At 35.0% G+C, this 72089-nt stretch overlaps 4 protein-coding genes across 6 annotated transcripts in view; 2 read left to right on the forward strand and 2 right to left on the reverse strand.

Annotated features, from left to right (window-relative positions):
* Positions 1 to 3919: 3919 nt before the first annotated feature.
* LOC128206853 (interferon alpha-inducible protein 27-like protein 2A) lies at positions 3920 to 6192 on the forward strand. The gene is made up of 3 exons (XM_052909553.1): positions 3920 to 4057; positions 5265 to 5392; positions 5792 to 6192. The coding sequence occupies exons 1-3, from the start codon at positions 4051 to 4053 to the stop codon at positions 5918 to 5920; spliced, it is 264 nt and encodes an 87-aa protein (XP_052765513.1). The 5' UTR covers positions 3920 to 4050; the 3' UTR covers positions 5921 to 6192.
* A 21079-nt stretch (positions 6193 to 27271) lies between these two features.
* LOC128204974 (cadherin-23-like) lies at positions 27272 to 36414 on the reverse strand. The gene is made up of 8 exons (XM_052906369.1): positions 36154 to 36414; positions 35738 to 35863; positions 35363 to 35483; positions 34310 to 34630; positions 33572 to 33752; positions 28620 to 28753; positions 28277 to 28306; positions 27272 to 27844 (listed from the first exon to the last, which is right to left on the reverse strand). The coding sequence occupies exons 1-8, from the start codon at positions 36412 to 36414 to the stop codon at positions 27807 to 27809; spliced, it is 1212 nt and encodes a 403-aa protein (XP_052762329.1). The 3' UTR covers positions 27272 to 27806.
* Positions 36415 to 38036: 1622 nt separating this feature from the next.
* Positions 38037 to 55178, reverse strand: LOC128204975 (uncharacterized). Its single transcript, XM_052906371.1, has 10 exons — positions 55094 to 55178; positions 53868 to 53948; positions 50877 to 51053; positions 43683 to 43758; positions 41915 to 42081; positions 40834 to 41004; positions 40386 to 40510; positions 39656 to 39830; positions 38665 to 38823; positions 38037 to 38206 (listed from the first exon to the last, which is right to left on the reverse strand). The coding sequence occupies exons 1-10, from the start codon at positions 55176 to 55178 to the stop codon at positions 38037 to 38039; spliced, it is 1386 nt and encodes a 461-aa protein (XP_052762331.1).
* Positions 55179 to 61330: 6152 nt separating this feature from the next.
* Positions 61331 to 72089, forward strand: part of LOC128206358 (multiple epidermal growth factor-like domains protein 11) — a 17091-nt gene continuing 6332 nt past the window's right edge. Inside the window, exons 1-4 of one of the 3 annotated variants that reach the window (XR_008256452.1) lie at positions 61331 to 61599; positions 62006 to 62076; positions 69131 to 70450; positions 71531 to 72089. The exon at positions 71531 to 72089 is cut by the window's right edge and continues 16 nt beyond it. Coding sequence is in view for 2 of the 3 variants with exons in the window: in XM_052908750.1 (XP_052764710.1) it covers positions 62025 to 62076; positions 69131 to 70450 (1372 nt within the window). In the remaining variant the exon portion in view is untranslated. The remainder of the gene's footprint in view (positions 61600 to 62005; positions 62077 to 69130; positions 70451 to 71530) is intronic. The other 2 variants (XM_052908750.1, XM_052908751.1) reach the window with 2 other exon arrangements.

Consider the following 72089-nt stretch of genomic DNA (forward strand, 5'->3'; position numbering starts at 1 on the left):
GGTCTCAAAATTTGACGCCAGGCTGTTCCAAGACCTTTTGTTTCCTCTGTTACATAATCTTTATCCTCCATAACTTTCCTCCATAACCGAATTTTAATCAAGTTTCTAGTAGCCTTTATTCAGCTATCAAAATTCACCAACAAATGTCAAACGATATCTTCCAAACAATACTTTAAACCCGTGTTAATCATTTCATCAACAACAAAATGCATGCAACAATATAAGAAAAGCTGTACTTACTGGATAATATCTTCATAATTAAAATTCGTCTAAATTTGAAACATTTATGCTGCAGACGACATTTACCCCGTGTTAAAATAAATTATATTTGCGGGGATCGCAATAGATTAAACAACACTAATTTGTACGGGTCACCAGGTTAGACATCGACGTACTGGTTTTGGTTCCGGAAGAAATGGTACTGAAAAAAGAATTTGGCTGTTCTAAAGCTTTTAGGGATAAAAGTATGTAATGGGTTAGTTTGAAATCTATCAGCACACAGTAAAATCGACCCGATGGAAACATGTGGCCATCAATTTAGCTATAATATCAATATTTAGATTGAAAATCAATGGGCACGGAAGAATGTCTAAAAAACCGGACAAAATGAAATCGTTTTTTTTTTCCGAATGTGTCATGCATTTGATCGTCCTCAGATGTGTCTTATCATTAGTTATTCCGTTCAACTGGTTTCTTTCCTTGAATATTACCAATATTGATTGATGAAAACGCGCAGTTATGCGGACTTTGCTCAATTAATTGAATGATTATGGGAGTAAACTTTTTTTTCGGAGATAATATCAAATCCGATAGAATTAACTATTTTCGGGAAACACAACAGTTGCTAGTTAAGCAACCGAGTCTGGGTAGTTATTTGTATTTATAAATGAGCCAATATACCCCGAATCCAATTCTGTTTTCAGACAGGCAAATATGCATATTAATAATTTGACCTGGACCCACGCAGAAAACTATACACTTATATGACAAAAAGCAGCATAAATGGTGTACAACAAATTGTCTTTTGTAAATGCTGAAACAATGTTAAAAGACACATGAAAAAAGGTTGCCTTTAACGTTCTCCGTAAATATATAGTCAGTTACATTTGAAATACACCGATTTCCAAAATTGAGTCAATTATTTGAATCTGGCTGAGATGCGAGCTTTTTAAATTTCAAATAATTGCAAAATTCTTAATTGGCATTTAATGGCTTTGCCTATCTGTATCTTTGATCAGAGTGCAATTTCAATGTGAAGAAGTTAAAGCATTTCTTTGCGGTTAGAAACTGTGTTGCAATACTATCTGAAGAAAACCTTTAACACTTTTCAAATAAACCAAACAGATTTCCCACTTATTATATGATTGCCTTGATGACAGTGCTCAGTATCCTACTATTATGGTAATTAGTCCTGTAAATTTATAGAACAGAACAGAACAGATAATTTATTAAGACTTGTACAAAGTACATCATCTTCTTAACAATATACATATAATAATTGAACACATGGTGAGAACACAGGTAATACAATAAAGAGTAAATTAGAATACAGATGTATGGACATATTCAAATTAGGTGAGAATGAACAAAAATATAACAAAAAATGAATCATTGTTATAATTCAATATTAAGAGTTGTTCGTCTTATACATAACGCTTCTTTGACAAATAAAGATAGTTTTACAAGTTCTTGTCTATTTGTTGAATTTAACAGTTCAATAAATTTTAGTACAGACGGACGTATATAATAATTACGTTTGATGTATTTCTTTCTAATAAGATTAAAACATGGACAAATAAAAATAAAATGGAACTCGTCTTCTATATCTCTTCTATTACAACATAAACAATATCTTTCACCACGTTGAATTCGATTACGGTTATATCTACCCGTTTTAATTCTTAAAGGGTGAAGAAGTCTAAGTCTGCAAAAGAATAGGCGTAAGATTTTAGGTAAAATGTCTAAATAATGTTCATAACCAAAAGTGGTTTTAAAGTCTTTATACAAAAACAAGACTGGACTATCAAGAGAGCGATACCACTTTTGCCTAAAACAATCAATTATTCTAGCTTTTAACTCACACAAAAAATACTTTTCATTTGGTACACTGGCATTATCAAATACATATCCAAAGCCAAACTCGCTCAAAAGCTTTCTAACATTTGATACCCAATTATTCTTTCCTATTACACAGGCTGATAATGCATACCTATAACCAGCAAACTTTATTTCAACACACGTTTATTATGTGATATAAACAAATATACATACATCTTATATTATTAAAAACACAAATAAACAAACTTAACATACCCCCATACACATAGACTTTTAGGTTACCAAACACCCTTTATTGGATCCACAATCATGTGCAATTTTAACACGCGGGGAGATTGTACATGCATGGAAGATCACAAAGCATAACGACTGTTTGGTTGCAAGCTCGTCCTACCTAACGCCTTAATACTCGTTACTGTCGCGAAGCAAAACTTATGAACTGTTCAACTATGAAAGACTCATATCCATGTCGGTAGGTATGTACATTGGTTGCTAAACATTGAATATGTGACATTCGTCAATTTCAGTGACATAAGCCTGTTAATGATCTTTAAAACTAATATATATCTTTGTTTCTGTAAGTCGGAAAAATATTTGATTAACTGCCATTGAGAATAAAACAACTTATTTCATGTTGTATGCTAAGCATATACATTTATACTTGTCATATTAACATGTTTTCATTTAAATTGATTAAAGTTTTACTTAACTATATTTGAATAGTTGTTAAAGCATAATTCAGAAAACTCATTGATCGTTTACAGCTGCGATTAAGATAAATATTCGTTGTATTGCACTGTATAATAAGATCTTTAATTGCGGTCACAGTCATGGTTAAGATCATCCACAGATAAAATTTCAATTGTATAACATCAAAACTAAATTGATACACGAAACCTATCGTAATCATCTCATTGTGTCAGATTTTTGCTTTGTCGAAATGTCAGCCAATCAGGTTGTATGCTAGGTCAGTAAGGTAACCTCAAGTAATATTTTAATGATTAAGAAAGACTCGTTCGGTACCCCGCCTATCATTAAGATTGTTCTTCATGCCATCTAACGATATCTTAACAAATGCATATCTACCTTTATTTTATCAACTTTAATTTATCTTTAAGCTATATTAAAGCTGTGCTTAATAGTCAGAGTTAAGTTAATATATATGTAAACGAAACATAAATATGCCTCTGCGTCGCTCTATTTTCGGAGAGCGTGTAACAAAGATGGATGAGAAGCACGTAAATACACTTGCGCCAGGCTATTTTCTGAAAATGAATCGATCTACATTCTTATAAGGCTATGAAAAAATTATGTGTGTTTAACACACTTTACAACAAAAGTTTAATACTGATGGTACAGTTGAACATGTTATTTATATTGCCGTAATGTGTCCAGACCGTTCTGGCTTTATAAATAGATTTCCTGATAACCTATAGGTTTAAAAGCTACGCTTAATAAACTACCAATTTGAAACGATATTTAGAGCTATGATTCATTATACATATTCACTGCTGTGATATTAAATGTTTAGCTTAAGTAATATGATACTCCCGCCTCTAGAGTTTAATTATACTGATATAAAGCTAGGGCGGGAGTATCATATTACTTAAGCTAAACATTAAATATCAGAAGAACCAAAAAACTAACCTGTCACTTATGTCAAACAGACAATCAATACATATTTAAAACTTTCAGGGTGTTTAAGTAAGTTATCAACAAAACATCCATGCATGGTTACACATTACCACAATTAGTTTAGGCCGTTCGTTCATTATGTTAAATCACCTAACGGCACACATCAACATAATAATATAATAGTATTATACGTTATGACTACCCTAAACTAAATTTAAGCATATGTTTGATTTTGTATGGCCTTACCATGGTGAGAAATACGCTGGCAATCAGTTCTTTGTGATTGTATTGGTAAACAAGTTGTGTACGTGATAGCATTGTTATTTCAATAATATTTTTCGGACATTCTCTACAATTATGCCAGGTAAGAACTGCATTATTTCTGTCGATTTAAAATACTGTGCAACTAGCTGCGATTAAATTGAATTTATAAGCAGCATTTTGATATTTGTAAAACAGTAGTAGTTAGAATAAGGTCATGCTGCAATAAGGAACAAGCTGAATAAGCACTGATAGTGCTGAATGGCATTACCATGATGGTGGTCTTCGCTGAAGCCAGTCAGCACTATCAGTACTTATATTCCATACTGCAGCATGACAATCACAATCGTCATTACCACTACCATCATGACCACCATCATATTACGTAATCATCTTCATTATCCTCATTCAATCTACATCAGATTTATTTTGTATACGATCAAGCCTTGTTGGCAATATTCGCAACAGGAAAGTCTTTGGCAAGGAACCGAAACATATTATCATTTATATTTGTATTTTTATTATTATTATTATTATTATTATTATTATTATTATTATTATTATTATTATTATAATTATTATTAATTTTATTATATTTAGTGAGATTTACATAAAGACATAGATACAAAGCTCAAGCCTATAACTGAAACGAAAACGAGATTGAGAAATGACTTGCCTAAGTTAATTGAACAATCTCAAACAATTTCCTAATTTAGTACAATATATATAACGTAAAATAAATGGAAGTTTTCTAATTATATATAATTGTGATTTCTGTTTTCCTTCGACCTTTTAAGAACCAACCTTTGTGGGTGTTTTCTGTGTGAAAATCAATAACAAATGAGTACAAACAACACGTTAAACGTTGACTCATTACTCATACAAAACAGTTCTTACGTTAAAAGCCAATGTTTCAAGTATTTCCCTAACATCTATGTCAGTTTAAGATATGAGAGAAACGATTCTAACATAGTACAAACGTGAATCGAGTAAGTTGTTGGGTAATATTTGTTTGAACATGAACCAGGTCATCACACCTGACATTGAAGATTTGACCAAAGTTTCGTAAACATTAATTGACAAAAGGGTACCAGATATATGAACGCGGGCGATGAAGAATAGTCTGTCAACATATACAGCCACGAGCACAAAGCACGATACCAAACTTTGACGAATAGTTCAATTATAAGGTCTTTTAAAAATACGGGGTATTCTATATATCAGTTTGAACTATAAAGCCATCCTAAATTCTTTAAAGCAACCTGTGTACTTAACAAAAACTAATTTTGTTGAATCACATTCTTTTTAAGGACTTGGGAGAGTAGCGTTTGGCGTCGCAGCGGGTGTTGCAACACTGGCTGGTGCCCCTGTCGCTTTAGGCGCCCTCGGGTTTGGATCTGCCGGTGTCGTTGCTGGGTCTATCGCGGCTGGCATTCAGGTTTGTAATTATGCATACATTTGGTATCTTAGTTGATGTTTTTCAATTGGTGTTTATTTATCTAAATTTTGTAACATCTGTATACAAAAATAAACCACAGTGATTAGCTGTGAAGCCAACAGCTACAAATCCATCTATCAGTGATCTAAAGAAGAATAAAGCAACATCAACCCACTGAAAAATCTCATTACAGCCGTAAAATTAAGTTTTTATAAAAACATGTCTGGTCAGAAAGTAGGCCAGTAAGTCAAATATAAGCAAAATCTGATATCCAAATCTGGCAGTTGAGACAATAGCTTCAACTGAATTGTTTCGTTTTAATAGGTATGTCAAAATAATTTGTTTGTGAATTTTAGGCCAATTTTTTTACATGCTCAAACACATATTTCAACATTTCAGGGACCAGCCGTCGTATCCGGAAGTTACTTTGCACTTGCGCAGAGCGCCGGAGCAGCGGGCCTAGCTGTCGGGACACAGGCTGCCTTGTTTGTAGGTGGGGCGATTGCAGGTGTTTTGGGCAGTTTATAAATAGGCTATAAAAAAGCAACCAAGGACACGATTATAAGCTTTTTTCTAAGCGACATTGACTTTCTATCACTTTATTTCGGACACATCCCAGTGGTATATAGAACAACTCAATGTTCAGCCTTGATGGGTGTTTAAAAATGCTTCTTAAATGTAGCTGGTATTGGTTATACTTTAAATGTTGAAATGAAATAAAAGTAAAATATCAATTTATCTCTCAATGCCATTAATATGTCAACATCTAATAAAATAAACGTATTTATCACATGCTTTAACTTGTTTCCGGTTTAATAAAACCGTCACGTATTTTCTGTTTTACACATGTGTAATATATAAAGTGCTCTATTTATATTTGTATGTAGTACCTCATTCCGCATGTTTGTAGACAAGTCAATGGGCAAACATATCTGTTCAATTTGCAATATTCCGTAAAGTCATACCTTTATTTCTCATTTTATAGCCGGATTTTTCCACGAGAAGAAACGGGTTCTTCAATGGCATAAACCGTGTTGGTGGGCTTTTAAGTTTTTATTCGACGTCATGATGTCAATAGTTTTTACCCAATTATTTTGACACTTAATATTACACGTAAAACTTGTCTACATGTTGTCTTGAACACTTGTGAATATGGGTCACCTCAGTCACAAAAGGTCACTGGATAAAATCTATTTTTTTATCAACTTGTAATGAAACTTTGTCAGAATTCTTGTATGCATGTTTTCTTGAGAAATTGTGAATATGGATCACATTAGGTCAAAAATTAGGTCACTAGGTGAAATCTTAAGAAATATATTCCCCATGTCATAATCTTTCTTCGTGAAATTTTACAGTTTTATTCTGCATGGTAATTTAGTCAAAATAAAGTTCAATATAATATAAGCAAAATATTGCAGTATATTCCCGAAATAATTCTCCAGTTTTAATGGATTTATATATTTTGTTTCTTTTGGTGTGTCATCTTTGGTCAAAAACTAGGTTTCTGTGACTTATCGTTTACGAACAGCCGATGTATTTATAAAATGTTCATTTTTTCCTGACACAAATGGATCAGTTTCTAAAGCAAACGAGCAATTTCGTCTTTATTTCGTGAAAAACATTCTAATAAACGGTCCTTACTTAATGTATTAAAGCATAGATTGCGTCTTGAACATATCACAAATAATAATGTCGTCATACGGGATATGACGTCACAATAATAAAAGAAACAAATGTCGTTAAAAATAGTTATATGTTGTCATGATATCATTTTAGTATAACGTCTTCCAATGAATAAAATAAAAACGATCGGAGGTAAATGTTGTTTTAAAAAAGTCAGGGTACTTTATTTCTGAAATGCAGGTGGCACAGAAGTGTTATTGCTTTGTGGTACTCAGCTCATCGCTGATTGGGATTGCCAATCTATGCAAATACATGTAAACATGTACATGCATAATAGAAAAATGAAATTTGTAATCTGAATAACATTAATTGTAAACGTAAATGCATATTTTTCCACAATGTCATCGATTTATTATTCAATACATCAGCATATCTGGTTTGTATCAGGCCTAGAGTATCAGGTTGCTGATGAAAACTTTCAAAAGAAGGTAAAATATTAAATTGGATAGATTTGATGTCCTCCATCCAATGCCAGGGTTAATTTAAGCTACGCGACATTTTAACGCGCATTCCGTATAAATATTTACTTTTTAGCAGGCGATCGTAACATTGTAAGTGCTGCAATATAAGGGTGAAATCTTAAGTCTAGAAGAGCGAAATAGCTAGGTCTCAAAAACGATAAATTGCTAAACTGAGTCCTGAGGCCATTTTCAATAAGCATCTTAGTAGCAATTTTGTGAAGTGGAGAATTGTCTTCGGAATTTTAAGAAAACGACAATGTTTGGATAGCAAAAATATAAATATAAGCAAGAAAATGGTCTAAACCATATATGCATATTAATAAATCTGATGAAATGGAGAGGGTATTAAAAATAACCGATGCCAAAAATACGAAATTCTCATTAAATTGAAAATATTCGCTAAGATGCTTTTTAAATACGGCCCCAGAAAACGATTAAACACAAACTAGTTTATAGTTAAACCTGTGTTACCGGGCGTATGAGGTTGCTTATTTTGGTCATTGCATCCCATATTTGTTATGCCCCATTTCAAAGAGTGGTATATTGCTTTGCACAATTCCTGGACCTATGGTTATCAAAATTGACTTGAAGTTTGGGCCTGACCAGTAGATGACCCCTCTTGATTTTGGGTTTCATCGGGTCAAAGGTCAAGGTCACAGTGACCTTTAACACAAAAAAGTTAACAAAGCTTCTCCCAGAGATATCTCAATGTCTGGGCCTATGATCATCAAACTTGACATCGGGGTTGGGCCTGACCAGTAGATGACCCCTTTAAATTTTAGGGGTCATCAGGTCAAAGTTCAAGGTTACAGTGACCTTGAATGCAAAAGGTTGTCTGTGTGATAACTTGACACTGCCTGCACCCATGGCCCAAAAACTTTGAGGTCCATGCATATTTCATTCAATTGTCCAAATTATTCTGACAACATGGCGCTCGGGGGAGCATAATGTTTGACAAACATCTCTTGTTTTATTAGTCATTTCATGTAAGTATATAAAAAACATATTAAATGTTTGTTTGTTCTTATATATTGAGAATCAAATTATTACTGCGATTTACGACACAAGTTATAATGGTACCTCATGTTAAAAAAAGTAAATTGATGATTTATCTTTACTTCAAGGAGGAAAACCATTTTCGATATTTTACATGATACAATGAACGAACGAATTTGGGCTGGTTAAAGTGTGTGGAGCCCGGAAATTGAATGGATATACTTGTGGTATATTTTGTTCTTATGTCTGAAGCGTCAGGACTGGAACGGTATCCGAAAGGAATAGCTCCCAAGCATAAAAAACAGTGGTGTTGGGAATTTCGTCCAATGGGCAATAGGAAAATTGTCAAAAGAAGCTGATGTTACGCAGATTAGAGAGTTGTGTTATTAGTATAGTGTCTTTTTCAAATACTCGTTGGACAGATATAAATTAAACAGATCGCATAAATTGATCGAACAGATTGTCTTAATTTTGTTACCATTTACCATATATATATATATATAATATATATATATATATATATATATATATATATATATAAACGTGTTTGAAGAAAATTCAACAATGTAATGGACATTCTTTGCACATCATTCTTATCTGAAGACAGATGTTTTCGGTTCCAAGTGACACTATATTCCTTAGAAGCCGTACCATAATCGTTTATTTGATTCGCACAAGGGCCAGCATTTTATAAAGTAGATGCATAGTGCACACATTTGAACATGTTTGAGATTGTTTGTAATGTGTTACAAACAGCTACTGCTGTAAAGGTACGAATATTTTGTGTACCTGTTCATGTACAATCAAAGACGAACTTTAAATAAACAGCTTATTATTCAAACGCAACATCAAAACGATAATATATCACCATAAAACAAAACGATCGTTGAACGTTGTTGCATCGAAGACACTTATAACCACCTTTAAACGCAATTACAATTAAAACAACCGGTAAAACATTCTCTATGCTTCTCAAATACATGTTTAAGATAAAATGACCAGAACACGTGTCTTAAATGAGTTTTGTTGAGCATAAATGAAAAGTAATTGTGAGAAAACGGATTTTAAAAAATATATTTTACTTATTATAAGCTAAACCCTATACGTGTTCACGTAATAGAATTAACTTTGTTTTAGCAATTATTGATCACTTTGGGATAATGTTTGGTTAATGTTTATTAAAAAATGCTTACCCCGAGTAAAACCCTATGGTAACGGAACATTTAAAGGTAGTTAAATCAACACGTATTGCGAACAGTACCGTGTCAGTGATATATTTTAGCATATACTATACTTTGCTTTCGTCTCCGTTGCCTAATGGTTAAGGCGTCCGCCTTCAAGTCGGGAGGTTGTGGGTTTATGGAGTACGCAGTTCTGGTTTAACCCTCGAAAGTCGTACAACGTGTATCGGTTCTTTACATCAAGCACGTAAAAACACCAAGGGGTTTCTCCGAAGAAAGCTAAGGTCTCGAAACCGGACTTTCGGACGGATCCCACCACTGTCCCTTCTGTGTGCTGTCCCTTCAGCATAAACAAAGGACCCTGTTGGAAATAAGTGCCGTCATTTGTCATTAGTTAACTGTTTTACAAAGATTTAATACTACAATATCATTCCGCATGTCTGTAACATAACATAATATCTTAATTGGTATTAATCCAGCAGGTCATGCGTTTACTTCTCTTTTTTATAAAACAGATTATATGAATAAAGTTATCATTTCCCATTTGAATCATAAAAGGAAAACTAGATAGTTGTTATAGAACTGTAACAAATCATTCTCACAAAGTTTGTCACAAACAGGAACTGTCGTCATGGACATTTTACAATAGTCTAACGTCATCTTTAATCTCAAATAGTGTTGTAACGTCAACATTTAAAAAAAAGAACCGCTAAATTATGTAAAAGTGTTTATGTTTTTAATCTTACTAGATATAATCTCATTTTAAACGCAATTAAATCGAACTGATATAGGTTTGGCCGTTTAGTTGTCCCGGATACTCTGCAATGAATGTAACGCGGAAAATGGAGTTGTTTTGTTCAGCTTAAGGTTATCGGGTCAGCAGCTGCGCAGGTGAATCAGAAAGGTCGTCTATATTTATTTTATGTTCTGTTGACGATGCAAGCTTATTGTGTTTATTTCAATATCTTACGCGATTGGAAAATCATCGTTATAATATTTTATAACAAAACAGAACAGAACAGAATGTTTATTATCTTATGCATAAACAGCATATCTATATATTTAGGCATAATGTCAAGAAATGAACAAATAAATAAACACGATAATGAATGCATGTACAAAGGTAACGAAAACATTTAAGTCAGTGCATGATAGTTAACATACATAAAATAAGCTTAGAGGAATATGTTAAAAAATACAATTGACAGGACTGTGTGTTATTAAGTTATACTATTTATCAAATTAAGACGTTTAATAACACATTTACACAAGAAATAAGATAAACTGTTTAGAATCGTCTTATTTCTAGTTGACAGTAAAACAAGATACAGACATGCTATTTTCATTAGCCTTTTACAATCATTATACATATAGCCAATAGCCACCAAATGGTGCGTGTACAAGTTGGTAATTGGTAAAGGAAAGAACATATATAGTTAAGGTGACATTCAAAATCAATGCATTCACATGTATAACAAACATAAATTTTGACTGATCAATCTTAATCTTCTTACTAAATAATGAATTTATGGAAATACTTACTACTGATAACAAGAGTGTAACCGTGAATTGGAAAGCAGAAAGCGCAAAACTATTAAATGTATGGTGAATTCTATTTATTCTAAGAATTCTAAGATTTACTGTGGTCTTCTATAGTCTCATTAGTTAGAAATTCTGTGTTTAATGCTCATGCCTTTCAAATAAAACTCGATATCTTTCATTTGAAACATTGTATTTAACATTTACTCATCCTTTTTGGAATATTAAAACCATATTATTAATTGTGGTAAATCTAATTTGGGAGTAAGAGTGCATCGTTAAGAACTTATAACTGAAAAATCTAGGAAATTCACACGTATTGAGCATACGTGAATTGAACCAACTAATGATTCGGACTCTGATTTTGAAGGCAATAAAATAACAAAGCACATTTTATCATTAAACATCTCAGTTAAACGATTTTTGCAGGGATCGCTGCCACCTCTTTGTAAAACAAGCAAGGAATAACTATTCTGCCTTTAATAGAAGCTCTTGAGTGAGAGCGCGTACATAGCATGCGTTTCACCGAACCACTATGTTTCGCAAACTGAAGTAACCACATAAAGCAACACTTTTCACAAAGTTGTGTGACAAGTGAATTGTTTTCAAATGTAAGTTGAAAATATATAATTTTAGATATGGAACAAACGTTAAATTTCATATTATTCTCTTCGCAGAAGTATTTCAAGTGTTTGCGTGTGTCATGTTTTGTTCTTGAATGTAGTTATGAAGACGTATTATTCACAGGTTTAATTAGTATTAATTATTGAATGTCGCTTATGTTTTATGACCTCCTGCGTGCGTATAATACTTAGGTTTTATCATTTCTTATGATTGACGTTACGCACAACATGAACAGAGACAAAATTAGGTTTCCACCCTTGATTTATATCATGTACTCGTTTGCATTACTCCAATGAGCTGTATGTTGTAGTTATAAATTAGGTTAGTAGCTTATTTATACCACATTTATAAAGAAGTGCATCCACTTACTTTTAAATATTTTTTCAATGATAAATTTGAGTGCCGTCGGTCGATGTGACATTTAAGGGATTTGTAAAACAATACAGATATAGTAGCTGAAACATCTGTCCCCGGTTTGTACTTGCACGTTTCAACCGACATTCATACCACAATGCTGTCAGCTTAATGCAAGTGTTCAAATTTATTAGCCTACACAAAACATATTTGCCACTGATAATTAATTTTCAAGTCAATGCGTTTCCACAATTAATGAGGGTTTCTACTTCAAAACAAGTATTAGTTTTGTTACAGTGTACATAACTTTTATATCAGCGATGGTTTGCCAGCTTGTGCAGCTTCCCATCTTGTATTCAAAGCACGTTGAGTCTAGTTCAGATAAACAGCCACCAGCCTAGTCACATTGATTGTTGTGAGAGGAATACACATCATGCACAATTATAGTTACTGTTAAAATTAACAGAAGCCTGTTTCGGACAGACGCAACATAATTATTTAATTTGTAGTGTTTAGTCGTTTCTCTAAGTATCTATGAATACAAAAGCTGATTGACTAATACATAATAAAACAAAATGTGCTGAAAATAACATTTTCCTGATATTTTGTTTCAAATCCTTCTGAAATATTGGGTACAAAACCACTCTCACTCATTTTCATGTTCGGGAAAAAATAAGAATGATCAATTCCAGATGAAGCACGCCGGGTCGCCAGCTGTGTGATTCACATGAATATTAGATTGTAACGAGGCTCAACGTGTTAATAGCACAGGTCGTGCGTTACTGCTCTGTTTATAATCATCTTGACAGCTTAATGGCTCATAGTCTTTAAAATAATTTAAAATTTAGTACGTTACCACCAACAACAAAAAAAACACATTGATACAAAGAAAATATAAGTAGTTAGGCTTGCATAATTGGAGATCCACAATTTAGCATGCCATTTAGTTAAAGTAATATCTCTACCATTAGCTATTGCAAAGGGAATTATTAGTTGGTAACACAATAAAAACTCTTTGAAGCTGTAGCTTTCAATTTAACGTTTACCTGAACAACGTGTTTCACTTATATATTTTCATAACATATGAATTGCCAATTCAGCCCTTCAATGAAAGAATAGCTTTTCACTTTACCATTTCATCATCCAGTAGTTTTAAAAGTCGTTTAAAATAAAGTGATCTTCTTTACAAATGGTGTCGACCCCATTGGGATGTATGTTAATTGAGCGTTACTTTCACTTTACCTTTCACAGCGTATATCCGTTAAGATCAAGCAATGATCCATTCTCCTTTTCATGTTTCCAATTGCTGGAGTTCATGTACCTTTTAGTTCGATGCAGACAAGTCCTGGCCTGCATATTTGCAAAAAAATGTTTAACTAATATATGAATGAGGCGTTGTTTATTTGCGAAAGGGTTTTTAAAAGTTATTCATATTGATGCATGAATTTTGGTCACCGTTGTTTTTTAGAAAATCATAGGTGTTGTTACTCCCTCGTGTAATTCCCCTTTTTTAAAAAACCAAACCCCATAAGATAAGTTTTATTAGCTCAAACATCAGTTTATATCAATGTAGATCCAAAACAAAATGTTTTTGTTTTTAACCACTATCACTGCAATAGTTTCACTAATTATTTTTTAAGATTATACTAAATTACCACTGAACAATCAGTAGCTAGAGAAGTCCAGCGAACACCATATCTGTTACAGTTTCGGATGTTTATAATGTGTAGTAGAAATGATAGAATTATTATCTACATTGTATGGCAAATAAGATGTATGGCAAATAAGGTGTGTTAAAATTTGTTTTCTTTTTGTATACATAATACAAAATACAAATTCGAAACAACCTATTGCGCTACTACACAATTGCATACTCAAATACTACACCAGACATCCTGCCTGGTTCGAAATTTACATGGAGCAGACATTATACCATCTTTGTATGGATAACTCGTGCACGGAAGAGACTCAGATTGTAAAATGAGGCCACTGGATCCATCTGAAAGCCAGCCACAGCTGCACATCTGCATTCCTTGTATCCACGCCTCCAAAAGCTGGGCAGGGGTGGCAATCGTGAGGCCATAGTCAGTGCATCTTCTAGACGCCTCGGCAAACGTTAACGTGTAAAATCCGTTGACGCCTTCTTTCAATGTTACTGAAAGCAGAGAAAACGGACGATGTGCTTTATGTTTTGTTATGTTTTTGTTTTATTTTATATAAACGGACTACGATATTTATAAGAAACTCATACTGTAGAACTTCATTTAAAAAAGCAACACGAAATGCCTGATCACATGTACAAAGGAACGTGTCTGTAAGTGTATGTACGATTAATTATTAATTATCGTGATTGTTTAACTAGTATGTGTGTGCCGTGTAAACAAATCTCCTTTTTGTTTCAATACAGACACACACTTTCAACAAACAGTGGCATTACTTATTACAATTGTACACCACTTTATAATAAGTAGTTTATATAAAAGGTGTTCAAAAACACGAGCACACGCTCAAAGGGACATATTTAAAGATTTAAAATAACATCAATCATTATTTTTAACGGTAATGTTTATATTTAGTGAATTTGAATCGAGTGGAACATCTAATTCCAGTCGACATTACTCATCAAGGAAAAAACGGCCTCAGAATTTTTGCGACTTGATTTCTCGTCAATTATACAATAAAATCCTAGCTTTAAATTACGTTTAGAAGATACGCGCGGTTAGAAATGCAATTCTCTCAAGAGTGATTGATCAACTACCAGTGATTGGTAAACAAGCAGTGATAGGTCAACAATTAGTGATAGGTCAACTACCAGTGATAGGTCAACAATTAGTGATAGGTCAACTACCAGTGATAGGTCAACAATTAGTGATAGGTCAACAACCAGTGATAGTTCAACAATTAGTGATAGGTCAACTACCAGTGATAGGTCAACTACCAGTGATAGGTCAACAATTAGTGATAGGTCAACTACCAGTGATAGGTCAACAATTAGTGATAGGTCAACTACCAGTGATAGGTCAACAATTAATGATAGGTCAACTACCAGTGATAGGTCAGCAATTAGTGATAGGTCAACAAGCAGTGATAGTTCAACAATTAGCGATAGGTCAACAAGCAGTGATAATTCAACAATTAGGGATAGGTCAACAAGCAGTGATAGTTCAACAATTAGCGATAGGTCAACAAGCAGTGATAATTCAACAATTAGCGATAGGTCAACAAGCAGTGATAGGTCAACAATTAGCGATAGGGCAACAAGCAGTGATAGGTCAACAATTAGTGATAGGTCAACAAGCAGTGATAGTTCAACAATTAGCGATAGGGCAACAAGCAGTGATAGTTCAACACTTAGCGATAGATAAACAAGCGTGCATGGGTAAACAAGCAGCGAATTATTTACAAACAGTGATAGGCTTACAAGCACGGATAGGTCAACAAAGAATGATAGGTCTTATGGAACATATCTGTATGACGTAAGCGGGAAATTTGACGTGGTACTGTCCCTGAATTTCATAATGTTCTGAAAATCGGACATGCTGTAATAAATGTTGAATCGTAAAATTAAAAATTATTAAATACCTGGGAAGCAAATTATCGGTCCTTGACTCCAGACTCCGTCCGTTCCACAGGTTAAAGTGATGGTTGTAGGTCCTTTTGCAGTGAATCCTTCCTTACATCGCATCTTTAATTTGCCTCGAATTGCATTTATATTACCGAGAATGACGGTGCTGTTTAAAATTGATAGAGGGGAACATTCTGAAAATGAATGTATCTTTATTGGTTGTTTGGAGAAGAGAAACAATGTGTTTGCAGGAACACACACTTTCCAATCAAGTCAGCTAAATGTGAAGCATGTTTAAGCGTAAGAATATTGATTCAAGTTGAATTAAATACTTATTTGTGCACTGGATAACATACCTTGTACATTAATTATATGCATTTGTAATTAATGTATTAATTTAAAACAAATCAAGCACTCGTTTAAATACGGTTAACTAGAATTCCTTATTTACAGAAAAAGTAAATGCATTGTATTTCCATTTGATGTAAGGCGTATAAATTGTTTTGGAAGACATATGGTATGTGCGCACTATAAACATTATCAATTCTGTATTGACGTAATGCAAATGATTGCCCTTTTCACGACATATAAACATTGAACTATCTGCGCTAGCTATATTCCTTATCTTAAATATTATTTCATGCCTTTTTTTAGTTTTGGCTTACCTTTAATTTCACATGTGTTTTTCTGAATATTGCATACATTTCCAGGGTCACATGAGTGTATGCCACACTGTACATGGTCCTGCAAAACAGAAAAAAATGTTCTATGCATTCTCGATATAATTGTAAATTTTGCTTTACTTTCAGAAAAAATATCTACTTTACTATTTATATCCATCAAACCAAATTTTACATAATTTGGAGTCTAACATACCCCGTGTATCCCCCACGTAACTTAATTATATAATTGTTTTTGTTGTGTCGACCAAGATAGAAGAGTATCAATATTCTATTTTTCAAATACGTTAGGACTTGTGCCCTAAAATTATTACCGGGGCTGATTTATCTACAAAATTCAAAACGTTTCATTGTTTGCATCCTCATTAGTATATATGTTCCACGTGTAGTTACATTTATCGCGAATCAATGATTTTAAAATTGTACATTTTTGCAAGGGGTCTGACCTCCGTTAACCAATGAAGTTTATAACCATTTTCCTACGCAAATACTCGAGGTACATGCTTGTTTGCATTGTCAATTGCAATAAAATGATTGGAGAAAATATAACTACGTAAACACTTCTAAAGATTACCAATATAATACTTATGTGATCAGCAATAGTTATACAAAACGTAATTGTGTTTAACATTTCTACCAAACAATAAAATACCGTCGAAACAAAATATCAAATGAAATATGATAAAGCATATGTTTGTGCATTTCACAACAGCTGAAGTTAACAAACGACTTAAAACATTTGTCATGAATAATTCAATAACAACACGGATACATTCATGGCTTTTACGGTAAGTTGAACTGAGAATTGTACATGTTTGTCACTGTGTTAATTAAATCGTTCATTATGTTGTTTGTACACACTTACGGCGTTATGTTGTAGATATCATACTGGAGCGAATTTCAATTTAAAACGAAGACAAACGAGTATCTAAACAATTTAAATCAAAACTGACCTTTATGTCATACGTTTTGTGACATCGTATTGTAAATTACATGTATTTTGATTGTTTCTGAAGGATACAATAGATTTACGCAATCATAACATTCGGATTTCATTGACATTGGGTGTGCATTACTAAAGCCAACTATTGACATGCATGTTAAAAAACAAATTTACAAAAGCAAAAGGCATAACATTTGGATCAAGACAGTTGCAGAAAATGACTTTGTTTGGAGGGTCGGGGAAGAGTCTCGCCTATCAAACATTAGACTGACTTTCAAGATAATAAAGTATCAATCCAGTCTCAAAACAGTGGCAATAAACACCTTTGTACAACATTAGAAAACTGTTTATTCTAAAGCATTACTTAGTAAATTAGGTTCTTTAAGTTAATGTTTAATGTTTGTTTCTTCCTGAATGACTTTGTTGCATGCTGTTTGTCGATCATTTTTGGCCTTGTTTTGGAAGTAATTTTCTAATTCGAACATCGCAGAATACATCTTAGTGTTGGTGATTGGTCTGTGTTGTGGTTCCAGGATTCATCTCACTGTTATTAGTCTGGGTTCCAAGGCAGAAACATGTGAAAAATAAGGAAATTTACTGCACACCTCTGCTATACAAAATATTTTGGTGTCAAATTGTAGATTAAAGTCTGTAGATTATGAAAAGTGAGTTTGGCAACTTGGCGGCTGTTGCGAAAAGGAAATATCCAAGATGGCACCCAAGATGGCCGCCATTAACAGCCATTTCAGTAAAAATACTATGTTCGAAAACAGCTATTTTCATTAAATAACTAAGAGAGAATATTCACAAAGATATTACTTTTCTCATAATGTACTTCAAATTGACATATTACCTTAACTACTTCAAGGTCATTTCAATGTCATTTCAAGGTCAAATTATAAAAAATACCCTAAAATTCGATTTTGCCTGTTTACTTTTTTTCTTTTTTAATTCATTTATGTTTAGTGTGTGTCAAAAAGTAGTGGCAGAATTGTAAATCGTATGCTCCTACATTTAAAACAATATTTAAGGATATAGCTTTTATATCTTCTGAAAACGCCAATGTTTCATACTATAATAACATGCCAAAGGTGGTCGCAAGATTGCTATTGCTGTAAGAGTCTTATAGCAAACTGTGCTAGTGTAACTCTGAAAGTCTATCTAAATGCATGGCGTGTATCTATTTCATAGTTTTCTTTATGTTGACATATCTATCTGACCTCTCCCATTTCAAGTTTAAGGTTATTTCAGCCATTTCAAGGTCATGGTCATTTCAAGGTCAAGATATGAAAAATAACTCAAATATGTTTTTCCTGTATACTTTTTTTCCATTTTAATTTTAATTTACGTTTAGTATGCGTCTAAAGGCGTTGACAGAATTGTAAATTATATGTTCCCTCATTTAAAACAATTGTTTAGGGTATAGGTTTTTTTATTTTTCGAAACCGCCACCGCCAAGGATCATACCGTTACAGTGTGCCAATTAAAGGTGATCGCAAGATTGCTATTGCTGAACGAGTCTTATGGCAAGTTGTGCTAGTGTTACAGTCAATTAATATGTATATCTTAATTAATGGCATGTATCAATTTCATACTGTGTTTAATGTTGACATACTTATCTGATCAAGGTCAGTTCAAGGTCAAAATATATTGAAACACAAACATTTGAGAATGATGTTTATTTATGCCTATTTTATTTTTTAAATTTTGTTAATTAAATTGTGTTTGCAGAAAAGTAGTTGATAATATCCTCTATTCTGATCTCTGTTCAGTTACTTTTAAGTGAAATGTTTTGAAGATGATATGGAGAAAACTAGGTGTCGTCCTAGTACATGTTACCAAAAGCGGTTACCACAATTTGTTGATTCCTAGATACTTCATTATTAGTACATTGTAACTGTTTCACTTTTAAACATATGTCCATATGAATAGATGATAACTATTTTATAATGTAGTTGAAATACAAACTCATTTGAATGTCAAAATACAAATATGTTCAATATCGAAGTTGTTAGTATTCATTTTTTTTATTTTTTGGTGAAATTTTATTTAAAAATGTCTATACATTACTAAATTCACCAGGCAGTTTTAAGCATAGTTAATATATTTCCCATATTAAAAGTCAAGTCAACCACAAAATGTCCCTTCTTGAGCTAATTTAAACATGCTACATGACATATATTTTTGTGAGTCCCATGTAAGCACAACAAGCCATAAGTATCGCTTTTCACGTCCATCCAGTGTTTTACCAAACTTATGTATTAATATTCTAGTTCCAAGCAACCCAAAATCAGTTTGTCCTACGTATAATACCTGCTAAGTAAGCCATAAAGTGTTTATATATAAGCCTACTGAATGCCCCAAACCCCATTATGGCTCATTTTGTGCCCTTCCAAGCGCCAAAAAAAAAATCCACATCACACAAAAGGTCCCCAACATCCCTCTGAATGATTGCAATAAAGCCCATTTTGTACCTTTCTTACTACAGAAGGGTTCGTCAAGAGCTCAGAAATGCCCATTGTGGATACAGACAAGCGCTTATATTATCAAACAAGCAGAGACGGGCTCTACGGAAGCCAAGCCAGAGGTCATTTAACCGCTTTTGGGCTGTAACCAAACCCAATTTTCCAGACCATCATCACACTCTGGCTCTTCTCAAGTCCACTTTGTGTCGAATAAACTTTTTTCATTCTGATATCTGCCAAATATAGACCGTATGAAGCCAATCGAGTGCCGAGTGATCCATAAAGTTGCTATAAGCAAGACCATGTAGGTTCTATAAGAGCCGAAACAGTACCAGTGCCAGTGTACAGTCAAGCATATTAATAAGTAAAAACTCAATAGGTCGATGATTAAGTCGGTTCAATTCTCTATCAAGTCAATTGTGACTACAATAATGATTATTAAGAGTCAAACATACCCATGTGTAGCTCTAATTAAGCCTACTAAGAGTCAAATAGACCGCTTTTGGCACCCAATTAAGCCCGTTTAGATCCAAACAAACTCATGTGCAGCTCTAAATAAGCTTACACAGTGCCCATTAGACCACGTTTTGGCAAATAGGAAGCCAATTTAGACAACACAAACCCACGTGCACCACTGAGTAAGCCTACTCAGTGTCAAATAGACCCCATTTTTAAAACCATAAAGCCCATAAAGATCCAAACAAACCCATTTGAAGCTCTAAGTAAGCAATCACCGTGCCCTTAAGATTACATTTTGGAAACCGTTAAGCCCATTTAGATCAAAACCAACCCATGTGCATCTCTAAGTAAGCCTACTCAGTGTCAAATAGACCACAGTTTGTAAACCATAAAGCCCATTTAGAACGTATCAAATCCATGTGCAGCTCTCATTCAACCTACTCAGTGTCATAAAACACATTTGGCCACCATTAAGCCTATTTAGAGCCAAACAAACCCATGTGCAGCTCTAAATCAGCTTACACAGTACCCATTAGACCACATTTTGGCAAATATAAAGCCAATTTAGATCAAAACAAACCCATGTGCAGCACTGAATAAGCTTACTCAGTGTCAAATAGACCCCATTTTCGAAACCATAAAGCCCATATATATCCAAACAAACCCATGTGCAGCACAAAGTAAGCAGACACAGTGTCCATAAGACCACATTTTGGAAACCATTATATAGGGCATGTGTGCCTTGATTCCATACACACACTTGTTTTGAACTGTATATCAAATATATATTTTTATACACACATACCTAATGCAAACCCCTTTTTTCCTAAGTTATAAAGGTTGTAAGTAGAAACAGAACTTTGTTTCATATATGTGTGTACAATAAAATACCCCGAGCCAACAAGTATGATCGGAACATTTTTTGGAAACGGCAAGTCACACTATAGCTACATATAAAAGGCAAACATTAAAATGATAATGAACATTTAGCTTATGGCCATGTTTTTCACCAACTCTTAATTATTTTTAAATAAACCTTAGAAAACTACTTCTTAAGCAATTATGGTATAGAAAAACAATCGTAAAACAGCGCTGTGGTTGCCCACCATTTCCCACGGAAAACTTTGCTGGATCTGTGTAAGGCTTCATTGAGATACAAATAAAATGTGTATCAAATATACAAAACATTTATTATTTTATTTTAAGTATTGCGAACCGACACTGTGTGCCCGAGTACAAAGTAGAATTGCCCTGTATCAAAATAGCATACCAACATCTAGTCGCTGTCAAAACAATATTGACATATTTAAGATAATGGAAACACCTCAATCTTCGCTTTTTGACTTATTAATAACATGATTTGTATGTATTGTATATGTTTACATAAAACCCTCATGTACATGTTTGTATTTAATATAGTATATACATTGGTCCTTTCCCCGGACTCAAGCAAAATGTAGACGAGTACAAACATTTATTTCATAAAACATACCAACTTTCTCAAAGGGTAGTCTGCAGCGAATATTACCTCTTGCGTTGTTTTTATCCAGTGTACCAGACCTCTTGCTTTATATGAAACAACTTCGGGATCAGGCTCTAGGTCCAGTTCGCATTGCTTGAAAATTATGTGGTAATTCACGGCCGTGCAAGTTGAGCGAAGTTTACATTCATCCAAGCATTCGTCGAAGCTTACATCTCCTACCCAAACTGCCGGACTCTGGATATTGATTTTGCCATGAATTCCTATTCCGCTGCCTTTATTTATTTCGAATATTTGTCCTTTAATTAAACCAAAATGTTGTAAGAGTACTATTTGAACATTTACAATAAATACATAAATTCTCATTTTCAAAGAAATGCTTTATCGAATTACAATGTATATTAAACACATTCATAGGCTTTCCGTTCCATGAAGCTTTCTAAGTTCTGAACCAAACTGTTCCATGTATCCTGTGTGCACGACTCGCAAACCTTTTTAATTATATATTAGTTATTAGTAGCCTCGCATCGTGGTTTTGTAATATATCGCATGCATCAGCAATATAGGTTTATACTTGCACGCTATTATAGATATAATTTTAAAGTCCATGTGTTTCCGCAGTTTACGGTGTTTTCTACTCACAAACAGGTACTAGTTTTGTCACAACGTACAGAGCATTTATATCTGCGATGGTTTGCCAGCTTGCTTCTATGTCATAAATGCAGACATCAGTCTGTACACAATGATTGCTTTGTGAGGAATACTAATCAGGCAAACAATATAGTAACTTTAAAATTAACAGATGCGTATTTGATGCAGACGCGACACTAGTATTTTTTATTTCAAGTGTATTGATGTTTCTGTAAAACCCTGTGGATACAAAAGCTAATTGACTAATAAATAATAAACACAATGTGCTGAAAAGAATTCCTTCAATTGATTATTTGTTTGAGATTTTTTCTGCAATATTGGGTACAAAGCTACTCGCACTCAATTTCTTTAATTCCAAAGTTCTCATTTCAGCTCTGTGTTAATGACGATTTGTCCTAGTGAATGCTTTCATCTTCTCTAGTGTAAATCAAATAAAAAATAGTATATTGACACATTTATGTTCAGGACAAAATAGGAATGATCCATTCTTCTTTTCGTGTTTCCAGTTGCCGGAGTTCGTAAACTCAAGTACCATTTTATTACGATGCAGAGAAACACTGGTCTAAATTTTTGCAATATAAGGCCAAACTGATAAATGATTTAGGCGTTGTTTATTTGCGAAAAATGTTTGGAAGTGATCTATATTGACTTGCGAATTTCATTCGTGACGCAAATTCCCCGTATTTTGCAGAACATCACATGGGGTTTTACTCGCACGTGTATTTTGCCCGCTTTTGAAAATCTGGATAAAAATATTGAGCGGTTTTTCATTATCCATAATATTGGTTATATTAGCACAACACATCAGTTCCTTTCAATGTCGAGCAACATGCTTCGACACTAAAAGTAAAATAGCATGTATACAAAAATATCCTGCGGTATAAGATAACCAGATTTTATTGATGATGCAAAATCCATCAAAGCGTTATGCTTTGGGGCTGAAACACATTCATTCTTTGCACTGAGTATCTTTTACGTATTTCGTTGTAAATTTATCATACAATTAAAGTAAAAATAGGAACGGCACTTCTTATTTACAAGATGTAAAAAAACATAGGACGGGAAAAACTAACAGGAGGGTCAACAAATATATTTGTTTTTAATTAGTATCGGTTTGTAATATTTAATATAATTTGTGTGTTCATTGGGCGCAATGTTTCTACACGTATCTGTTCAGGGTGAATGTATCTCATATTACATAAGATGAATTGTTGTAATTCAAAACGGGCTGGAGTATATAATGCAATATATTTATATGGTGATTTTGATACTAATAAATGTTAAATTCAACGTAATATTTGTTTCTGTTGATTTTTGCAAATAAGTGATATTAAGTATTTGATTTTTTTTAAATTTTTGTATTGATTTTTTGTGTTGTTTGTTATCAAACTGAATACAACGTACACTCTGTTTTGTGCATTTTTGCAATTAAATGATATTAACTAAGTATCATATGAATACTTGTACCTTTAAAAGAATAATGCAGAGACTTTATTGTTTCTATAACTGTCCGAAGAATACATTTATTTTCATGTATAAATATGTATCCGTGCAGGTTAGCGGAACGAATGTCAGACTTTGGCATCGTTAACTGAAAATCGTTCAGGTGATTTCCTTACAAAATATGTTATTTTACATAATAGATTCCCAAAAGACATACATACAACAACTAACTGCACGAAAGCAACAAGCATTCATTACAAATATTTACTATCAAGCAGGCGATCCAAACAATCGGAAGAGCTAAAACATGTGGTTGAACTCTTGAAAATGATAATGGTACCTCGTGTTTAAAATGTTATGTCGCTAATTTATCTTTATTACTTCAAAGAGGATTTTTTTTCAGATAATTTACAGGATATAATGAATGAATTAATTTGGGCTGTTTCAAGTGTGTCGAGTCAAGGAATTGAATGGATATACGAGTACCTGTGGTTTGTTGTTTTCCTTACAATATTTGTTACAACTGTTTCAAATGAACTTGTTTTTTTTCTGAAGTGTGTGAGCACATCACTAACTTTTGTACGTTTAAAAGGTAACGATCTAACCAACAATCTACCACTGGGTATGCCTTCAATCCGTTGTTGCAAAAGGGCATATCCTGATTACAAACTTCAACAGTAACTTGCCTGTAAGTTTGGTCAACACACCTCATGGGACATTCTTTTGAATGACCGTTGTACAAAAATCTGATCTTATGTTTGAAGCTTCAGTGGTACTGGACATTTTGTCCAAGGGGCAATAGAAGCTAGTGAAAAGAAGCTAATGCCACGCATGAATTCAACAGAACGCCTAAGATTGATCATAAAGATTGTAGTAACCATTTACCATTTATATATATATGTATATATATATATATATATATATATATATATATATATATAGTATTTTGAAGTAAATTCAACAGTGTAATGGAAATTCTTTGCACATGATTCTTATGTGAAGTCGGAAGTTTCCGGTTCAAAGTGATACTATATTCCTTAGTAGTCATACCATATCCATATTTTATACGCAATTGGGCAAGCATCTTATAAAGTAGATGGATACTAAACATATTTCAATATTTGAACATATTTGAGAGTGTTCGTATTGTGTTACACACAGCTTCTGCAGTAAGGGTAGGACTTGGCTTACCTGTTCATGTATGATCAAAGACAAATTTTAAACTAACATCTTAATATTCTTGATCACATTTCGGGTCAGTTTGTATATTCCACTTTTCACCTCTGGGATTACGTTCTGCAGGCGACATCGAAACGCAATCACTAAGTCAAATGACACTTAACTTGAACAAGGTGTTTCCTTCGAAGGCGATGAAATTATCAACCGAAACTTTCACCTTTGGCGTCATTATTTGTACTGTTCACAATGCCGACAACGATTATGCTTTAGTTGTGCTTACTGTGTGGATAACTAACCATTTATTGATCAGGTTTTAGGAATTACCATAAATATTTCACCAGGAACATTACAATTGGAATAATGATAGTTACTTATATTATTGTTTGAAACAATTAGAAGCATGTGCATTTTGTCAAAAATGTCATGCAGCAAATCTCTCCAAACATGAATTCTATAAGAAGGTAGACTCTCAAATGGCTGTTTCACAAACATCCTTAGGGATTTATATTTTACTCCCGTGGTCCAATTCTTTTTCACCCATATCTTTATGCGTTATCAGTCTACATAAATGTCCATGCATGTGGTTATGCGTGTTTCAATATGTATATTACATGTATAATTATATCTATGATTACAGATTACTTGTATTGGCCACATTAGCGGCCTTCATTGCTTCTTGATACCGTCAGTTGAACGAACATAACGAGTATTGTTTTGTAAAACAGTGAAATTTATTGATGTATAAAATCAAGAAATTCATGCCAACACATCCAAATATAATTATACAAAGGATATTTGTTTATATCAGTGTAACTTTTATTTTATTTCACGAGTGTCATAAAAACAAAAGCATATGTTCACACGTGGCAAAGTCACGAGTGCAAATATGTTTTTTTCTATGATCACGAATGAAATTAAAAACGATCTTTTACTGAAGTCAACACATTTTCTGTTTCCTTTATGCTTAATCTTGTAGTGGTATTAGTATTACTAAATAATGTTCTAAATTCACCGCTCCCTTTCTGAAAAGAATGTTTTCTACGCCACTACCCATGGGGCGCCCCTGACGCAAAATTATAGCTGATGATGTAGCTGTCTTTTTTTTCTGTTCGTGGAGAAAAACATGTCGGTTAGTTTTGGTTATAGTTAATCTTTGACTCGTTTGCTACTGTAAATCTTTTATTAACATTCATCAAATGAATGAACTTTTATTAACGCATTTATGTTTCCAAAAATTACAGTTTATGCACGAAACCACATTTAATTGAACAGGGCATCAATACATGACCAAGTTACTAGGCCGCCATTTATTGAATGAACATCTAAAAGGTCGAACGTGTTAGCAAAACAATTGCGGATAATCATTGGATGAAAACATTTCTTAGTTGTATATATATTTTCATGATGCATTGATATTCTGTCATCCCTTACTGTCAGTGACCAGTCTGATTCGCTTGAGGACATATTTTTTTCCAAGTAAAGAGTAAAAATCACGCTAGGTTGCAAATTTTGAGGCGTGGGTAGGATAATAATCTTAATTCTATAAGTTAACTGTTGTGTCAAATTTCCGGGATGTTCGTATTACGTATTACAACGACAAACAGTTCAAACAGATATTTGAACGATGATTAAACATCGAAGTTATGTTCGACGAGTTATTTTTGTCTGTTATTGGTTTGGTATGAAAGCAATTATTCGAACATTCAGCTTCAAAGTTCAAGAAACGTTTAAAAACACAGAAATACCATTTTTAATATAAACGGGAAGTTGTTTTCAAATATATTTTTATTTAAACGTATGCAATCTTTTTTTAATATCAAATTACTTTTTACAACACAGTCACGTTTTGGTTAGTGTTTAGTTCTGATCAAGGGAAAATAACTTGAATGGAATTTAAAAGTAGTTATGAAAGTTGATATTGTCATTCTTTGGTTTGCATTGAAATTGTCAATTGACATTTTCACTGTTGTGTTTTTCATTGATAAATCTCCGTATCTCATTGAAAAGCATAAAAGAAATAGAACATAACAATAAACATCACAACAAATTAACATTCTCATTAACTGCAAAGTGTCAAATTTATGGTTTAATCCAAAGGTTAATGATATCACAAAGAATATTGCATTTCATTAATACAATAAATAGAGAAAAGAAGCAACAAAACACTTAAAATAGTATATGACAAGTAAAAAAAAAACAATTTCGCAGAAATAACTCCATTAAGACTCGAACATACGACATACGGATTATCACAAGTGTAGCGTCTTATTTTACGAAGTAAAATATTATAGTCAATATTCGAATGGTAATATTGACTTCCATTTGTGATGCAGTTACTAGTCAGTTTGAAGCCCCCAAATAATTCACTACAATTCCCTACAGACTGCAATAACGTTTTAATAGGAATTGTTGTAGTATTTGCAACACTATACAAACTGCAACTATCGTTTTAAAAGCAACTGTTGTATGATCTACAATACTATACAGATTATAATTATCGGTATTAGGGAGTTGTTGTATGTTTTGCAATACTATACAGACTACAATTATCGTTTTGTAGGGAATTGTTGTATGTTCTACAATACTATACAGACTATAATTATCGTTTTTAGGGAGTTGTTGTATGTTCTTCAATACTATACAGACAATAATTATCGTCTTGTAGGGAATTGTTGTATTATCACCAATACTATTCAGACAGCAGTAATGTTTTAAAGGGAATTGTTGTATGATCTCCAGGATTGTTGAACTGAAAGTGAAAATTAAAACAGTAATCAAATATTATATATATAAACATATTTCATTACAAGTGTGAGGTTAAGCCGTACATGCTACCTTATGCCCCCAAAAGACTTGTTCCAATGGAATCGGGGTTCACTGACCGTTCCAAGGTGGTATTTCAAGCATTAATTGGTAAAACCCTTTCGGAGTATGGTGTCGTATTCGTTTATGTATTTTTTTATTCATTTGTGTCTCTAGTTTATCATTGTTCAGTCCCTTGCCTCGTGACTTCAAACAGGGTTTACTTTCAAATTTGCGACTATAAAACTTGTCCCTGTAGTCTTCTTTGTATTAATCAAACACTCATCAATTCATTTTAAAATTATATATCGTAATTGCAAAAAAAGAACAAAGATTACATTGTTTTAGTAGATTTTCAACAATAAAATTCAATACTCACATTTCGGCGGTGGAGGCTTTCTTATAGAAACTGAAACAGAATGGTAACTGTTTTTGAAGAAATATTTTTTGATTATACATTTGCATTAATAAAACGTACGTGTTTTGCTTTCAATCTTAAATTTATCAGCCAAGTTGAAGCACAGTAACGTTTATCTTTTATACTCATAAAACATTATTAGGTCGAACAATAACAATCCCGAAAATTGAAATGGCAAAATGCCAGTTGAATCTGAAGTCTATAAAACATTCCAAACAGGCCCTAAACTATTTTTTCTAACTACACGAAATATGAATCACAAAACATATTTTCTGTTAATGCTCGTCTATGGTTGAGTACTTACAAGATTGCTTCACATTGACTGCTCTTGGGGACACAATACTGTCAGACGTCTGTCGGATTTCACGCCTTTCACGTTGAAAATCGTAATTGCGAGGCATGTAGGTGTTGCGCTTCAGGCGCTTCGTAGTATTGCAGCTACATTTGTAATGGAACCATGATCAAGATAAAAAGGTTATGAAACATTAACACTTGTTTAGTATACATCATGAAACAAAGATCAAGCGGAGAAGAGTTTGAATAAACTATTTACACAGGTCCTGTTACAGCTACAAATATCATGGAAACACGATCAAAAAGAGAAGAGCAAAGTGAACTATTTACACAGGTCCTGTTACAGCTACAAATATCATGGGAACACGATCAAAAAGAGAAGAGCAAAGTGAACTATTTACGCAAGTCCTGTTACAGCTACAAATATCATGGGAACACGATCAAAAAGAGAAGAGCAAAGTGAACTATTTACAGACGTATTGTTTTAGATACGTACACCATGGAACCGCGTTCAAGAGGAGAAAAACTTGTAATATATTTACACTCGTCATGTTACAGCTACTGACGTCATGGTACCATGGCCAATAGGAGAAGAACAAGATGAACTATTTACAGATCTTCTGTTGCAGCTACGTACGTCATGCTACCACGATCGAGAGAAGAAGAACTTTTAAACTATTTTACTCGTCCTATTGCAGCTATATAAATCATGGAACAATCACGATCAAGAAGGGAAGACCATACTGAACTCGTCCTGTTGCAGCCACAGTGGCTTGATGACAAAGGCTCATTAAAGTCACAATAAATAACTAGCCAAAATTATATTTTATACATACTTGAACATGTATATCATCAATATAATACATTGCCATAAACATAAAATGAGTTTTGACAAAATTCAAAAATGCCCTATACTGTAATATGAAACAAGTGAAGAATGTTCGCCCGGCGAAAATGTAAACAAAGACCAATTCTTGTTGAAAATTATAACTTCTTCGTAAGCTACAAACAAAATACCTGTGTCATAGATGCTGTGGCCCATTATATACACGTTAAAACCGGTATTCTTGTCGAGAGAAACAGTTTACGATGAAAATGCTTCAAAATGCGAATTATCACAAGTGCTAGCCAGACATTGTTCTGTCAAAATGACGTAATACCCGGTTCGCCTTAATCGATTAGCGAAAGCGGCCGAAGGACGGGAACCATCGGAAAAGGATTGAGTGTTCCGGTGGTTCCCGCCCTTCGACCGCTTTCGCTAATCGATGAAGGGGAGCCGGGTACCACGTCATTTGGCCAAACAATGTCTGGCTAGCGCTTGTGATAATTCGCAGTTTGAAGCATTTTCGTCGTATACTGTTTCTCTCGACAAGAATACTGGTTTTAATGTGTATATAACGGGCCACTGCATCTATGAGCCAGGTGTTTTGTTTGTAGCTTACGAAGAAGTTATAATTTTCAACGAGAATTGGTCTTTGTTTACATTTTCGCCGGGCGAACATTCCTCACTTGTTTCATATTACAGTATAGGGTTTTTTTTTTATTTTTTTTTGTCACATTTTATTTTATGTTTATGGCAATGTATTGTTTTAATGATATACATGTTCAAGTATGTATAAAATATAATTTTGGCTAGTTGAAATTATTTATTGTGATCTTAATGAGCCTTTGTCATCAAGCCACTGTGGTTGCAGCTACATACATCATACAGCCACGATCAAGCGAATAGGTGCCAAATGAACTATTTACACGCATCCTGTTACAGATGTTTTTATTACGGAACCACGATCAAGAAGAAAAGAGCAAAATTAACTATTTATACTTGTCCTGTTGCAGTTACTGACATCATGGAACCACGCTCAAGAAGGGAAGACCCCAAAAAACTATTTACACTTGTCCTGTTGCAGCTGCGTACACCATGGATCCACGATCAAGAAAAAAAGAACAAAATGATCTTTTTACACTCGTCCTGTTGCAGCTACGTTCATAATACAACCGCGATCAATCAAAGAGGAGCGAATTGAACTATTTATTCTCATCCTGTTACAGATATTTTCATCATGGAACCGCGAACAAGAAGGAAAGAGCGAAATGAACTATTTACTCCTCGTCCGGTTGAAATGATCCATTTACTCTTATTATGTTGTAGATGAGTACGTCATGGAACCAAGATCAAGAAGGGAAGACCAAAATGAACAATTTACACTCGTCCAGTTGCAGCTACGTTCATAATACAACCACGATCAATCAAAGAGGAGCGAATTTAACTGTTTATTCTCATCCTGTTAAAGATATTTTCATCATGGAACCACGAACAAGAAGAAAAGAGCGAAATGAACTATTTACTCCTCGTCCTGTTGAAATGATCCATTTACTCTTATTCTGTTGCAGATAAGTACTTCATAGAACCAAGATCAAGAATGGAAGACCAAAATGAACTATTTACACTCATCCTGTTGCAGCTACGTACATCATACAGCCACGATCAAGCGAAGAGGAGCAAAATCAACTATTTTCACTCATCCTGTTAAAGATGTTTTCATCATGGAACCACGATCAAGAAGAAAAGAGCGAAATGAACTATTTCACTCGTCCTATTGCAGCTTAAAACATCATTGAACAACCACGATCAAGAAGGAAAGACAAAAATGAAATATTTCACTCGTCCTGTTGCAGCTACGTACACCATGAAACCACGATCAAGAAGGGAAGACAGAAATGAACAAGAGATGTTTTTCAAACATTATTCCCCCCCCGAGCGCCATGTTGTCAGGATTATATGGACAATTGAGTGATATATGCATGGACCGAAATGACAGCTGATTTGTCACTGACATTGGATGCCGTTGAGGCAGTTTTAAGATTATGACTATTCAAAATTTGAGGTTAGAGTGTGTTATGACCATGACCTTTGCCCTCAAAATCCAAATGAGTCATCAGCCAGGTCACCAAAAATCTAAATGTCAAGTTAGCGGGTCATGGGTGCAGGCATTGACAAGTTATTATACAGACAAGCATTTTATCGTTCAAGGTCACTGTAACCTTAACCTTTGACCCGATGACCCCTAAAATCATTTGGGTCATCTACAGTTAAGACACAACTCCAAGTCAAGTTTGAGGGCCATGGGTGCAGGCATTGTTGAATTATCACTTGTAACTTTTCGCATTCAAGGTCACTGTGAACCTGACCAAATTACTCCTAAATCTATAAAAGTCATCTCCTGGTCTGGCCCAACTTCCCTGTCAAGTTTGATGATCATAGGTTCAGGCATTGTTGAGATATAACAGCAAGAATATTTGTTAACCTATTTGCATTAAAGGTTACTGTGACCTTGACCTTGATCCGATGACCCCCAAAGTCAAAAGGGGTCATCTAAGGGTCAGGCCCAACATTTATATCAAGTTTGATGACCATAGGTCCAGGAATTGTTAAGTTTTCCTTCAAGGTCACTGTGACCTTGACCTTTGGCCCAATGACCCACCAAAACAATAGGGGCCATCTACTGGGAAGGCCCAACCTCCATGTCAAGTTAATGGGCATGGGTGCAGGCATTGTCGAATTATCACACAAACAACCTTTATCCATTCAAGGTCACGGTAGCCTTGACCTTTGACCCGATAAGCCCCAAAAACAATAGGTGTTACATACTGGTTAAGTCCAATCTCCAAGTCAAGTTTGAAGGCCATAGGTGCAGGCATTTTCGAGTTATCACACAGACAACCTTATACTATTCAAGGTCACTGTGACCTTGACTTTTGGTCAATGACCCCTTAAATCAATAGGGGTCATCAACTGGTCAAGGCAAACCTCCAAGTTAAGTTTGAGGGCCATGGGTGCAGGCATTGTCGAGTTATCACATGGACAACATTTTACAATTTAAGATCACTGTGATCTTGACCTTTGACCCGATTAGCCCCAAAAACATTATGGGTCATCTACTGGTCAGGCCCAACCTCCAAGCCAAGTACGAAGGCTATGGGTGCAGGCATTGTCGAGTTATAACTCGGACAACCTTACACCATTTAAGGTCAGTGTGACCTTGACCTTTGACCCGATGAGCCCCAAAAACAATATGGGTCAGCTACTGGTCTGGCCCAACCTCCAATCCAATTACGAGGGCCATGGGTGCAGGCATTGTCGAGTTATAACTCGGACAACCTTTTACCATCCAAGGTCATCTACTGGTTAGGCCAAACTTCCATATCAAGTTTGATGACTATAGGTTTAGGCATTGTTTAGTTAGCACTTGGACAAGCTTTAAAATTATTTTTAACATTAAAGGTCTCTGTGACCTTTACCTTTGACCCGATGAGCTCTAAAATCAATAGGGGTCATCTACTGGTCAGGCCCAACCTTTTTGTCAAGTTTGATGACCATACGTCCAGGAATTGTTGAGTTGTCACTCGGACATGCTTTGGTCTACCGACGGACCGACCGACCGACCGACATACCGACCGACATACCGACCGACCTACCGACCGACATGTGCAAAGTAATATACCCCTCTTCTTCGAAGGAGGGCATAACTATTTACACTCGTCCTTTTGCAGCTACGTACGTCATGGATCCAAAATCAAGAAGAGAAAAACAAAATTGACTTTTTACACACGACCTTTTAAAGCTACGTACGTCATGTTACAACGATCAAGAAGAGAATGACATAAGAACAATTTGCACACGTTTTGCAGCAGCTACGTATGTATTTGGGACAAGCTCCTAAAAAGGGCTTCTGAATTATATTTCAGATTTAAACCTGATAAAACCAAGATATAGACAATAAGTTTAAAGAGTGACTCAGTCGCCCGTGTTATGAACATGTTACAATTAGTGACATTTTAAAGTTATATTAATATTTAAATTGAAAAATACCTTTTATCTGCGTTTGACATGAATGCTCAGAAACCAACTTTCAAACAGCCTTTTATATGATTGAAAGCATTAAAATGTACGCAATTTCATACCATGTTCGCATGAATTGCGAACATCCGTTCTCTCCCCGACAAGTAGCCAGCACATACACCATCGCCACTAGACAACCTAATGCAAGCACTCCAGCGACAACCACCCATGCCACGTTCTTACTGTCTTCCATAAACGTTCTGTATCGGTCTGTGGTCGTTGTCGTGCTGGTTGTTGTAGTGTCTTACATGAAAGGAGAAATCGTGTTATTTATTGGAATGCGGATTAGTTTCAAGTCCAAAACGTCTTTGACTGTTGTAGTTCTTAAGAAAACATATAATAATTTGTTTGAAAAAGGATGTGTTTTTGGCTTGGTATTTTTATAATAATAGTTCGGGCGTCATTAATATAGGACGAAAATTGTAATGATATTATTCTTGTATGATCATTAATTAATTTAATATTTATCACTCTTCTTTAATTTGCCACATGTTTAATGCATTTAGAGAGTGGAAGATACTTTCAGTTGATGTAAAAAAATATTTCCACATTAAACTTAGTTCTAGAAGACGATTGTTTTAAACTTTGACCTTCCTAAACAATTCTTAATCATGTGCAAAGTTGTTGATTACTTTTTACGAAAGAATATTATTATTTTTGACTTCATCAAGTTTGTGCAAACACTCAATCAGCAGCGAAAACGGTTTTTGGAAGAACTACCACACTATAATAAGTGATCAAATGTACACAACATACTTAGATAAAAGACGACATGTTAAGTCGTGTCAACGTCCACGTACCGGATATGATAATAACCACAGTGGCTGAATCTTCATTTCCACCAACATCTGATGCCTTTGCAGAAATTGTTACAGATGTACCGTAGCCTAACGAACCAGTAGATGGCTGAACCTTAGTGGTTATCAGCCCTGTGGAATCTATAGCAAAATACTCTTCGCTTAGACCAGTCTGGTCAAGGGTGTAAGTCAACACACCGTAAGTTCCCGCGTCATTATCCGTTGCTGTGACCGCTCCGACGCTTGCACCGGCGTTAGTGTAATAACTAATATAGAACGTGTAAGACAGCGGAGAAAAAGTTGGAACGTTGTCGTTTATATCGTCTGTAAAAAGTAAAATGTTTATGGTTCAGGTACAATGTTTTGATATATTATTACAACATTTCTTTGAGGGTAATAACGTAAATTTTACATCGAGAAAATAAGTGCTCGGCACATTGTTTTTTTGTGCTTTTTGCCGCAAATTTAATTGTTAATATGCCAAATGTTTTGGTTCAAACGTTTGAACACTATTCATCTAGTGCAATATGCAATACATTAAAATACAATTTATGTAACATATAATTCATTGAATCGTGAAGAATCTAATAAATATATTTATCGAGAGCAGCTGCATTGAGATCTTACCGTTTATGCATTTACATTATGTAGATTGTTCATAATATTATTTTGATAAGACTCTGACCACGAAAAACCAGAATGCACGAACGTTATATGTTTTTCTTACATTGAAAATAACGGAATACCAAGTAAAAACTATATGAAATATTACAATGATAAGTCACGTGACGTAAAATAGTTTGGGTTTATCACGTGCGACATATACAAATTAGATATGTATAGAACCAGCCTGTATCAATTTTGTTCATTTCTATGACAGGTATACTGTAACCAACATGGCTCACAACATCACTTCAAGAGCAGAACAATACAATCAAAACTATGTATACACCTGAGAAAAGGTTGCAATAATTACTAATTCTTAACATTTGATGTAGGTGTAATGATAAATTTGGATACATTTTTGTCCCGACAAACAAGAAGTTAAATGCTTACTGATCGTAATGGTCAGGGTGGCAGTGTCTGTTAATTCCCCGTTATCTGTTACAGTCACTGTGCAGGAAACGGATGTAGGGAGGGCATTGACATCAAGGTCGTAGTTGGACTGGAAGTTTACCTATGAGTAAATAAAACTTGTAAATACATCTTTGGTTACCTGTTCTTGTTTTCTATTTTATTTCAGCTATGTTTCGAAGAATTTCAGAACTTATTTGATTATATGAGGAAGTAAGAAATCAAATCAGTACGCAAACTTACTCGTATGTGTAATAATATTAATGAATTGAGTATGTAAAGAGTATTGAAAATTTTGATCGGTTTGTATCAAATGTATACGTCGCAATAACATACTGGATATGAACCGAATTATACCTGCCCGCTTGTTGGGTGCATATAGAAATAGCCTGTCTGCTCCCCACAATCCAATACTAATTTCATCAAATCGCCAGTGTCAGGGTCTGTTAATCCAAACGAGGGTGTACCAATAACAGTGCCAGCCTTGATAGAGAAAAACGAAAAGAAATAAGAAATTGTCTGTTACCGTTTCAGCTCTTTTCTTTGTTAATCTTGACTATAACTTAAGTATATGCAAATGTATTGAGTTTCCAGGATAATCCACGAACTTTATTTTGCTCCTGAAACATATGAAGATTGCCATTTAGAATATAATAATCTACTCGTACAAAGCATGTCAATATAATTATGTAAAGTATTTGCAATGTTACTCAGACATATATCTTTTAAAAAAAATTGTTAAGACTTATATCGCTTAATACAGTAATACGCACATTGCCTTCTTCAGCAGAGAGACTGTAACTAGCCTGACCAAACGACGGTGCCTCGTTTTCGTTTGCTATATTAACGGTCAAATCCCCTGTGTCTGATGTCACAGGGTCTGCCACGGTGACAGTTAACGTAAACGATGTTGCAGCAATGGTCTCATAGTCAATAAGTGCTGATGTTGTTATGCTCCCAGCTGAAAGAAACTCGTTTTCAATTCGATGACAACAGGCGTCAATATATGCCTTCAACTGTAATATGCTAAACATCATTGCAATTTATAAACTTCTGGGGGACTGTAGACCTTAGCGTCAATTTTCCATTTTTATCAATATTTCGGCAGTTTAAACGTTCAGTGTAATGCTGTACAAAACCTTTCAAAGCTGAGCAGGTATATTTCCATTTGTTTAATGAATGTAAAAATTCAAAGCTTATTTACATTTTTGAAAAGCATTTGCCTCCTCCGGGACAAACCAAGTAGTTAGACAGATAACTGGAAACAGTGAGATATTGGAATAACACACACGCACACGCACACGCACGCACACACGCACGCACGCACGCAAGCACGCACACACGCACACACACACACACACACACACACACACACATACGCATGTTAACGTAAAATTGAATAGCTGAAATCAAGCAATTTATCGTACGTGGTGGTAATGCTCTTCTTTGTTTTTAGAAAAATGATGGTAAAAGTACAAAATATCAATCGAAACATATAAATACTTACTATCACTGTCAATCGTGAAGTATCCAGTGCCGCTTATAGGCGATGAGCTGGTGATAGCAAACGTGTGTGCTTGTAAAACATCGACGTCAGAATAGGAGACATCGAACACTGACGTTCCTACAGCAACGTTTTCAGTGATCGTTACAGCGGATGGAAGATTGGTCAAAACAACGGGGTCGTTTATATCTGTTAACAAAAGAAATATAAACCATAAGAAATAATCCAAATAGATAGCACTCTGTGTTCATAAACGCATGCATCCAAGCATAATACGGATCTTTGAAACAGTAACAAAGCATTTGGAGAGAAACTATCAACACCCGTCTATCACATGCCTCAACTTTACGGTATTCAATGATCAAGACACTCATTTATGACACACAGGTTCGACACTACGAGGCGACAAATATGATGACGTCAAATAACGGCGTCGTTATATGATATGACGTTTTCCCGGGGAAATTGACGCAAATGTCTTCTCAGAACACTTCTATCAGAACTAATGAATTTTCTAACGTTTGTTTATCAGACTGCGCTAGTAAGGTATACTTGTACATTAAAAACAATGTATGAAATCTATACTAAACAATGACGATTCAGTTTTTCTTGATTTTATTTTTTATTTGTTATATAAAAATAAATTAGATGCAAAGCATTTTTCATATGTGACGTTGTATAATTTTTTTATCAACAAAGTCTACGATTTAGTGGGACAGCCCTCGTATCTTTCTTTAACACGATTACTTACTCGATCTGAATGTATACTTCGTATATACAGCGCAGCAGTCATTAAATAAACATGTTCCTCTTACCCGCTAACGTAATAGTAAGGAGACTAGGCCCAACCGTGTTCTTTGAATCGGCAACAGTGATTTCTAGGTCATATCCCACCGTCGTGTGTCCAGCTAAGTCAGTGTTGATTTGAATCTCGCCCGCTATGAACACAAATAAATAGTGAATAGTTAATGGTTTTGCATTTACTTTTAAAACATCATTATTTTACCGGATATATTTCTATCAAGCAATGACACAACAATCCATTGTTTTTTATATCTGCATGTAGTTTTTTGTACTCTTTTGTTTCGAACTGATCTACAATAATGTACCATAGTATTTTTAATGTAATCATAATACGTTATAATTCATTATTTAGCAACAATTATCAGTGAAATACACAGCCGTACAGTTGAAGATTGTGAAAGGGCATGAGGCTGGGATACATGTCATAGTGAAAGTCAAATCGTCCCCTTCAGCATCGGTCACCAGGACGGTAAACGCGGTTGTTCCTACCAGAACGGTCGTGGATATGGTCGTAGAGTCTAAAATGTGTATGCATGCTTGGAGTAAATTAACAATTCAGAATACTTAGATTAAATAAAAAGTAAGATTTACCATGTACTTTCTGAACATAAACCTCTGTTTACTTTAAAGCAATTTTAAGATTGACAAGTATTATATATGTTGACACAAAAGTGACAGCTATAAACATTTTAAGTACTTCAGTCAACATTTGGATTGACGTTGAAGACATTTCTGCATATTATGTCAATTGAATGTTCACTTCAAATAATAATAATTAAAACTGCTCATTTATATGTTTCAAATACACCTTGTATGTGAGATGAGTTGCAATTCATGAGTTTGTTCAGTGGTATCGCTTAAATACTTACTCGATGTGAATTGATCGCTTAGTTATCAATTCCCTCCAGATTCAATTGTTGTAATTTTGGAAATTTCGGGCAACATAAAAGTTCTGAAACGATAAATAAATACTAACTTTGCAGATTGACAAAAACTGGAGCAGCGTTTTTTACAAGATAGACGGTGAACTCTTCTTTATCCGAGGTAAATCCATCCGAACAGTCGATGTCGAAAGCATAAGAGCTTGTAGCTGCATAATCAAAGCCCGGATTAGACTTGCTGTAAATTCCATAATCTGAAATATCATGAAATAAACATCTTGAGTAATTTGAATATTATGTAGATGTATATGTATTTCAAATGCAACATTTATTGTTTAATAATATAGTTTCATTGTTAGGTGACCTAGATTCATCAAGTTTGACCTAGATATTTTTAAAATGTATTTATTTGAATTATTTCACAATTTTCTAGAAATTCCTATTATTCCATATTAAAATGTTGTAAAATAAATAATAAATTTTAGAATTTCAGAGAAAGTAATTGAGAGGTGTAAGAATGTTTTGGAGCATTTTTATTTGTTTATAGTTGTGCACACTTATCTGATCATTGGTCGTTGGTCAGACTAATATTTCTGCGAATTGTAAATTCTTTAAAGGTGTTTGAGCAGTGCTAAACACTTCTTTAGTCTCGAATTTATTCAAAATATAATGCAAAGGTTCAATTTCAACCTTACTTTGGAATTATTCTGAAAATGATGTTTTCAAAAGTACTTGTAGAATTTACTCTGCGGACAAAATATTAAGTAAAGTTGTTTAGTGAATATTTGGGTATTATTGTTTCTAACTATCTAAAACTACGCATTAATGATTTCAAATATCTTATGTAGAACTGTAACTTTAAAAATATTGTTCTTGTTTAAAATGAATTGCTCGTTTCCCAACCTCGATTGCGTTTGATGTTAGTAGCAATGACTAATTGAGTTTGACTATGGTCCAGATGTTCTTCTTATTTGTATTATCAAATACATAAAACGCACCAGCTTGATCACCATTTGAAAATGAAACAACCTAAAGTGCTTCACCCTTGACGTTTTTTATAAACCATTAAAATGCATTTTCACATACCCGTTGATGACGGTATCTGCTTGACCAGGAAGGGTAACGTGGCTGAGACCCCAGTTGCAAGGGAACATGTAACGTCGTTAGCTGAATCAGTGGCGGTTATGGTGAATATAAGCGTCTCGGCAGTAACGTCTTCACTGAGTGATTCAGCTGCGGGGAGGTTCTGTATTTCTGGCGGCTGAGGAGTTAAACATAGCTTAAAGGTATCCGATGTACCGTAGTAAAGTGAACATAATTGGGCCTTTTATTGAACAGCATGATTTTAAAATTTGGTTTAAGGATGTATTTTTAATTAATAAAACCATCACAATTTTTTTTTATCATTGTTGCTTGTTGCAAGACTGTTCATTGTATGTAGTATAAAACAGCAAGCAATCCCCTTTCAAAATCATATTTAATTGCTTGGATATGAAGGTTTTATCATTACCAATGTCTCAAAATAGATAATAATGATAAGTTGAAATGTCAATTGATCAATCAATCAAATCAGGTCAAAGGAAAGAGGACCAATTATCAATCATCTACACAAAGATCTGACTTTTAAACTTGTACATTGTATTTCATCACCATAACTTACAGTTTCAATACGTATGCATTAACTATATTAACACTCATGTACCACACTGATTGAGTCCAATTTACTAGTACTGAGAGAATATATCTTTGTCAATGTTTTAGTTCCAAAACTTAAAGCCGCAACTGAAAGACTGAGTGAAAAACCAGTTTCACTTACATCGTTGGTAATTGTGACAGTAAATGTAGCTGATGCTGTGTTATCACACTGGTCAACAACTCGAAACACAAGCTTGTCCTGTGTTGATCCAACGTTAGTAAAACTGCTTGCTGTTGTTAAAATCTCTGAGAGAAAGATTTGATTACATTTGATACATGTGTCGATTGGAAAATGTAATTGCTAAGACACCAAGTCATTTGATACACAATAAATATCTGAACTATTATATGGACCATTAAAAGCTGTTTGATTTTGATTATAATTTTGTATTGCCTTTGTTATAGAACTTACACATTGTTGAATGAAATATTCAGTTTTATTAAGTTCTTTTCTATAAAATTTGTGGTGTAATAATATAATTCCGAGAGAAAATGATTGTGTTATGGTATCAGCTTCAACTACTATGTTTGTAGACGAAACACTATCAAACTCCTAAACAATAACCTACTTGTGGTTGTATCAAAAGAATATCTGACGTTTGTCGTCATAGTGACATCAAGTGTGTCCACGTCATAGGAGTCCGTGTCTGTGACGGTAATTGTTACTAGATTCGTACTTGCGGCGGCGGCGTTGGTAATGGACGTTGATCCAGGAAGGTTGGTAAAAGAGGGATCATTGTCTAAAAATGATACATATGGCCTTTTAAACACTCGGAAAATTGCATTTAAACGAATGCACTTTTCAGCTTAATGCATTGGCCATCCTTTAACCTTTCAATAGCAAATAACAAATGCATGGTTGTAACTTATTACAATTTGACAGTCCATATAAATGTATATATGGTATCCCATTTTTCCGTAAAGTAAGAAACTGGTTAATCCAACCCACATAACCGAATGGTAACAATTTTTATAATGTACCTCGAGCTTCAAGCTTTCCTTTTCATTTAAAGAGTAAATGCAAAATTTACTGGAAAAGTATTAAGGCTTAAATTGTAAAAGACTAATTAAGGTTTTGAAATGTTTATTTATTAAATGAACACTTTTATTTTGCAGTCTGGTAACGTCAGTATGTCTTCATTAAGTAAAAGGTCAACCAACAGTATGTATTTAATTTGCATATTTTTTTTTTGATTGCTTTGTTTGGTCAAAGTAAGCAAAATTGTTTATTGTTTTGTCAAAATTTATCAAATATTTCCAATTTCAGTTTAAACAACTCAAAAATGAATATAATTGGCTACTAACTTTATCACATCCTTAAAATTGTAACATTACATCCTATAGCACACATCACGAACAATTACAGTGCATTTCATCAGTGCTTTATGAATCTCTTTGGGCATGTGATTTAAGTCCAAGTGATTTCTAAGCTGATAGAAAAAAACAATATACCAACCTTTACTGTGGATGATCAGTTATTCTCCACTGTTACTCAGATTTATATCCGCTCTTGTCCCGTATGATGTAGTGACTTCGTACTCATTCGGGTTGAGATAATTTGTCATTTTATAATAGTATGTACAATGCATTTTTTTCAGTACATATTACTACCGCGAATAGCCTACATTAAATACTATCTAATCGACTTACTCGGGTTAAGATCCGCTCTAATCCCATATGTGCGTTCATCCTCAACAATTGCACCACTCCAGTCCACTATGTTCCCAACAGTTGTCGAAGTTAAGGCCATAAAATGATTCTGATCATCCTCACCGCCGCCGGTCTTGTAAGTTATAATGTCCGCTCCGTCAGTCCACCTGAGGGTTAATTTTCAGAGGCGAGAGAGTGGTTAAGTGGTATAAAGGGCAAGCTTTTTTCCCCCAGGATATCGTGAGTTCGAACCCCTACGTTGTTGATTAAGAGAAGGTCAAAGCGACCTTCACAGGATGCAAAACTTTTTAAAAGCTGTTATGGTAATTATGAGCATACGAATGCAATACTTTTCATAGCATACATGTTGCTTAAACTTTTACACAATTCTTAATATAAAAGTCAAAATATACTCTGTTTACCCTAATAGAGATTACGAAACATTTGTAATCACTAGGACCCGCAAAAATGGATACTTGTTTGCTTTATCATTAGGGAGTTCGTGCAGCTTTCACGTTTAAAACGCTCATTGGAGATAACCAATGGTATTACCGAGCAGCTACACACGTGATAAATTATTTAAAAACCTATTAAACAAAAATTAAATGAAAAACTACAGAAACAAGGCCAGTAGTCGAAAGCTTAAACGTGGCACGAGGTCGAAGCCAAAAATATAGAACAACAGCACAAACATCAACAAACAACACAGAACATAAATATACAAAGTCAGAGCGGAAATAATTCATATATAACCATACAATGGATTCTACAGGAAAAATACTTATATCTGTTTAAGATTTATTAAAAACCTGTGTTTAGACACAGAGCTAAGGCTTTACAGACACTTAATTAGAGATACACCGTACATACAACACAGACAGATCACACACTCATCATTATAACAATGACTATCTTGATTACCTCCATGGATCAGTCTATGGAGCAGGGTTCCACCGGGATTTTTAATTAGTAAACTGATAATAACCACCGAAAATGTTCGTTGTATATTTGGTAGTGGGTGGGTCAAAAGAATGACGCACAAACAAAGAAATACCGTAGCTGGTAGTCTGGTAAGTGCCGTGGCTAGCGCGTCGCGTCTCACTATAAGCGACCCGGGTTCCATTCCTAAGCTGGGCGCATTTCAGTTTGGTTAGTGGTCACAAAGTCAGAAAAGTGGATTTTCTCCGGGCACTTGGGTTTTCAAAACAACACATGACCACACACTCGCGCAACTTCTTGCCCACGAGTGTGACTTAGTAAAAGTTGCCATAACTTTCTTCAAAATGGTTGTAAAATATATAATGTTAAAACTAAATGACGTACATAGTTACGTTTCACGAAATATTTTTAACTCAACTGCTCATTTTACTAATATATGCAAATCCTCAGCCTACTGCAGTTCCTCAATAAATGTATCTTTAAATACGTATGTGAAAAAATACAGAAACAAGCTCAGTAGCCAAAAGTTAAAACATTAACCCCGTTTAATGGTACAGGGTGAACGCCAAAGACATAGAACAACAAAAAATATAAAAAAATCACATGGAAACAAGAAACATGGAACAACAGCACAAAACACCACACACAACACAACGCATCTATACTATATAAACGAACTAGGTATGTTTATCAAGGAAACATACATATGTGTATAAACATAATTAGTTATTCAGGTTTTGCATTAAGGTAACGGTACACATGTACAATCAATATAAGATAGCATACTAGTAAACGCTAAATAATTTTCTATAATTATTAATTAACATACCATCCAATACGATCGTCTGCTTTCACCGTTATCCTACTTCCCGTTGCTATCGAAAATGTAACCTCATCGTCCGCAGCTGAGAGGGGAAACGAACACAGATCTTATAGCAAAAGTATTTAACCCAATATGATTATATTACAAGTTATTTTAAATGGTATGTAAATTTGAACAGAAACCTTGTTAGAAATAGTACCTAGGGCATACAGACTGTTTTCAACAATGCCAAACATATATACAACCACGCTTTTCTGGAAAAGTTCTAGTTTCTAACAGAATGCTTTTCCCGCCCGCGTTATGCTGATTCAAGAAGCGCACCGGTGAAGTTTAATATAAACCTTGCGATATGTGATGATTATAACTAGACGAAACTGGACCGTAAAGTTCAGACATAAGCTGAACATGCACACTTGAACGTGTTTTCTGTATGATTAGTAATTGTATATGTAGTACACACTAAGTGACATAAAATAGTACACTATATAATTACATCGCTAAATCCGTAATATAAATCCCTGATCGATACACACGTATACTTAATTTATGTCTGAGATATTTCGGAAAGGATAACATACTACCATATAGGGAGTACTGCAAGACACGTCGGTAATTTGACAACTATTAAATGAGATAAAGAACTTTAAACAATCGAAATCTATATGGATTTCTAAACGACGCGTCTGTAATTTGACCACTTATGTATGAAATAAAGGTCATTTAACAATAATATAGGGAGTTCTGCGCGACACGTCTGTAATTCGACCACGTATGTTTGAGATAATGGATATTATACAACTATAATATAGGGAGTTCTGCGCGACACGTCGGTAATTCGACCACGTATGTTTAAGATAATGGATATTATACAACCATAATATAGGGAATTCTGCGCGACACGTCTGTAATTCGACCACGTATGCTTGAGATAATGGATATTATACAACCATAATATTGGGAGTTCTGCTCGACATGTCGGTAATTCGACCACGTATGTTTAAGATAATGGATATTATACAACCATAATATAGGGAGTTCTACTCGACACGTCTGTAATTCGACCACGTATGTTTGAGATAATGGATATTATACAACTATAATATAGGGAGTTCTGCACGACACGACTGTAATTCGACCACGTATGTTTGAGATAATGGATATAATACAACTATAATATAGAGAGTTCTGCTCGACACGTCGGTATTTCGACCACGTATGTTTGAGATAATGGATATTATACAACTATAATATAGGGAGTTCTGCGCGACACGTCTGTAATTCGACCACGTATGTTTGAGATAATGGATATTATACAACTATAATATAGAGAGTTCTGCTCGACATGTCGGTAATTCGACCACGTATGTTTAAGATAATGGATATTATACAACCATAATATAGGGAGTTCTACTCGACACGACTGTAATTCGACCACGTATGTTTGAGATAATGGATATAATACAACTATAATATAGAGAGTTCTGCTCGACACGTCGGTATTTCGACCACGTATGTTTGAGATAATGGATATTATACAACTATAATATAGGGAGTTCTGCGCGACACGTCTGTAATTCGACCACGTATGTTTGAGATAATGGATATTATACAACCATAATATAGGGAGTTCTGCGCGACACGTCTGTAATTCGACCACGTATGTTTGAGATAATGGATATTATACAACTATAATATAGGGAGTTCTACGCGACACGTCTGTAATTCGACCACGTATGTTTGAGATAATGGATATTATACAACTATAATATAGGGAGTTCTGCGCGACACGTCTGTAATTTGACCACGTATGTTTGAGATAATGGATATTATACAGCCATAATATAGGGAGTTCTGCACGACACGTCTGTAATTCGACCACGTATGTTTGAGATAATGGATATTATACAACTATAATATAGGGAGTTCTACTCGACACGTCTGTAATTCGACCACGTATGTTTGAGATAATGGATATTATACAACTATAATATAGGGAGTTCTGCTCGACACGTCGGTAATTCGACCACGTATGTTTAAGATAATGGATATTATACAACCATAATATAGGGAGTTCTGCTCGACACGTCTGTAATTCGACCACGTATGTTTGAGATAATGGATATTATACAACTATAATATAGGGAGTTCTACTCGACACGTCTGTAATTCGACCACGTATGTTTGAGATAATGGATATTATACAACTATAATATAGGGAGTTCTGCTCGACACGTCGGTAATTCGACCACGTATGTTTAAGATAATGGATATTATACAACCATAATATAGGGAATTCTGCGCGACACGTCTGTAATTCGACCACGTATGCTTGAGATAATGGATATTATACAACTATAATATAGGGAGTTCTACTCGACACGTCTGTAATTCGACCACGTATGTTTGAGATAATGGATATTATACAACTATAATATAGGAAGTTCTGCACGACACGTCGGTAATTCGACCACGTATGTTTGAGATAATGGATATTATACAACTATAATATAGGGAGTTCTGCACGACACGTCGGTAATTCGACCACGTATGTTTGAGATAATGGATATTATACAACTATAATATAGGGAGTTCTGCGCGACACGTCTGTAATTCGACCACGTATGTTTGAGATAATGGATATTATACAACTATAATATAGAGAGTTCTGCTCGACACGTCTGTAAATCGACCACGTATGTTTGAGATAATGGATATTATACAACTATAATATAGAGAGTTCTGCTCGACACGTCGGTATTTCGACCACGTATGTTTGAGATAATGGATATTATACAACTATAATATAGGGAGTTCTGCGCGACACGTCTGTAATTCGACCACGTATGTTTGAGATAATGGATATTATACAACTATAATATAGGGAGTTCTGCGCGACACGTCTGTAATTCGACCACGTATGTTTGAGATAATGGATATTATACAACTATAATATAGGGAGTTCTGCGCGACACGTCTGTAATTTGACCACGTATGTTTGAGATAATGGATATTATACAGCCATAATATAGGGAGTTCTGCACGACACGTCTGTAATTCGACCACGTATGCTTGAGATAATGGATATTATATAACTATAATATAGGGAGTTCTGCACGACACGTCGGTAATTCGACCACGTATGTTTGAGATAATGGATATTATACAACTATAATATAGGGAGTTCTGCACGACACGTCGGTAATTCGACCACGTATGTTTGAGATACTTGATATTATACAACCATAATATAGGGAGTTCTGCTCGACACGTCGGTAATTCGACCACGTATGTTTGAGATAATGGATATTATACAACTATAATATAGGGAGTTCTGCGCGACACGTCTGTAATTCGACCACGTATGTTTGAGATAATGGATATAATACAACCATAATATAGGGAGTTCTGCGCGACACGTCTGTAATTCGACCAAGTATGTTTGAGATAATGGATATTATACAACCATAATATAGGGAGTTCTGCGCGACACGTCTGTAATTCGACCACGTATGTGTGAGATAATGGATATAATACAACCATAATATAGGGAGTTCTGCGCGACACGTCTGTAATTCGACCACGTATGTTTGAGATAATGGATATTATAAAACTATAATATAGGGAGTTCTGCACGACACGTCTGTAATTCGACCACGTATGCTTGAGATAATGGATATTATACAACTATAATATAGGGAGTTCTACTCGACACGTCTGTAATTCGACCACGTATGCTTGAGATAATGGATATTATACAACTATAATATAGGGAGTTCTGCGCGACACGTCTGTAATTCGACCACGTATGTTTGAGATAATGGATATTATACAACTATAATATAGGGAGTTCTGCACGACACGTCTGTAATTCGACCACGTATGCCTGAGATAATGGATATTATACAACTATAATATAGGGAGTTCTACTCGACACGTCTGTAATTCGACCACGTATGTTTGAGATAATGGACATTATACAGCCATAATATAGGGAGTTCTACTCGACACGTCGGTAATTCGACCACGTATGTTTGAGATAATGGACATTATACAGCCATAATATAGGGAGTTCTGCACGACACGTCTGTAATTCGACAACGTATGTTTAAGATAATGGATATTATACAACCATAATATAGGGAGTTCTGCACGACACGTCTGTAATTCGACCACGTATGTTTGAGATAATGGATATTATACAACTATAATATAGGGAGTTCTGCGCGACACGTCTGTAATTCGACCACGTATGTTTGAGATAATGGACATTATACAACCATAATATAGGAAGTTCTGCACGACACGTCTGTAATTCGACCACGTATGTTTGAGATAATGGATATTATACAACTATAATATAGGGAGTTCTGCACGACACGTCTGTAATTCGACCACATATGTTTGAGATAATGGATATTATACAACCAAAATATAGGGAGTTCTGCACGACACGTCTGTAATTCGACCACGTATGCTTGAGATAATGGATATTATACAACTATAATATAGGGAGTTCTGCGCGACACGTCTGTAATTCGACCACGTATGTTTGAGATAATGGATATTATACAACCATAATATAGGAAGTTCTGCACGACACGTCTGTAATTCGACCACGTATGTTTGAGATAATGGACATTATACAACTATAATATAGGGAGTTCTGCACGACACGTCTGTAATTCGACCACGTATGTTTGAGATAATGGATATTATACAACTATAATATAGGGAGTTCTGCACGACACGTCTGTAATTCGACCACGTATGCTTGAGATAATGGACATTATACAACAATAATATAGGGAGTTCTGCGCGACACGTCTGTAATTCGACCACGTATGTTTGAGATAATGGATATTATACAACTATAATATAGGGAGTTCTGCTCGACACGTCTGTAATTCGACCACGTATGCTTGAGAAAATGGATATTATACAACTATAATATAGGGAGTTCTGCACGACACGTCTGTAATTCGACCACGTATGCTTGAGATAATGGATATTATACAACTATAATATAGGGAGTTCTACTCGACACGTCTGTAATTCGACCACGTATGCTTGAGATAATGGATATTATACAACTATAATATAGGGAGTTCTGCGCGACACGTCTGTAATTCGACCACGTATGTTTGAGATAATGGATATTATACAACTATAATATAGGGAGTTCTGCACGACACGTCTGTAATTCGACCACGTATGCTTGAGATAATGGATATTATACAACTATAATATAGGAAGTTCTGCGCGACACGTCTCTAATTCGACCACGTATGTTTGAGATAATGGATATTATACAACTATAATATAGGGAGTTCTGCGCGACACGTCTGTAATTCGACCACGTATGTTTGAGATAATGGATATTATACAACTATAATAAAGGGAGTTCTGCTCGACACGTCTGTAATTCGACAACGTATGTTTGAGATAATGGACATTATACAACCATATATAGATTTCTGCGTGACACGTCTGTAATTCGACCACGTATATTTGAGATAATGGATGTTATACAACTATAATATAGGGAGTTCTGCACGACAAGTCGGTAATTCGACCATGTATGTTTGAGATAATGGATATTATACAACCATATATGGATTTCTGCGTGACACGTCTGTAATTCGACCACGTATGTTTGAGATAATGGATATTATACAACTATAATATAGGCAGTTCTGCACGACACGTCGGTAATTCGACCACGTTTGTTTGAGATAATGGATATTATACAACTATAATATAGGGAGTTCTGCACGACACGTCTGTAATTCGACCACGTATGTTTGAGATCATGGATATTATACAACCATAATATAGGGAGTTTTGCGCGACACGTCGGTAATTCGACCATGTATGTTTGAGATAATGGATATTATACAACCATATATGGATTTCTGCGTGACACGTCGGTTATTCGACCACGTATGTTTGAGATAATAGATATTATACAACCATAATATAGGAAGTTTTGCACGACACGTCGGTAATTCGACCACGTATGTTTGTGATAATGGATATTATACAACCGTAATATAAGGAGTTCTGCTCGACACGTCGGTAATTCGACCACGTATGCTTGAGATAATGGATATTATACAACCATAATATAGGGAGTTCTGCTCGACACGTCTGTAATTCGACCACGTATGTTTGAGATAATGGATATTATACAACTATAATATAGGGAGTTCTGCTCGACACGTCTGTAATTCGACCACGTATGTTTGAGATAATGGACATTATACAACCATAATATAGGAAGTTCTGCACGACACGTCGGTAATTCGACCACGTATGTTTGAGATAATGGATATTATACAACCATAATATAGAAAGTTCTGCACGACACGTCTGTAATTCGACCACGTATGTTTGAGATAATGGATATTATACAACCATAATATAGGAAGTTCTGCACGACACGTCGGTAATTCGACCACGTATGTTTGAGATAATGGATATTATACAACCATAATATAGGGAGTTCTGCACGACACGTCTGTAATTCGACCACGTATGTTTGAGATAATGGATATTATACAACCATAATATAGGAAGTTCTGCACGACACGTCGGTAATTCGACCACGTATGTTTGAGATAATGGACATTATACAGCCATAATATAGGGAGTTCTGCACGACACGTCTGTAATTCGACCACGTATGTTTGAGATAATGGATATTATACAACCATAATATAGGGAGTTCTGCTCGACACGTCTGTAATTCGACCACGTATGTTTGAGATAATGGATATTATACAACCATAATATAGGAAGTTCTGCTCGACATGTCGGTAATTCGACCACGTATGCTTGAGAAAATGGATATTATACAACCATAATATAGGGAGTTCTGCATGACATGTCGGTAATTCGACCACGTATGTTTGAGATAATGGATATTATACAACCATTATATAGGGAGTTCTGCACGACACGTCTGTAATTCGACCACGTATGCTTGAGAAAATGGATATTATACAACCATAATATAGGACGTTCTGCATGACATGTCGGTAATTCGACCACGTATGTTTGAGATAATGGATATTATACAACCATAATATAAGGAGTTCTGCACGACACGTTGGTAATTCGACCACTTATTTTAGAACTTGAAATGGGTTTTATTAAGACTGGTCGATAGTTTTGCCACTTGTATCAAAGAGTTCTACATACAAACAGAGACGGAATTCTGCCCGACGAGTCGAAAGTCTGATCCTGTAGTCGGGCGCCACACTTGGAAGTACAGAGTCCTAGTATTTGGCTGAACGTTATCGAAATTGGCTTGCCAACTCTCGATCACCCCGCAGCAGTCGAAAGTAAAATCAGGGTCTGCCATCATATACCCGAACGCTGCAAACAGATTAATAAGTGGCAAATTCGTGTTTTAATGTGACAATGTACGTTAATTTGGATTACACAGTTCCTTTTTTTTGTTTAGCCGTTTATTGGAGGTTATTGATTTCAAACCCTATACATATAGTTGTTAACCATACGAGTTAATTTACTGTTTTTTTAACAAGTAATGCAAAACTGTATAGAAGGAAATGTTTTCTTTTAATATCAATTTCGGAGCTGCAGGGTATTGGTACGCCAGATTAGCATTGCTGTTACCACTAGTACTTCAGTTTTAGCAAATAAAGATTCCGGCCGAAGACTTCCTTTCCTTTCTTCTGTTTGGTAGGATCTTTAAGCTATCTGGTATGGGGCATTATTAGTGAACTGTCATTTAATTATATACATATATATTATTTATCTAAAAACAAATTATCTCGAATATATAGTGATATTGCTTAAGATTATGCTTTTACAGTGGTTATTGAATAATCAAGGCGCATAATAATCTGATCAGTGTATTTATCCTGAAGCGTTAACACAAATGAAACTTACAATCGAACCCCGTTGGCTCGAATTCGCTTGTGTCGAATTGTTCGTTGGCTCGAAATAGATGTTAAGGACCGATTTTATATACTGAATGTAAACAGTCCCGCTTGGCTCGAATATTCTGAGGGTCGAGGTATTTTGGCCGATGCCTGGGCTATCGAGCCAACGTGTTCGACTGTATATATATCTATAAACATATATATCGGATTTCTTTTGTATTATGACACTTCATAATGAATGATGAATAATGTTTTTTTATTGTTTATTTTTTTGGATATCAATATCTGTGTTGGGTTTATAATTGTGATTAACATAATTTCTTGACATATTTGGGAAAATCCTTAAAAAAAAGTGCTTAAACGTTCCATCAAGAGAACGAGCCAACGTTGGGAGACGTTAAATGATTAGTCTCTAATTGAAACTACTGTACTTTTTTCCAACATAGCGTAAGATAGACTTAATCATGGTTTAATCTACTATGGCTTAATACTTAAATACTCTGAAGAATTACTGACTCTGCTTGTTTAAAGTTTAAAGTGTGCGTATTAATATTTGGCATAATTGCCTTACATGCGTCTGAATATAACCTGACAAAAATAATTGCCATATCACTATAATTAAAATACCATAAAGTGATGGGGACTTCTTTTGGGTTTGTTAGTAATATAATAACTAAGCAGATTATGATATAACTGCGTGGGACATCACATTTGTCGGTTGACTTGATGTACGTAATACATGGATTTGTTTTCGACACCATTTGCAAGCAGTCGACTAGTAATGCCATAAATTTAATTTATAAACAATAGCCAGGGGCGGTTAAAAGGAATGAGCATTGAACAATCGTGACATTTCAATATATGAATATTGCAAAATTCGTTTCTTTCTCGGGTTAAAAACTAGTATATAATTTGCCTTTTAACAGTGCAATTCAGTACATCTAAACTGGAATTAGCTTTCAGATGCCGCTCTGACAAAGGATTTAAGATTCATTAGAATAAACTTTTATATAAAGTGCTTGATGTTTTATAAACCGTGTAATTAGCTCATACAAAAGAATACAAAGACGTGGTTTGTTTGAGCTTCATTCAGTCTTTCCAAAAGAAAACCCACTGCATAATGGCATTAAATAAAATGTCCATGATAATTGATATTGACTTACGATGTAATTAAACGCTTTGAACGACACCTTTATGAAAGCATATATATGCGTACATGTTTGAATGCAATATGAATGTACTTTACGAATCGTTTCAACATTTGAAACAGACACCCTTTTTAGATGGTTAAATTAAATTGAAGTAACCGTTTAATCTTCAAACGAAAAAAAAAAATAATGATCTTATCGTTTGACAATCCGCGATATAGACATAGGGACATTTCATCTCAAAAGTACAAGCCAACTTTCCAATGACGCACGCCAAAAAAGGCCGATGTCATTGCTTTATTTTAATCATAGGACTTGAATGTTGTAATTATTGATAAAAGTTGGTATAAGTGTGAAGTGTTTGCCTTACTAGTAAAACTAGCATAACTAGTAAAAGCCCATCATTTATTGGTAGAGCTTGATTTGATGCGGGTGTGGTCTGTGTATGAATTTATTTAGGTGCTGTGCTCAGGTTTATGTCTCTAGTTAACTGTTAGTTCGGGCCACCTGTGCCTCTAGTACATGTTTTTTTTCAGGTTTCAATTACTGGGCTTCGCCCTGTAGTTTTCATTATGTTAAGGAAATGTTTTGAAAAATGAATTGGTCTGTTGAAATATCACCATTAACCGTCACTTTTGATCATGTAGAATTATGATTATGGAATATTGAATGTAATAATGGAGTAATTGAATATGGCAGCTCGCATTGTGAGTTCCTGAGCATGAATTCAGCAGTTATTTGTCCTGTCTGCATGGCTGATATATACGCATAATAACTATCATCATGGTGAAACATACCTTATTATATTTACTGCCTTTGTCAGTTACACTGTTCAGCCTTAAAGGGGACCACGTTCATAGCAAACATTTATATACACGTTGTATCTTAAAACGCATTTTTACAATGTAACATTTAAAATCAAATATTAAATCATTTTTTGGTGAAGTCTATGATTTGTTCATATATATGGCATACCATTTGCGTTTGAAATTGACAATATGTCAACGCAATTCGAGAATTAATTATTTATTTTGACTAAAGAAGTGTAGTTTTATATCAGTCGGTGAAGGGAAGTATTAACATAAATGTTTACATTTCACCTTTTCATGAAATTACATACGTTTTAACAAATGTACCTGTATTTGAACCGACGTTCTGGTTTTTTCCTTTAGGGTTATTTTCTCCAACCACAGCATTGTCACCACACACACCAGTCGCTGAAACAAGCGAATACACTGATAGTTGATAACAAAGAACGTCTATGGCACACAGTTCTTATATCACAAACGATTATTGAGGAAATCGTAAAATAGGTAAAAAATGATGTATACATTACGTAACATATTGTATTTCAGATCATAAATAAATAATTATTCGAGCATTATCATAAATGTATATACCAAGAAATAATCATTCCTAACGACAAACACATACTAAAATAATGATAATTAATATCTATAAAATGTACAAGCACAAAACGCAAGTAGCATCAACTGTATCGACTGAACAATAGCAATAGTATCATTAATGATCACTCAAACGGTCAATAACAAAAGGCAAGGGGTATTATCCATAAGGACAGAATAAGCTATACTAACAAAATCTATTTTTGAATTGTGTATAACTATCCATATTGACTCAATACGTTCTTGTTCGCTTATCTGAGTCTGATTCTAAAACTCGAAATCAAGATGTTAGGATAAGAGTGAGGTTTGTGCACGTAAACAGGTTTAAACCCCCAGTCAATTTACATTTTACTGACCGTTCCAATGCGGTACCTAACAATCCTTGACAAACCTATTTTTTATATAGTATATGTGCACTGTGTTGTTTGTAGAGTTTTGTGCTGTTGTTCCATGTTTATTGTTTCAGTTTCAGTTTCTATTGTTTAATTTGTGACATACCAATCATAAAACTCGAAAAACACAATGAATAACACTATATATGACATTATGTGTACCCGAACATAATTCATGTAATTTGCTTTATCAATAAAGAAGAAATATTAATATATCACGAGCAATTATTTCCAGTTAGTTATGATATTAGTTTTCCCACAATCAATTTGCTTATATATTCAACCACTCTTTTTAAGGTTTCATTGATCTCAGTGATATTTATCCCATACCGTGCGTGCCCTCGGTTGCATGAATTCGAAGAAAAATAATAACGGCCGTCAAGAAACCCCTCATGGTCCAAAACCAACTTCAGGCCTCGTTCTGAAAAGTACATTTTTTTTTGTTAAATTGCATCAATTACTACTACTTAGAGCACAAGAACAACCTTTTTTGGTTACTATACTTATCATCATTTCGGTTGAAGTCGTTTTGCGAAAGGTCTGACCGTTCAAAACAATGGAAACCCTGATTGTTGTAGGACATTCGAACGTGTTTCAGGTGTGTGGACAGGTACAGAGTAGACGTGGACCTAACGTTCGCATACGTCATCGCAATCCAGAGTAAAGCTATTTTTGGCCAGAAGTACATCAATAGTGAAACTATATACATCCCTCAATGTAAAGCACGAAAAATCAAACGTTTACAGTCGAACCCCGTTGGCTCGAACTCCCAGAGACCGGCGAAAATACGTCGAGCCTCGGAAAATTCGAGCCAAACGGTTATGCTTACATTCAGTTTAAATTAAGTGGTCCTTTTCATCAAGTTCGCGGTATCGAGGAGTTCGAGCCAAGCGATTTCGAGCCAACGGGGTTTGACTGTATATGACATGAAATTCGAGTACTATCTTGAGAATATATGAGTCGTTTGTTCATATCAGAGATAAGGCTTCGATGTTTATACGCAAAGTGTATTATCTTTAAATAAATGTTTTTGTCTAGTGACTGACCTCCCTTCTTATTATATCCGGTAACATAAGGGGAAGATATAATTGGCCGACTTAAAGTCGGTTTAGCAATAAAACTGTTGCGAATATATCACGCCGACAACCTAAACCGACCTTTTCCAAACAAAAGGATGATTTTCCCAATTAATTTAAAGGTAAATTAAATTACGATTCAGTCCGAAAATAATTTGAGTTACCCTATTGCGATTTGTGACTTTGATTATATTTCTGAAGCAAATTAACATTTGAAACATGCCTTTCTGATGGAACGGAGCTTAATAATTCATAAAAAAATACTGGAACCTTTTCAAGGAGTGAATTATGCGTAATCCCTGGGTGATGCATAATTCAGATCCATTTCTTTCGATTTGTATCCAGTCGTCCGTAAGAGAAGCTGTATCCTTTAATCGTTTTTTAAGCTGTCCAGTTTTAGTGTTTTGTTTTATGTGACATAGCCATGTGTCTTAAGGTTTATAAATAGATATTTGACAATAGGGCTTATCGCTGTATTTTTTATGACCGTTTACATTTAAGCATTCATTACGTGTTTTATTGTATTTATTATAAACGCGTTATATGCATCCTTGTCATTTTTTTTACCTATGAAAACCAAACACGTACTGAATGAATTGTTTAAATGTCAACGTTTCAATACAACGATGAAACAAATGTAAAAACGTAATATTTACACCTCAACATTCCATTCCTTAAATGAACTGCCTTTCGGCAATTGCGTTCATCAATCGATGAACGCAACATCTTCGGATATGTTCGGATCGCAATTCATCGCATAACAATATACATGGAAACTATTGATCTTGTTATTGCTTGTATTGTGTCAGCAGGTCCCGTATATAAAAAATATAAATCAACATTTTAGAAAGTGCTAAGTTATTATATTTTAAAAGTGTTGTTGCCAAAAGTGTTTCAATTTAACGTTTAAAAGTTGAAATATATTGATTTCAAGTGGTTGATCTTTTCCCGCGTTATTCTGACGTCATTTGAAAAAAAATGTTTCCGGTAACAGTCGGGTCGTCCTATGTACAGAATGGGTAAGAAAGGACTACTGAAAGGTAATCCGAAACGAAATGAAGTATATTTTTAACGTTTCTTGAATAAAATAATGAACTAATGGTGTAAATATAAGGAATGAATTGCGGGGTTGATGTCATTACCGGGGATATGAACGCAAATGGGAATTGGCAATCTAAGGGTGTGGAGTCCGAAGGACTCCACTCGCACTTTGACCAGTCCAATTGTGTTCATACCCCGATAATGACATCAATCCCGCAATTCATTCCGTAAATAAATTACGCATGTTATTACGCATCTGGCAATGATTGAAAATAGCCCTAGTGTAATTAATGTTATGACCATTTTCCCTTTCATCATTGCGTCCGTTAGAATGTTAAACAAAGTGCAAAATATCCAAAACTTACCTCACCCCAGTGGATTTTGTTATAAGTTAATCCGTCAATTACTTAAACAGTTCGGAGGAAAATGTTGTCCTGACGTTGTTAGCTATCTTTTTGCTTTGCTAATGTTGCTTATTTCAAAATGCAGATTTTATATTTGATTATCAATCTATCAACAATCAGGCGTTGTTCATGGTGCACCTTTACTAAAAAGTTTTCAAAAGATAATACAAATATGAAACCAAGTACGAACATGTAAGGCCCTAAAGTAAATGTTGGGTTATGGTTTACATCAGAAAATGACACTAACAGATATAATTTTAGAAGGGGTTCTTATTTTTAATCTTTATTACTATTGCGAATTAATTAATGAATATTACGCCATGTTTTATATGCTAAAATGTTCTTGCCGTCATCTTTATAAGTGCAGTTTCACAAATATTTCATAAACCTTATAATCATGTGAATCATACTACTAATACAGAACAGAACAGAACAGAACATAATTTGATTAGACGTATACCATCACAGTACATAGTCAAATAACATCAAACACATTTACAAATATGAATTCAACAAGTCACTTACTACAGTGAGGATAAGCATATTGTACTAATTATCGTAAGTAAGGGAAATTCTATATTTTACAGATTCTTTAATATATTTTGACAGTTTAAACATTGTAACTAATACATTTAGCGGATACGACTGGACACTCCAAAGAACGGCGGAGTTCTTACGAGGAGTCAGATTACGTGCAACAAACAAATTATTCTATTACGCCTAAATTTTAGGACATATCTCTTTTAAAAATAATTATCTACAACACAAATTTGAAAAGCGACGAACGCATAGAATATATATTTTCGACCTCAATGAATGGTAATTAAATATTTGGCTAACAATTCTTATTTAGTGCAGAATTAAGCGAGGTAGTGAGAGGCGGCATTAACAAATACCTTTTGTCATTATAAGAGTACGGACAAGAGTACGGATCACGAAGATAATTCAAATATGAAACCCCTTTGTTAATCTTTATAATAAAACGATTTATTTTATTGCTTAATTGTAAATTAACTCATAATAACATACATAATTTGACAGGATAATATATCTAGATAGTTTACCTTCTTGAGGTGGGTATTATCTGCAGACCTCCAAGGAATGGTTAAATATTATTAGTATATACTTACAAAAATAATTGGCTCGATACACATTCAATTTTGTAAGTACATTTTATCATCCTTTACTCTTTAAGTGGTCTACACTATACTGTGTAAACTACTCGCTAACTGTGCCAGCCACTTTTCATATCTACCACTTCACCTAATTAAACTCACTAATCTAATCTATTCGGTTATACTAAAATAATTGAATATCTTAAACAATAACTGGCAATGTGCCATTCTACCAGTTAAGATTAAGACATAATGTTTAGCACTTGAAAGCCCATAAGGCTACAATATTTTCATTTGGTTCCTGAAAACACACTAGCAGAACTGAATAATGTCTTGTTTGATACGTGCTACCAATTTAAGATCTAAACAACTTACATAGTTGTAAACAAAATACTTGACATTGGGAAGTCTAACGCGGATCAGTATCAAACATAATTTCATAGAACCTGGATACAAAACTGTTTTTCTATATGTAATTCTATGTACGTGATTTTATAGTTCCTCCTCATTTTCTTATACTTCTTTATCTCATCAAGATGCTGATGGTGACCTTTTGGCATCCTTCTTAAGAATAATAATTAAAAAAAACACGTCCATTCGCATTTGCTCCACTTGGGTCTTAAAGCTGCACTCACACAAATTAAACGTATTGACAACTTTTATTTATTTTTTGTCTTGGAACTAGCTAATGTATGCGAAAATCCATGGAAACCAGTTATATAAGAGTGCTAAAAAAATAGATGGCAGATTCTTATATTTAAGTTAAAAAAATGATGTTTTATGCATTTTTTTTTAAATCGTTAGTAACGGTTTAAGCAATCTTTTATCATTGGTTTGAATATGTTAACGCAAAAAATGCTCTTTTTAAGACAACGGTAAATCTGTGAGAGTGCAGCTTTAAGACTTGGTAAACAATTGAGGCAATTTTCAGAACTTCCATTCGACATTCGTTAAAGCATAACTGATACAGATAGGTTTCGACAATCGCTTTGATAACTTCTAAGGTCTCACCCCCCCCCCCCCCGTAACATATCATCTTTCTCAGTCTTAATTATAAAATTTCTCAAAACCATGACGAAGATTGATGCAGTGGGGGTGATTAGAAATGCGAACAGTTAGCCTGTGCTCATACAAAATAAATGTCTCCACCCTTGTGTTCAACAGTGATCTTTTGATTTCTTTCTAAGTATGAACACTTTTTAAAGGTAAACAAAATATGACACTTAAACGTTAGTGCTGAAATAAAAGTAGCTTTGTGTTTATGGATTTAAAACACAAGTTTGCAGGTATTTGTCAACCGTCTAGACATCCAAACATTTTTAAAACTTAAACGTTAGTGCTGAAATAAAAGTAGCTTTGTGTTTATGGATTTAAAACACAAGTTTGCAGGTATTTGTCAACCGTCTAGACATCCAAACATTTTTAAAATAACCGATAACGAAAATATTGCACTGCGCATGCACAACACATGAACTGCATGCATAGGCTTGGCGTGTGAAATTGCAATCAGAACAACGGTACAAAAGATTTTTATATCTAGTTTTAAGTATTCCTACTTAAAGTATTGCAGCTATAAAGAAATGTTTAATCATTCAACATAATCCCAAATATTTACGACCAATTTACTAGTTTGACTTAAAAAAATAACTTTGTTTAAAGACATTTACGTAATTTGATTGAAAATCTGATAAAATCTTACATCGTAAAAGTTGCTCAATTCCTTAGTACACCTACACATGTTGCAACGGATGCTTGTATTTTGCTCCCTACATATTGAAACTCAAAACATCTTAATATAAAATGAATGTTTAAAACATTTATGTTTGGGTCTTTTAAACTAACTTTCGCACCGTGAAACACCCTTAAAGAAATAACGACATATGTTTAAAGAAGCGAACGTAGACAATTGACGTCATTGATAGATGTAATCTAGCATGTTTACATTGACTAATTGTTAGACATATTTTTGAAATACACATTCTCCGAAATGTATGTGCTAAATGATAAAGGAGATACTATATAACTGGTAATCAGATTATCTTGTTGGTTAAATAATTGTTTTACCGTAATTGTCAGTAAGATGTACATTTTTTTAATATATATATTTGTGTGGCCACTATGTTATCGAAGAAGTATCGGAGGCCGTGAACCTTTTGTCTTGAAACAAAGTTCGTGTTAAAAGTTTACCTATCGGACTTAACCGTGAAATTCCCATTGCATTAGTCTTTCTATAGTGAACTCCCTTTGTAAATATGATGTTTATTTGTATTTCATTCATTTTTATTAACGATATATTTGTGCAAAAACAAAATTACTTTCTTTGATGGTTTTGAGGTAATATGATATCAACTTTGGTCGGCAATAAATACAAGATAATTTAAAAGTATGTGCAAAGTCTCCGCGAGAAGGATTCGGATAATATCTTTCTGCGCACCCGAATCTTACAATAAACAAGAGAAATACATGAAGAAAGATCATTTTTAACTTCTTAATCATGTATTTATTTAGAATTGATGGTTTCAAGGTTTGTTTACCTCAATAACAACATGACTGTGGTAAAAGTATACCGTTGCAAAACATGTCAAGTCAAAATTCCTTTACTAGTAACGGTGCTAGTTCGCGGGATAGGCCACTATTCCCGTCCATCTTTAAAATTACAATCACTCACACACAGAGGGTTTAGTTATGCAGGAGGAAACACTTCATCTCATAATTCTCGCCCGTCTTACAAGTTACAATATTTCACACAGACACTGTGTTGATTGGTAGGAGGGACCTCCTGCACCATTTTAGTCAGCCTTTTTAGTTTCGATTTCCCTATAATAATGATAATATACAAGGTTTTAATATAATTAGGCTCATAATTTGAAAATTAAAATAAATATAAAATTTGATTTATAATAATTCTATTCTATTCAATATTAAATGTAGTGTATTCACTACCATATTCACTACCCTTTATAGCGCGAAAAACATTTAAAATCAAAGTGGATAAATCTTCAATAAACTTTTGAAATGTTTAAATTGTTGTATCATGTTTCAGTGCCCTATTCAGCTCATTACTATCGACTCAATACTGCCGGCTTTATAATCGTTGGTGAGTACGTGTACAAATAACAATGATTGCGATATTTTCCTCCTGTTTAAGGAATTTAAATAAAGCAGTCGTTACAGCGGATTGTCATGATTTAGACCGTTGTTAATGCCATTCCATTTGGACTCACCATATTATTATAGTATTGAGTTATTCGAGTACATGAATTATAAAAGTGAGTTAATTAATTAATGAACAAACTGATGTTTCCGTTTAGATTTACTTATATATCAGTGCATAAAATAGTTCAAACCTGAAACGTTTTACAGTCTTCAAATACAGACACATTCATGCTATACCTGGATTATGGATAAATAGTGGATTAACTAAAATAATAAAGGTTAGAATTATAACAGTTCCTTATAATCATCTTATTGCTAATAAACAAAAAGCAACCCCATTTATCTTACACGTGTTAACGTTTTTAAAAGTCATTTGAGATTGATAAAGAAAAATTTTACCAATCAATATTGTTTATTTTGAATTGACAATTTGCATAAAACATAGTTAAAGTCGCTAACTTATTGAAAGATATACGTCGTTAATATTATGCGCTGTTATATCTCTATTAAAATGACTTAGCTGTTTAATCAAGTAATCTCTCTTAATTCACGTTGTTACAATACTAACAAATACAGCATGTATATCATCACTTACTTGATGCATTCAACAGTTTTTGAATACTATAATACATGACGGAAACATGTAAATGAAGATTAACAATGTAGGTATTATATCCATTACAGAACACGTTGCTTAAACAGGATGATGATTCGAATATTTGCTCTTCTTTGCATCGCTCAATCATGTTTGGCAGGTAAGTAATTATTTATATGATAAACCATATATACTTGGCAATCGATGATGCATTTCTTGTCACAAGTTTTAAACAGTTTTTAAAAATGTATACTCTAAAACAGCCTTACATTACCTAGTCTCGTACCTAACCTTACATTATCTACCCTCTTACCTACTCTCTTACCTCTCCTTACATTACCTACCCTCTTACCTACTCTTTTACCTCCCCTCTTACCTACCATCTGACCTACTCTCTTACCTACCCTCTTACCTACTCTCCTACCTACTCTCTTAACTACGCCCTTACCTACTCTCTTTCCTACCCCTTACCTATCCTCTAACCTACTCTCTTACCTATCCTTACATTACCTACCATCTTACCTCCCCTCTTCCCCCACTCTTACCTACCATCTTACCAACTCTTTACCAACCCTCTTACCTCCCCTCTTACCTACACTCTTACCTACTCCCTTACCTCTCCTTACATTACCTACCCTCTTACCTTCCCTCTTACCTCCCCTCTTATCTACCATCTTACCTACTCTCTTACCTACCTTCTTACCTATCATCTTACCTCCTCTCTTACCTACCCTCTTACCTACTTTTTTACCTCCCCTCTTACCTACCATCTTACCTACGCTCTTACCTACCCTCTTACCATATATTTTACCTACTCTCTTACCTGCCCCCTTACCTACCCTCTTACCTCCTCTCCTACCTACCATCTTACCCGCTCTCTTACCTGCCCCCTTACCTACCCTCTTACCTACCCTCTTACCTACTCTCTTACCTAACCTCTTACCTACTATCTTACCTACTCTCTTACCTACCCTCTTACCTCCCCTCTTACCTACCCTCTTACCTACCCTATTACCTACCCTCTTACCTACTATCTTACCTACTCTCTTACCTACCCTCTTATCTCCACTGTAACCTACTCTCTTACCAACCCTCTTACCTACTCTCTTACCTACCCTCTTGCCTACCCTCTTACCTACTCTCTTACCTACTATCTTACCTACCCTCTTACCTACCCTCTTACCTACTATCTTACCTACTCTCTTACCTACCCTCTTATCTACTATCTTACCTACTCTCTTACCTACTATCTTACCTACTATCTTACCTACCCTCTTACCTATTATCTTACCTACCCTCTTACCTACTATCTTACCTACTCTCTTACCTACCCTCTTACCTACTATCTTACCTACCCTCTTACCTACTATCTTACCTACTCCTTACCTACCCTCTTACCTACCCTCTTACATACTATCTTACCTACTATCTTACCTACTCTCTTACATACCCTCTTACCTACTCTCATACCTACCCTCTTACCTACCCTCTTACCTACCCTCTTACCTACTATCTTACCTACTCTCTTACCTACCCTCTTAACTCCACTTTTACCTACTCTCTTACCAACCCTCTTACCTACTCTCTTACCTACTATCTTACCTACCCTCTTACCAACCCTCTTACCTACTCTCTTACCTACCCTCTTACCTACTCTCTTACCTACCCTCTTACCTACTATCTTACCTACCCTCTTACCTACCCTCTTACCTACTCTCTTACCTACCCTCTTACCTACCCTCTTACCTACTATCTTACCTACCCTCTTACCTACTCTCTTACCTACTCTCTTACCTACCCTCTTACCTACCCTCTTACCTACTATCTTACCTACTCTCTTACCTACCCTCTTACCTCCACTTTTACCTACTCTCTTACCAACCCTCTTACCTACCCTCTTACCTACTATCTTACCTACCCTCTTACCAACCCTCTTACCTACTCTCTTACCTACCCTCTTACCTACCCTCTTACCTACTATCTTACCTACCCTCTTACCTACTCTCTTGCCTACTCTCTTACCTAACCTCTTACATACCCTCTTACCTACCTTCTTGCCTATCCTCTTACCTACTCTCTTACCTCCCCTCTTACCTACTCTCTAACCTACCCTCTTACCTATCCTCTTATCTACCATCTTACCTCCCCTCTTTCCTACCCTCTTACCTACCCTCTTACCTACTCTCTTACTTAACCTCTTAATTACACTCTTACCTACTCTCTTATCTACCCCCTTAACTACTCTCATACCTACTCTCTTACCTACCCTCTTACCTACCCCATTATTTATCCTACTACCTACTCTCTTACCTATTCTCATACCTACCCCCTTACATACCATCTTACCTACCTTCTTGGCTAGTTCTTACCTACCCCCTTACCTATCCTACTAACTACTCTCTTACCTACTCTCTTACCTACCCTCTTACCTATCCTCTTACCTACCTTCTTACCTACCACCTAACCTACCCTACAACCTACTCTCTTACCTACTCTCTTACCTACCCCCTTACCTACCCTCTTTACTACCTTCTTGGCTAGCTCTTCCCTCCACTCTTCCCTACCCTCTTACCTACTCAATTACCTACCCCTTTACCTACCCCCTTACCTAACCCCTTACCTTCTCTCTTACCTACCATCATACCAACCCTCTAACTTACTCTCTTACCTATTATCTTACTTAACGTCTTTCCTACCTTCATGGCTAGTTCTTACCTACCCTCTTACCTACCATCTGACCTATCCTTTTACCTACGCCCTTACCTACCCCCTTACCTACCCCCTTACCTACCCCCTTACCTACCCCCTTACCTACCCCCTTACCTAAATTCTAACCTACCCTCTTACCTTCTCTCTTACCTACTCTCTTTAGTATCCCCTTACCTACCCTCTTACCTACCCCCTTTCATACCCTCTTACCTATCCTGTTTTCTACCTTCTTTTTTACCTTCGGCTAGCTCTTACCTACCCTCTTTTCTACCCTCTTACCTTCTCTCTTACCTAACGTCTTTCTTACATTCTAGGCTAGCTCTTACCTACCCTCTTACCTACCCTTTTACATACTCTGTTACCTACCCTCTTACCTACCCTTTTACATACTCTGTTATCTACCCTCTTACCTACTCTCTTACCTATCCCCTTACCTCCTCTCTTACCTATCCTCTTTCTTGCCCTCTTACCTACCCCCTTATCTACCTTCTTACCTATCCTCATACCTAACCTCTTACCAAATCTCTTACCTAGCCTTACAATATATACCCTCTTTCCTAGCCTTACATTACCTCCCCTCTTAGCTACTCTCTTACCTATCCGTACATTACCGACCCCCTTACATACCCTACTACCTACTTTCGTACCTACTCTTTTATCTATCCTCTTACCTACCCCCTTACCTATCCTCTAACCTACCCTCTTACCTACCCCCTTACCTATCCTCTTACCTACCCTCTTACCTACCCTCTTACCTTCCCTCTTACCTTCCCTCTTACCTACCCTCTTACCTACCCTCTTACCTTCCCTCTTACCTTCCCTACTACCTACTCTCTTACCTACCCTCTTACCTTCCCTCTGACCTACTATCTTACCTATTCTCTTACCTACCCTCTTTCCTACCTTCTTGGATAGCCCTTACCTACCCTCTATCCTACTCTCTTACCTACTTTTTTATCTACCCTCTTACCTATCCCCTTATCAACCCTCTTACCTACCCTCTTACTTGCCCTCTTACCTTCCCTCTTACCTACCCTCTATCCTACTTTCTTACCTACTTTTTTATCTACCCTCTTACCTATCCCCTTATCAACCCTCTTACCTACCCTCTTACTTGCCCTCTTACCTACCCTCTTACCTACCCTCTTACCTACCCTCTAACCTACCCTCTTACCTTCCCCCTTACCTATCCTCTTACCTGCCCTCTTACCGTCCCTCTTACCTCCTCTCTTACCTACCCTCTTACCTCCCTCTTTCGTACCTTCTTGGATAGCCCTTACCTAACCGCTAACCTACCCTCTTACCAACTCTCTTACCTACCTCTTACCTACCCTCTTACCTACCCATTTACCTACTCTCTTACCTACTCTCTTATCTACTCTCTTACCTCACTCTTACCTACCCTCTTACCTACCCAACTACCTACTCACTTAAATACTCTCTTACCTACCCCCTTACCTACCCTCTTTCCTTCCTTCTTGGCTAGCTCTTACCTACCCCATTACCAACCCCCTTACCTACTCTTTACCTTTAGATTGTTTTTAAATAATAACAATAAAGTGAACAATTGTAACATTTCTATGGAATACTTTAACATATTTTTTTGAAAATATTAGCAACAAAACGTTTGATTGCAATGATATTTTATGAATGTGTTGACATATACCACGTCTTTTATATGATATAATTAATATAATTTTATTGCCGGGGTTCTTTTCAGAAAAGTGGACAGAATGTGTAATTATTCCTCTTCTTAAAAAAGGTTCTGCTAATGATGACAAAAATTACAGAGGTATTACAAATATGCGCATCAAATCATTTTGTGAATCTAATGCTACTATTTCGGATGCGCAATTCGGATTTCGTAAAAGTTGATCAACAGTGCGGCGCAATTCATATTCTTATGTCTATTGTGCAATAATATATAAATGAAAATAAAAGATAATATGTTTTTATCTCGACATGCTAAAGTATTTTGATAATATATATCACAATGCTTTTAGTCTTAAACGGTTAACATCTGGTGAAAAAGGTAAATTAGTTAGAATTGTGAAAGATGTTTATGAAATGTCGAATCTTGTGTGAAAACATGTATATCTTACTCTGAATAATTTAGCTATGCCGTTGGCTTGCTGTAAGGGTAGGTTATGTCCCCGGTTCTTTTCCCCTGTTTGTAGAGGACTTATATGTAAGATAGCATCACTTCTGGCTTAAGCATTGATGATATTGTACCGATGATATAGCAATGTTAGCGAAATCCCAAAATGAATGTACATGTCAATCTAAACTATCTTTACTTATATTGCAATGCATAGGGCTTAAAAATAAATACATCAAAGACAGATGTCACAGGGTGAGAAAAGTGTGTAGCCAGACCGGGTCTCGAACCCGGGACCCCTCGCTATCAGAGCGAGTGCTCTACCGAGTGAGCTACCGGACAGTTTTCACACCTCCTCACCACCTGTATAAGAATCGGTACGATGACATACTTCCCCACAATCTGTAAATTCGTCCTCGAATTTGAGGAACACCAGTGCTAAGAAATTCACATAATTAACACTTAGAGCGCGTTATGCTGCCAAACAGTGCTGCCACGGTCCCTCGGCGCCAAATGTCACAGGGTGAGAAAAGTGTGCAGCCAGACCGGGGCTCGAGCCCGGGACCCCTCGCTATCAGAGCGAGTGCTCTACCGAGTAGGCTACCGGACCGCTTCTACACTTCCTCACCCCCGTATAGGTACCGATACCGTGACACAGAAATAAAGTTTTTTTTGGTAAACGGGGTAGAACACGTCACAATGAGCATTGGATATATAATGGCCTTACTATTGATGCTGTTGATAATTTTAATTATTTGGTACTGTGATAAAAGACACCACTATGAAAGATTAACACTGAATCAAGAACATTGGATGGAAAAGTTCTAAAAGCTATGAACACATTATTACTTAAACGAAAACAATATGACCAGAAACCTAAAATCTTTTGTCAATTATTCGATTTTTTTAATCAATATTGAATTATGCATGTGAAGTTTTGGGTTTTAGTAAAAGAAATAGAACGTCTACATTAAATAATTTGTAAGCGATTGTTACAAGTTAAAATAAACACATGTGCTGCTGCAGTGTAGGGGGAACTAAGAGTCATCCTGTACTTATATTAAAATTAATAATAAATATAATATGTTATATTTATCAGATACTGCATTAAAATTAACAACATTTATAACATTACAGTAAAGATCGTGTAAAAACAGGCCATTGGTGACTGCAAAAAGTGTTGTATTAACTGGGTTTCTAAGTTCAAAAAACTGTTATTATGGTTTTGCATACATTTCTTATAATCCCAAATATTGTACATGTTAATGCATTTATAAACGAATTTATATGTACAATTATAGATACATTTTACAAGAATAATATGGAAATCTTAATAATAGTTTTGTTTTGTGTATATGTATAGAATTTTAAAACTATTGATTATGAAACATAATAAGACACAGTTGCAAAGCATTAAGAGAGATTCTTAACACTCGTTAAAAATTCAAACAAGACGAAATGCATGTAATAATTTACCTCGTAACAAACGTTATTGTTTATGTTGTAATAGTAGGGACATAAATAATGAACATCACCTCATATATATTTATCGATGTCAGTTACGTGAAACTTATACAAAACGAGTTTACTATGTTAATCTGTATTCAATTTCCATCAATAATGGCATCATGTGCTAAAAAGGAAGTAACGAATGTTTGTAAATATGTTAAAAAAACATTTGTTATACTCCAAGCACTTATAAATAGGACAACTTAATACAGTAGTTATGAAACTAATCCTCTATGCCAAGATTAACATAATTATTATTTGGTATTCAATTTACATAAGCATTTTGCCTTCATTAAACTATATTTTGGAAATTTATGTTTTTAGGTTTAGATACGTGACATGTTTATATACATAACTATATGTTAAACGACTCTTGTATAATTCAAACAAATCGTCTGTTCTGTTATGTTTCGTTTGACATTTACACCGTTGTTTATTAACCGTTTTATAACTGTTACCGCAATTCGTTAGCTATATAGTCTGCAGGTTATAACGTAGAAACTATAAGAATAAGTCAACGTCATACATGCAATATATTCTTTGCATTCTTTTAAACATATGGTGACTGTTTCTGTCCAACATTAAGCCTTTTTTATTTTTATCATAAATTCGAGTAAGGTGCAATTTAACTTTTTATTTGTTGCAGAGAGCTAGGTATTTTGTCACTTTCCATGTCATGTTCTTAAGACAGTTCTATTATATCATTTCCAATTTAGTAACAGAATATGTTTTTATTTAGTATTTAACAAAAAAAATCATACTTGACAATATTTTTCATATTTTTCAGTTATATACTATGTCGCAATTCATTTTTGCTGATTACATACATAATTCAATATAATAAATAAATTACATGATTGTTCATAAACGATTTACGATTCAACATCTTTCGATTTAGTGACGGTGATAATAAACGAGAAGGAGGTGGACTGTAATGGCCATTGTGCTTGCTGTGAAGGAGGAGAGGCTGAATGTGGATACGCTGATGGAAAGACTGAATATTGTTTAAAAGGATGTGTAAACACAATATACGGAAGCAGATGCAAAAATTCATGTCCTCTTAACTGCGCTACTTGCGACCAAATCGTTGGCAGGCCGTGTTTCACTTGCAAGGATTCGTTGTACGATATAAATAGTGCTTGTAGCATGAGTTGTCCTCTTGGGTGTGATGGTCCTTGTAGTGATGACGGAACTTGTAGCGCATGTACACCGAACTTTGAAGGGGCTAGATGCGATGCATGCATACCAGGGAAATACGGTGAAAATTGTTCTATGAACTGCAATTATCAAAACTGCCGTTGTACGGACTTGAATGGATGTGACTCATGTAAGACAGGATTTGCTGGAGATTTTTGCATGCAATGTGTTACTGAATATTATGGAGCAAACTGCAACATAAGTTGCCCTACCGGATGCAAGGGTGGAACCTGTATGAGAAACGGAGCATGCATTGAATGCAACACTGGATATTACGGCGAACAATGCAACGATTACTGTTCTAAGGGTTGCAGAGATGCAGTTTGTCATAGAAATGGGACATGTGCGTGTACGGATAACTTTACAGGTACAAAATGCATTGAATGTGTTGAAGACAAATATGGGGACAATTGTCAACATGAATGCAGTGACGGTTGTTCTACATTGTCCTGTGACAAAGAAGATGGGTCATGTGTTGGTGGATGTAAAACCGGATTATATGGCATGAATTGTTCTCAGAAATGTACCGATATTGAAAATGGGTGTTTAAAATGTAGTCAGCTGAATGGAACGTGTTTGGTGTGTAAAACAGGATTTTACCCGAGTGAAAATGGAGATTGCACTACTTGCAATAGTAACTGTAATAATGGAGAGTGTAATCCTGAAACAGGCAAATGTATAAATGGCTGTGCAGTCAGCTTTTGGGGAGACATGTGTGACGTCAATTGTAGTTCTAAGTGTGGAACGTGTCAGCAAGATTCCGGAATTTGTGATGTGTGCACAAATCTTACTCTACATGGTTTATATTGCAATGAATCTTGCAGCTCATCATGCTTTGAAAGCAAATGTGACTTAAAGACTGGCCATTGTTCAAATGGTTGCTCAGGAGATTTTTTCGGACATCTGTGTAAAACCAAATGCCCTCAAAATTGTCTCCGAATTGGTGCAGAATCGAAATGTGATGCCAGAGGCCACTGCTACAATGGCTGCATTAATGGATTTGAAGAAGCTGACTGTTCAGGTTAGGAACTATTCATCGTCAGTTTGTACGCATTAGATTAACTAATTATCTTTTCATTAGTAAACTCCATTAACTCGAAAGGGGTGTAGGTGAACGTGTATAATATATGCCTTTCTTCATATTTATGTTGCTGAGACTGTGTGACGTACTTAACAACTACATTTAACAAGTAACACATTCTGTTTAAATAAAAGATAATTAGTTTAAACTTAATGTGCTTTTATACGATTTTTTATCTATAATGACGTTATAATCAGTTCCGTATGGGATGTATTTATCTTGATGATACTGCATGATAATTAAACTATTTGATTTATATATTAATAAATTTAATTTTATGTTTAACAGTAGATAAACAACTAAATGTAATTTTATATACACATTGCATTACTACTTTCTTGACATGTGCCGTCTTGTGATGCATACGAATGTAATTCAATCACCAAACTTTGTTTTAGGTATAACAGTTACTTTAATATGGTTCTTATGTTTTCCTAACAATCATACTCTGCGCCTGCTGATTTGTGACGTAACGTCATGTTTTGATTTGGTAAGCGACCTATTATTCGCCCGTACCACTTTTCAGCCACCCTATTAAAACCAGTCAAAACGAAAAGTGTTAACAAAGCAGTCTAAAGTTTCTTTGCGGTATCTTTGACAGATATCAGATATTTTCTGTGTTCAACTGTAAGAAGTATGTAGAACTTTACCCAAATAAACATTGTTTACACCTCCTACCTTGTAAATTGCACGTGGGGGATGACGTCATCACACGCACGCTCATTTGCATGCGGCCCTGTAAGAATTTTTAGCATTTCCTTATACCTTGCACTATCAGACGACATTATCAAGCATAAAACCGTTGACTGTCCTGTTGATCATAGATAATCACGAAGTGTAATTTACACACGTTCAAGGCCGCCTTACAGACTAGAACTGCCCGCCCATACGACTCACATACTACAACCACTGGATGTCAAGGTATTTCGATCTGCTTCTATATTACCTAACATATTATCCATTTTCGTGGAAAATTGTGTCTGAAAAATTGCTCGAACGTAGATTTATTTTCTGTTGCAGGTCATTGGTCTTCTGAAGGCTCGATGTGTTAAAATGGCGACTTATATTGGGCACACGGCCAGTACTGTCATTTTGGGCAAGGCAAAGTTTCAGATAGTTCTACACAATGCCATTGAACAGGTCAGCTCTGCATCCATCAGAGAAGCATTCCGACTTAGTTGTTCAGTTGTTCAAGTCCAATCAATATAATTTCCATCTCAACTTGTAAAACCACTTTTTAACCAAGGTAACTAATGTAAATCATATTTTAACCAATCGTGTACAAAGTTTTATATTATATTTTGACATGACTCACATGAAATATAGATCTATTATAAAACATCATTGTTTCAAAGACGGAATAGTCTTAATAAAACCCTTCATTTACCGGTTTGTACTGAGACTGCGGCAGAGACGTATCAAACCAGTGGCACATTTCCGGTGAATTAAATAGTGACGCAGAGTCTGAGACCCGAATCGTTGGGCCGCATACACGTACCCCCTTAAATGCCACCGCTGCAGGCGAAAAAGCGATAAAGCAAGGCCATGAAGTCACACTCATACTGACAGGGGAGGAAAT

Source organism: Mya arenaria, chromosome 10 (assembly GCF_026914265.1).
Source record: "Mya arenaria isolate MELC-2E11 chromosome 10, ASM2691426v1".
Lineage (NCBI taxonomy): Eukaryota > Metazoa > Mollusca > Bivalvia > Myida > Myidae > Mya > Mya arenaria.

Coding starts and splice junctions, on each gene's coding strand:
- LOC128206853 (XM_052909553.1), top strand. Junction 5,393..5,791: donor CTATCGCGGCTGGCATTCAG/GTTTGTAATTAT, acceptor TCAACATTTCAG/GGACCAGCCGTCGTATCCGG.
- LOC128204974 (XM_052906369.1), bottom strand. CDS start 36,414: ATGTTTAGCATATTACAGTTGAAGGCATATATTGACGCCTGTTGTCAT. Junction 35,484..35,737: donor TGCACCCAACAAGCGGGCAG/GTATAATTCGGT, acceptor ATTTACTCATAG/GTAAACTTCCAGTCCAACTA. Junction 28,754..33,571: donor TCGCAATTCATGCGAACATG/GTATGAAATTGC, acceptor TTACAAATGTAG/CTGCAATACTACGAAGCGCC.
- LOC128204975 (XM_052906371.1), bottom strand. CDS start 55,178: ATGACGTATGCGAACGTTAGGTCCACGTCTACTCTGTACCTGTCCACA. Junction 43,759..50,876: donor GCAGAATTCCGTCTCTGTTT/GTATGTAGAACT, acceptor TTCCCCTCTCAG/CTGCGGACGATGAGGTTACA. Junction 38,824..39,655: donor GCAGATACCGTCATCAACGG/GTATGTGAAAAT, acceptor ATGATATTTCAG/ATTATGGAATTTACAGCAAG.